The sequence below is a fragment of the Triticum urartu genome, chromosome 7 (genome assembly GCF_003073215.2).
Source record: "Triticum urartu cultivar G1812 chromosome 7, Tu2.1, whole genome shotgun sequence".
In the NCBI taxonomy this organism is placed as follows: Eukaryota; Viridiplantae; Streptophyta; class Magnoliopsida; order Poales; family Poaceae; genus Triticum; species Triticum urartu.
In genome coordinates this window covers 485,394,143-485,466,231 of record NC_053028.1, presented here as the reverse complement: position 1 = coordinate 485,466,231, position 72,089 = coordinate 485,394,143, and the positions used below count along the sequence as shown (strand labels likewise).

General features: G+C 45.4%; 1 protein-coding gene across 3 annotated transcripts; it reads right to left on the bottom strand.

Moving 5' to 3' along the window:
- Nucleotides 1–38,602: 38,602 nt before the first annotated feature.
- On the bottom strand, nt 38,603–69,110 carry LOC125524852 (GDSL esterase/lipase EXL1-like). 3 transcript variants are annotated; one of them, XM_048689875.1, is made up of 5 exons: nt 68,750–69,110; nt 48,082–48,212; nt 47,732–47,965; nt 46,605–46,857; nt 38,603–39,009 (listed from the first exon to the last, which is right to left on the bottom strand). In XM_048689875.1, the coding sequence occupies exons 1-5, from the start codon at nt 69,009–69,011 to the stop codon at nt 38,822–38,824; spliced, it is 1,068 nt and encodes a 355-aa protein (XP_048545832.1). In that variant the 5' UTR covers nt 69,012–69,110; the 3' UTR covers nt 38,603–38,821. The 3 variants fall into 3 exon arrangements, with proteins under 3 accessions (XP_048545832.1, XP_048545833.1, XP_048545834.1); XM_048689876.1 differs by having other exon boundaries at nt 46,667–46,857; XM_048689877.1 differs by lacking the exon at nt 47,732–47,965.
- Nucleotides 69,111–72,089: the final 2,979 nt, after the last annotated feature.

Genomic DNA, 72,089 nt, shown 5'->3' with positions numbered 1-72,089 from the left:
GGGCACTCTTTGAGGTTCGTTGTGTTGGATTGAGGATTATGAATCTGAAATTATTTGGTGCTATTTTAGTACGAACTCTTGGATAGATTGATCGGAAAGAATAGCTTTGAGGTGGTTTCGTACCCTACAAGCGATTTCTTCTTATGTTCTTTGCTAGATAGGAACTTTGGAATGATTCTTTGTTGCACTTTGAGGGATGGTTATATGATCCAATTATATTAGCACTGCTGAGAGATTGCTCTAGCGAAAGTACGGACCCTGGGCCTCATTTTCAAGCATTGCAATATCGTTTTTGTGCCCATTTACTATTTGCTACCTTGCTGTTTTTATTTATTCAGATTATAAAAATATATTTCTACCATCCATATTACACTTGTATCACCATCTCTTCGCTGAACTAGTGCACGTATACAAATTGCCATTGTATTGGGTGTGTTGGGACACAAGAGATTTCTTGTATTTGATTGGAGGGTCGTTTGAGAGAGACCACCTTCATCCTACACATGCCATTGATTGATAAACCTTAGGTCATCCACTTGAGGGAAAATTCCTATTGTCCTACAAAACTCTGCGCTTGGAGGCCCAACACGTGTCTACAAGAATAAAGTTGCGTAGTAGACATCAAGCTCTTTTATGGCACTGTTGCTGGGGAGGCTAGGTAAGCGACACTCACATCCCGTCAACGAAGCTCTTTTCTGGCGCCGTTGCCGGGGAGGTGAGTGCATGAAGGTATATCTTTAGATCTTGTAATTGAATCTTTTAGTTTCTTGTTTTATCACTAGCTTGGTCTATAAAAAGAAAACTACAAAAAAAGGAATTGAGGTTGCATCATGTTATTCATCTTTATAATGTCTTTCGTGAAAATGATGGAAAGGAAACTTGTTCTCATTTGATAGAAGAATTTTATAAAATGTTTGATAAAAAAATCTATAAATGATGAGCATGATTGCAATGTTATTAGTATGAATTCTTTGAATATCCATGATGCTAATGATATGCAAAGCAACAAGCTTGGGGATGCTATATTTGATGAAGATGATATTTTTAGTCCCCCAAGATTTGATGTGCAAATTTGTTATAATGATTGCAAGCCTCCTATTTATGATGATTATAATGATGAAAGTGGATTCGAAGAGGTCATGACTTTATTTAATGATGAATCCACCATTTTGGATGAGGCTTCAGTTGAGTATGAGAACAAGATTGCTATCTGTGATGATTATGGTGATGACATATATTCTATAAATAATAATGATAACCATGAAACTTGTCATCATGATTTTAATTTTCACTCTCATGATAGTTATTTTGTTGAGTTTGCTCCCACTACTATTGATGAGAAGAAATTTGCTTATGTGGAGAGTAATAAGTTTTCTATGCTTTTGTGTCATGAAAAGAATGATTTATGTGATAGCTATATTGTTGAATTCATTCATGATGCTACTGAAAATTATTATGAGAGAGGAACATTTGCTTGTATCTAGGTATTGCAATAATATCGAGTTTCCTCTCCGTGTGTTGAAAATATTGAAGTTATGCTTGTTTTGCCTTCCTATGCTAGTTGACTCTTGCTCCCATAGATTGTTTTCTCACAAAATCCCTATGCATAGGAAGTGGGTTAGGCTTAAATGTGCTTGACATGTGCTTCATGATGCTCTCTTTGTGTTTCAATTCTTATCTTTTATGCGAGCATCATTGAAATCGTCATGCCTAGCTAAAAGGCATTAAAGAAAAGCACTTGTTGGGAGACAACCCAACACTTTTACCTAATGTTTTTGTGTGTTCACATGATTAGGCTACTGTAGTAATCATGTTTTATTGCTTTCGTTTCAATAAAGTGCCAAGTAAGACCTTTGGGATGGTCTATGGTGATAGTTGATTTGATCTTGCTGAAAAACAGAAACTTTTGCGCTCAGGAAAACAATTCTCATTTTTAAAAGAGGCATGATAAAATGCTGATTATTATTGCAGAAGATTAATAGACAAATTACCCAGGTTTTCCTACTTTTCAGAATTTTTATGGTAGCAAAAGTATGGTTGGAGTACAGATTACTATAGACTGTTCTGTTTTTGACAGATTCTGTTTTCAATGCATAGCTTGCTTGTTTTTTAATTTCCATGGCTTATATTGCTTAATATAAATTGTGGAAATTATATGCTACAGTAGGCATTGTGTGAGAACAATTATGAATCTTGTCTTTGACAGTACCAAAAGTGAAATGGTTTGCTCTTTATCATACTAACATATCTCACAAAGTTCCATTAAGTTTTGTGTGATTGAAGCTTTCAAGTTTTGGGTGAGATGTCGATATGAGGAGAATAAAGAGTGACAAGACCCTAAGCTTGGGGATGCCCAAGGCACCCCAAGGTAATATTCAAGGAAGATCTAAGCAACTAAGCTTGGGGATGCCCCGCACTAGTAGAAAAAGGCCCATTTGTCCCGGTTCATAAGGCCCATTTGTCCCGGTTGGGGAACCGGGACTAAAGGGTCGGTACTAAAGCCCAAAACCTTTAGTCCCCGTTCGCCCACGAACCGGGACAAATGGGGCTCCACATGGCCGCTGCGGCTTGCCCAGGCAGGGGGGCCTTTAGTCCCAGTTGGTAGCACCAACCGGGACCAAAGCGTCCACGCGTCAGCAGTTCAGGGGCTGGGTTTTTTTGAAAGGGGGGTTGGGGGTTTTGGGGGTTTTGTAGGGTTAATTTAGGGGTTTCATATATTGTGTTAGCTAGCTAATAGAGAGAAGTGTCCTCTCTTATCTCCGTGCTTGGTCGAAGCTACGTACTATACGTATAGAGAGGACTCGACACGCTAGCTAGTAAGCAAATGAAGGAAACCATTAAGTACACAAGATCGTCATGAACATATACAAAGAGAAGTGATTGACCTCTCTTTCTCCGAGAGATTGGTCGAACGACAAGTTTTCGTACATCTATCCGACGCTACTACCTACATATATACAATATAAGATCTCTTACAATCCCTAGCATATGATGTCAAGTTCCACATGGTATTCTCCGTCTTTATCTATGACGTGGTCAAGAAAGAATCCCACCAATTCCTCTTGAATTGCTTTTATGCGATCTTGTGGTAGGAGTTCATCCCGCAGCTGCCAAAGCTAATTTGAAGAAGGGGTCAATACATATATATGAATGAAGCTCAACACAAATGATGGTAATAAAATAAAATTGTGAATATTATTGCTTACGCAGTTCATAATCTTCTTTAGAGTAGCCCCGCTTAGAGGTCGTCGCATTGTAGATGTACTCGCAAATGTAGTATCCACAAAAATTATTCCCGCCTTCCTGCCACAACCACTTTACGAGAAATAGAGGTCAATCAAACTGATAATCAAGCATTATAAATGGTATTGATGAAACTAGCTAGAATCAATGGGAGATGCGCGGAACTAGCTAGTAGTACTTACTTTCGGGTGTGTAAATCGCAGCTTCCCGGGCAGTTCCGGAGCTTCTGCGGTGAACACTTTCCAAACCCTGGGAGACAAAGAAAATAATTATTACTTGATATCAGGAAATGAACAAAGTTGCTGATATGGTGCGATAATGATCGATTGAACTTACTTCTCGAGCATTTCAGTCATGGCCGCATACTCGTTGGGATCTTTTCGTCTTGAGTCTAAGACGGTTACTAGTCCCTATCAAGCTTAATCTCTAGGAGAATAAAGTGGAAGCTACGCACGCATGCCTAACTCATCAATTACATTACTCTAACCTAGAGTAATAAGGGAAATCGAATATGCACAAGACAGTAACACTCACTTGAAGTTGTAAGGAAAGAGTATTTTATCTTTGTTTTGATTTTGAAGCAACGATTTTAGCAAGTTGGCCTCGGCTTCTTTGGCATCATGTTTAACCATCCATTCATCTATGAGATTTGTGTTAATGAACCCAATATCATACATTTGTCTTTTCTTGCATTCGACAATCTTCAATCTGCATAATGTAGTGAGGATAATTATATATACATGCAATGAAAGAGCTGAGCTATATATAGAGACTTAATTATAGAAGTAGTACTTACAGACAATAGCAAGTGATGATTATTTTATAGAGGGCCTTTTGATTGAAAAACTAGAAGAACTCCTCAAATGGAACAGATCAATTGCAACGAGGTCGTGCTCCTCTTTAACTCTCAGCGTCAAAATATCCTTCCCAGACTTGCAGGTGTCCATGTACCACTTATGGAATCTTCGCATCATCATTGTTAGAGGAGGATCACCAGGTTTGACGAGAGGCTTCCCGTACCGGTATTTGTGTTCGTCCACCTCCATTGTATCAAAATGTGCAGAGTCAGGCAGGTAATCACTAGGACTGGTACCGGGTAGCATCCCTGGCAGATTTGCGACGATATCTCTAGACACCTTCAGTGGGGGGCACAATTGGTTCGCCTGTTCGCCGAGCTAGGGAATTTTTTCCCACTTGTTCATTCTTGTAACCTTTTGTCACTTGAAGTAGTTCCCGACTGGCGCGCTTCTTGCGCTGCCTTTTTAAGAGCCCGGACATTGATGAGGACATCAATACCATTGTTACACCCACAGCCCCTGCTGCTATACATATTGGACCAATTACTAGAGCTCGCGCACGCCAATTGAATTATCAGGTACTTTTGTTTCTTGGTAACGATTCTAATGTTCATGAGAATATGATGCTGCCTAAATTTGATACATTTGTTTTGCTTACAAATGAAGGGCCTAGCTTGGACAAGAAAGATGAACCTTGGAGCAAGTTCAAGCATGGAGATGATGGCATGCACAAGGGGATCAAGAACGGAGTTACAAGTGATGATTTCAGGACTTTGAAGCCACCATAAGGAGTGCATGAAGCCTTGGACGAAATATACAAGATGCCACTTCATAAATTTCGTCCAGAGGCTATTCTAGGTGCTGCGTCACCTTATTATTGGGCCAGGCCCATGTATTTTCGAAATACTTAAGTATAGGCTGTTTTTAGAGTCCGTATGTGTGGGGAAACAAGATTTAGGGTTGGTTTCAGACCCCTCCTCTAAAGGCCACAAAATCCCCCCCTCTTCCTCCATATATACAACCCTTAGGGCATCGTTTAGACTTCGGGTTTTGTTTAGATTAAAAGTTCGCCATAGCTGCAACTTCGCGTACTTCGTTTGTGTCCAACGACCAGACCAAGACGTCACAGAACCCCACTTTCATTAATAAAGCTTTCCTCTTTTATTTGCAATATACAGATTGCAATCTCAGTTTCTTGCTTGTTCTTTGTTTGCTCGCAGGAAATAGACCCTCGTGGTTAGGTTGATCGTGCTCCGGCGTGGTCAATAACCCTCGGAAGTTGGTTTAGAGATTGCTAAGGCGTGACGTCTTCGCACGTTCGTAGTCAGATCGTCAAAGTCGACTCCCACAGAAAATGATATCTATCTCATCGAAACATCGGGACACCTTAGCCTCTATCAGACATGGTTGTCATCTGGCGAAGCCGGTGCTGGTCGCTTCAGGGCATCCAAAGTGCTCTTCAGTTTCACCGGATCTATCTTCTCCTCCGTAGGTGGATGTTTCTTAGCTCTTTGCGTTTCAAAGAAGTCCTTCACTTGGGCTTTACAGATCTCCGCGTTTTCCTCCACAATTCTCTCGTATGGTAACTTCTCTAGAGGCTTGAGAGATGAACCGAATCTGTATTGCCTCCCGCCTCTGGCTGTACTACTAGACGCCGGAGCGGCCAGAGTGGCTATGACTGTCTTCCTTTGTTGCTTACGAGACAGAGTGCTACGAGGCGTCGGAGCAGCCGGAGTGGAAGTGGCTGTCTTTCGCTTTTGCTGATGAGGCAGAGGAGTAGGCGAGATGCTCGGACATGCCGGTGTAGGTGGAGAAGGAGGCGGAGTGCCGCCACACACCGGAGAAGGAGGCGGAATGCCCTGGTCACTCGCTAGAGGAGGAGGTGGAGTGCCCTGACTCACCGGAGGAGGAGGCGGAGGCGTCCTGTTCGGAAGGTTGATGAGCTCCTTCCGCCATAGACATGGAGTCTTTAGAGCAAGACCTAGTCGAGTCTCCCCTTCACTGGTAGGGTGGTAAAGCTCGAGCTCCTCAAATCGGCCATCACAACAGCATAGCCTTGTGGAATCGGCCGGCAGTGAAAAGTTGCGCCGGGTTCAGGAGGTGCAACAGAGCCAACAACCGCCTTGACTTTGAGTTGCTGCCATTACGTCATAAGGTGGTAATATTCAGCCTCCGTGATAGCATCCACGGGGTAGCTGGGAGCCGTGAAGTCAGGCTCCTGAAGCAGCTCGGTGGAAGCCATGCTGCTTCTCTGCTGAGATGGCGGGGTAGCTTCGGCAGGTCGCTGGTTGTCCTTTTCCTCTAGCTTGTACGCTTGCATGCAGCTTCTGCAGTTCGGTCTGCTCCACTTTCCTCCTCCTCTCCCGGGTTTTGTAACCACCTGCACCGGGAAACCCAACCTTCCACGAAATGAAGCCTGGCATGCCTCGTGCCCGTCCAGGGAGCTCAGGATTCCTGAGGGCCTGTGTGAGCTCGTCGTTCTCTCTGTCGGGAACGAACGTCCCTTGCTGCGATGCGGTGATATACTCTTGAAACTTCGTGACGGGTATTTCCAGTTGCTGGTTCATCCAAATGCACTTCCCTGTTTCGGGGTCCAACATTCCCCCAACCCCGAAGAACCAAGTCCTTGAACGGTCTGACCAGTGCAATGCTTGTGGTTTGACCCCTTTATGAAGCCGGTCTTTCTCAGCCTTGTCCCACAACGGCCGGGCTTTGAGGTAGCCACCTGACCCCGTGCGATGGTGAAGCTCCTTCTTTGTAGCATTTTTCTTGTTTGTCGCTGACATCTTCTTACTCTTCTCCGATGTCTTGTGGGCCACAAATGCGTCCCAGTGATCTCTTATCTTGTCAAATCAGCCGGTGAATTCTGGAGTCTTGTCTTTGTCGACAAACGTTGTTTTCAACTCATTCTTCCACCTCCTCAATAGATCTGCCATCTTCTTAAGAGCATGTGCCTTGACCAATGGCTCTATAACTGGCTTCTCCGGATCCTCCTCTGGCGGTAGGGTGAAATTTGCCTTCAGCGCGGTCCAAAGATCATCTTTCTGCCTATCGTTGACATAAGACACCTGAGGGTCTTCGTTCTTAGGCTTATACCATTGGTGGATGCTGATCGGGATCATGTCCCTAACAAGAACCCCGCACTGACAAGAAAATGCTTCCTTGGTCCGGATGGGTTCAATCGGTTGGCCATCACCCGCGATTGCTGTGATCGTGAACCTTTCATCCTGGCGCGACTTTTTTCGGGCCTCGTCTCATTACCGAAGTTTGGCTCGATCCGGAGGGCTAGAAAACAAGAAAGAAGAGAGTTAATATGTGTACATAACAAAACAATTAATGCATCAATTAGCTATTTAGCACAGGCTTAATTAATATATATACCTGGCCGGACTCCGTTCGGTCACCGGAGCCGTCATCACGGTCTCCTTCTTCCACCAGCATTCGGTCACCGGAGCCATCATAATAATGTCCTTCCTCCTCCATTGTTCGATCACCGTAGCTTGCTTCACCCTCTCCTTCCAGACCATAGGTGTCATTGAGATATGACATGACATCACCTCCGCCGAGGATTATGTCCCCCAACACCTGTTCTACTTCCAAGTCTCGGTGCTCCATAGTTTCTACAAATATTACAACATGGCAATTAATATACAAACATGACATATGGATATATTAGTGGCAAACGTAGACCTAGCTAGCTAATCACAACAAGGAATCATATTAGTGGCCTCGACGCTTCTATGGTTTGGGGTGGCCTCGGCAACGCTTCTAGGGTTTGGGGTGGCCTCGATGACAACGCTCTTTTAACTTGGTAAATTTGGGTAGCCTCGGCAGCGCTTCTAGGGTTTGGGCCGGACTGCCTCTCTCATGATTGTCCGACGTCCGGACCGACAAGGGATTCAACAAAATGGCCACATTCTGGATGTGCAGAAAATGGTCCATATTTTCCTCGATATCATCTACCCTTCTATATGTCATGTTGTCTAGTGTCAAAGAATTCAAGAAAACCATGACTTCATCATTAGCCGGAAATGACAGGCGCATAATGGTATGAAGCTCTTCAAAGTTGTTTTGGAACGGAGTTCCCGATAGAATAATTCGCTTTTTGGTACAAAGTTCAGCAAGAGCCTTCCGAATATCGCTATTTGGAAGGCCTTTGCTGAAATTCGGACCAAAAGGTGAATTATTCTATCAGGAACTCCATTCCAAAACAACTTTGAACAGCTTCGTAGCATCATACACCTGTTACTTCTAGCTAATGATGAAGCCATGATTTCTTCAATACTTTGGCAGACAATGTGACATATAGAAGAATATATGAGGTCAGAAAAAAAAATTGGATCAACTTGTGGACATCCATAATGGGGGCATTCTTGATAAATCTGGACCCTCGACCCCTGGACGACCCTTGACCCTTGACCCTCTACACAACTTCATGACCATCGACCGCTCGGTGATCCACGACCCTCTACCCTAGTTCCCGACACTCGACCCCCTCATGTCACCTTTGTCTAATGTTAAAGGATTCAACAAACCATGTCTTCATCATTAAGCGAAAGTAACAAGCGCATGACGGTATGAAGCTCTCGAAAGTTATTTTGGAATGGAGTCCCAGATAGGATAATTCACTTTTTGGTACAAAGTTCAGCAAGAGCCTTCCAAACATCGCTATTTGGAAGGCCTTTGCTGAAATTCATACCAGAAGGCGAATTAACCTACCCGGGACTCCGTTCCAGAATAACTTTGGAGAACTTCGTACCATCATGCCCCGGTTACTTCCGACAAATGATGAAGCCATGGATTTCTTCAATACTTTGACAAAAGGCAACCTCTCGACCCCTCGGTGTTCCTCGACCCTCGACCCCTCGACGACCCTCGACCCTCGAACCCTCGGCGACCCTCGACCCTCGAACCATCGGCGACCCTCTACCCTAGTTCCCGACCCTTGACCCCTCGATGACCCTCGACCCTCAAACCCTCGACCCCTCGGTGACCCTCGACCCTCTACCCTAGTTCCCAACCCTCAATTTTCTTCTTCTTCTTCTTCTTCTTCTTCCTTCTTCCTTCTTCCTCTTTTCTTCCTTTTTATTTTTCTCCTATTTTTCCTCTCCTTCTCCTTTTCTTTTTCTTCTTCTTTCTTCTTCCTTTTTCCGATCCTCGACAACTAACCTAAAATGCACTAACCTAAAATCGGTATCTACTAACAACCTAAATAAAAAAATAGTACATATATGAACAAAAAATGCATCATCCATCTCATTTTGTACATCCATGCATACATATGAACAAAAAAACATCATATATATGATCATCTATGAACAAAAAAGCATAATATGAACAAAAAAGCATATATGATCAAAAACATAGGAGGAAAAGGGGGACGGCCGCCGGACCGAATGGGGAGGGGCGGCGCGCACCATCGGGGAAGGGCACGGGCATGGGGCGGCGTGTCAACGGCGAGCTCCGGGCAGGGCAGGGGCGCGGGGCATCATGGACACGGCGAGCTTGGGGCAGGGCCCGCAGGGGCGCGACGGCGGCGAGGATACGACGAGCTTGGGGCAGGGGAGAGGCGAGGGCGTCAACGGTGAGCACTAGTAGGGGCACGGTGGTAGCGCGTCGACGGCGAGCTCGGGGCAGGGCGAGGGGCGCGGCGGCGAGCACGGGCAGCCTAGCGGCATCGATGAGCTCGGCGTTGTCGGGGGGCAATTGGCGATGAAACTGTCAAATTTCCTAAGTGCGGGCTTATATACCCACACCATTGGTCCCAGTTCGTGGCACAAACCGGGACGAATGCCCCCCTTTGGTCCCGGTTCGTGCCACCAACTGGGACCAAAGGTCTCTTTTCGGCAGCCCAAAGGGCGGGAAGCAGAGACCTTTGGTCCCGGTTGGTGGCAAGGGCGGGAAGCAGAGACCTTTGGTCCTGGTTGGTGGCAAGGGCGGGAAGCAGAGACCTTTGGTCCCGGTTGGTGGCACCAACCAAGACCAAAGGTGGGCTTTCATCCCGGTTGGTGCCACCAACCGGGACGAAAGGGTGGCTCAGCGGTGGTGTGGTGGGAGTTTAGTCCCACCTCGCTAGCTGAGGGAGCTCAGCACCTGTTTATAAGCCGCGTTGCGGCACAGGTGCTGAGCTCCTCTCTAATTGCAGGCAGTACTTGCCTACCCTTGTCACTACCATGTTGGGCCTATTTGGCCGGGGGGCTTGCATCCTGGCCCATGTACAGATGGGTTTCTAGTCGTATGCACGCCGTGTGGCCCAGTAGGCGGCATTTTTAAAAAAAATTCCAGTATTTTTTTTGTTTCTTGCATTATTTATTTTATTTTGTTTTTTGCTTTATTTTTTTAATTCTTTTTGCTTTTAGGTCAAAAATATAAACTTTCTGTTAGTGCCATTAGTTTTCAAATTTGAATTGTTTAAATTTGAATTCTTTGAAATTTGTGTGCATCACTAGTTTGTGATTAACTTTACTATAAAAGTATATTTTGGAGTCATTCTTTTTCCTGCTATTTAATATTACTATGTTTTATCATTATATTCAAAAACATTTTTTGTTAATTTAGTTTCCAACAAAAAAATCTTTATGATAATTCTTTTTGCTATTAAAGTTTCTAACAAAAAAAGATCTTTATGAAAAGCACTTCAGATGAACTCTAAAGAGGTTGAAAATTGGCATGGTATCATAATTTCACCCACATAGCATGTGCTAAAAAGTTGAGAGGGTTACGGCAAAAACTGGATGCCCTTCGTGTACAAAATGGACAATCTCTTTCGAAGTATCAGGGTTTTGGACGAAAACTCATCTGTTACAAAGGGATTTCATTTTTTGAACTTATTTGAACTACAGACGTTGTGTGTGTTCAAATTGCACCATTCAAAGCCACATCATCAATTTTCAACCCTTTCTGACTTCATTTGTTATTTTTCATGCATTTACTGATTTTTTTGAGCTAAATGACCCTGAAATTGAAAAGCACTTCAGATGAACTCTGAAGAGGTTGAAAATTGGCATGGTATCATCATTTCACCCACATTACATGTGCTAAAAAGTTGAGAGGGTTACGACAAAAACTGGATGCCCTTCGTGTACAAATTGGACAATCTCTTTCGAGGTATTAGGGTTTTGGATGAAAACTCATCTGTTACAAAGGGATTTCATTTTTTTGAACTTATTTGAACTCCAGACCTTTTGTGTGTTCAAAATGCACTATTCAAAGCCACATCATCAATTTTCAACCCTTTCTGACTTCATTTGTTATTTTTCATGCATTTACTGATTTTTTGAGCTATATGACCCTGAAATTGAAAAGCACTACAAATGAACTCAGAAAAGGTTGAAAGTTGGCATGGTATAATCATTTCACCCACATAGCATGTGCTAAAAAGCTGAGAGGGTTACGGCAAAAACTGGATGCACTTCGTGTACAAAACGGACAATCTCTTTTGAAGTATCAGGGTTTCATACGGAAACTCGTCTGTTACAAAGGGCATTTAATTTCTTCACATGTAACTGCAGTGGTATTCTAGATCAAAGGCATCATCATAATAGTTGTGGAGAGAAAGTCTTCACTTTTTCTTCGCTTGTGTCCTTTGCTTATTGCGTTGTAACCATGGATATTCTTCATCGCTTAACAGGGTGCTTGGGTCAGCCTTGACTTTGAAGGGAGTAATTTCATGAAACTTTTCATAATATTCAGACATGTCTGTCTTGCCCTCCAATCCCATGATGTCTCTTTTTCCTGAAAGAACTATGTGGCACTTTGGCTCATCGTATGATGTATTCGCTTCCTTATCTTTTCTTTTTCTCGATTTGGTAGACATGTCCTTCACATAGAAAACCTGCGCCACATCATTGGCTAGGACGAACGGTTCGTCTGTGTACCCAAGATTGTTCAGATCCACTATTGTCATTCCGTAGTATGGGTCTACCTGTACCCCGCCTCCTGACAGATTAACCCATTTGCACTTAAACAAAGGGACCTTAAAATCATGTTCGTAGTCAAGTTCCCATATCTCAACTATGTAACCATAATATGTGTCCTTTCCCCTATTGTTTCTGCATCAAAGCGGACACTGATGTTTTGGTTGGTGCTCTTTTGATCTTGGGAAATCGTGTAAAATGTATTCCCATTTATCGCGTATCCTTTGTAAGTCAATACAGTCGAAGATGGTCCCCTGGACAACAAGTAAAGCTCATCAGAAACAGTGTTGTCACATCTGAGACATGTTTCCAACCAACTGCCGAAAGTCCTGATGTGTTCACATGTAATCTAGTCGTCACACTGCTCCAGGTGTTTGGAGCGCAGACTGTTCTTGTGTTCATCGACATACGGGGTCACCAAGGTAGAGTTCTGTGGAACTGTGTAGTGTGCTTGAGACCAAGAATGCCCGTCCCTACATATTATTGAGTCCCCTCCAAGCGTTCCTTTTCCAGTCAGTCTCCCCTCATATCGCAACTGAGGGAGACCAATCTTCTTAAGGCCAGGAATGAAGTCAACACAAAACCCAATGACATCCTCTGTTTGATGGCCCATGGAGATGCTTCCTTCTGGCCTAGCGCGGTTACAGACATATTTCTTTAGGACTCCCATGAACCTCTCAAAGGGGAACATATTATGTAGAAATACGTGGCCCAGAATGAAAATCTCATCGACTAGATGAACTAGGACGTGCGTCATGATATTGAAGAAGGATGGTGGGAACACCACCTCGAAACTGACAAGACATTGCACACTCCTTAGCCTTGGTAGGATTTCTGGATCAATCACCTTCTGTGAGATTGCATTGAGGAATGCACATAGCTTCGCAATAGCTAATCGAACGTTTTCCGGTAGAAGCCCCCTCAATGCAACCGGAAACTGTTGTGTCATAATCACGTGGCAGTCATGAGACTTTAGGTTCTGAAACTTTGTCTCTGGCATATTTATTATTCCCTTTATATTCGATGAGAAGCCAGACGGGGCCTTCATACTGAGCAGGCATTCAAAGAAGATTTCCTTCTCTTCTTTGGTAAGAGCGTAGCTGGCAGGACCTTCATACTGCTTTGGAGGCATGCCATCTTTTTCGTGCAAATGTTGCGGGTCCTCCGGTGCCTCCAGTGTATCTTTTGTCTTCCCATACATGCCCAAGAAGCTAGCAGGTTCACGCAAAGGTTCTTCGTCACGTGCACTATGTCGATTGAAGAGCGGAACTCTAGGTCTTTCCAGTAGGGCAGGTCCCAAAATATAGATTTCTTCTTCCACATGGGTGCGCGTTCCTCAGCGTCATTCGGAACAGATAGTCCACCGGGACCCTTTCCAAAGATTACGTGTAAATCATTGACCATAGCAAGTACGTGATCACCGGTACGCATGGCGGGCTTCTTCCGGTGATCTGCCTTGCCTTTGAAATGCTTGCCTTTCTTTCGACATTGATGGTTGGTCGGAACAAATCGACGATGCCCCAGGTACACATTCTTCCTGCATTTGTCCAAGTATATAATTTCAGTGCCAGCTAAACAATGCTTGCATGCGTGGTATCCCTTGTTTGTCTGTCCTGAAAGGTTACTGAGAGCAGGCCAATCATTGATGGTTACAAACAGCAACGCATGCAGGTTAAATCCCTCCTATTTGTTATCATCCCACACACGTACACCATTTCCATTCCACAGCTGTAAAAGTTCTTCAACTAATGGCCTTAGGTACACATCAATGTCGTTGCCGGGTTGCTTAGGGCCTTGGATGAGAACTGGCATCATAATGAACTTCTACTTCATGCACATCCAAGGAGGAAGGTTATACATACATAGAGTCACGGGCCAGGTGCTGTGATTGCTGCTCTTCTCCAGGAAAGGATTAATGTCATCCGTGCTTAAACCAAACCATACGTTCCTTGGGTCACCTGCAAACTCAGCCCGATACTTTCTCTCGATTTTTCTCCACTGCGACCCGTCAGCGGGTGCTCTCAACTTCCCGTCTTTCTTACGGTCCTCTCTATGCCATCGCATCAACTTGGCATGCTCTTTATTTCTGAACAGACATTTCGACTGTGGTATTATAGGAGCATACCACATCACCTTGGCAGGAACCCTCTTCTTGGGGGGCTCGCCGTCAACATCACCAGGGTCATCTCGCCTAATCTTATACCGTAATGCACCGCATACCAGGCATGCGTTCAAATCCTCGTATGCACCGCGGTACAAGATGTAGTCATTAGGGCATGCATGTATCTTCTGCGCCTCCAATCCTAGAGGGCATACGACCTTCTTTGCTGTGTACGTACTGTCGGGCAATTTGTTATCCTTTGGAATCTTCTTCTTCAATATTTTCAGTAGCTTCTCAAATCCTTTGTCAGGCACAACATTCTCTGCCTTCCACCGCAGCAATTCCAGTACGGTACCGAGCTTTGTGTTGCCATCTTCGCAATACAACCCTTTTTTATCCTCAAACATGTGATCGAACTTCAGCTTCTCCTTTTCACTTTCGCACTGTCTCCTTGCATCAAAAATGACCCGGTGGAGATCATCATCGGGCACATTGTCTGGTTCCTCTTGATCTTCAGCTTCCCTCGTTGCAGCATCAGCGTATTCAGGGGGCACATAGTTGTCATCGTCCTCTTCTTCTTCGCTTTCTTCCATCATAAGCCCTATTTCTCCGTGCTTGGTTCAAACATTATAGTGTGGCATGAAACCCTTATAAAGCAGGTGGGTTTGAAGGATTTTCCAATCAGAGTAAAACTTCGTATTCCCACATATAGGGCATGGACAGCACATAAAACCATTCTGCTTGTTTGCCTCAGCCACTTCAAGAAAATTATGCATGCCCTTAATGTACTCGAAGGTGTGTATATCATCGTACATCCATTGCCGGTTCATCTGCATGCATTATATATAATTAAGTGTGTCAAAAACCATTACCGAACATCATGAATAGATAAGTGACCAAATTAATAGAAGTTCATCATCACATTAAAACCAAAGTACATACATAGTTCTCATTGAACAACATATAGCTCTCCAGAGCATCTAATTAAACCATACATTGAAACTATGTAAAACACTTCAATGCAACAACAAATGCGATCATAATCGCAACCAAGGTAACAATTGATCCAACGGCATAATGATACCAAGCCTCAATATGAATGGCATATTTTCTAATCTTCAAACGCATTGCATCCATCTTGATCTTGTCATCATCAACGACATCCGCAACATGCAACTCCAATATCATCTTCTCCTCCTCATTTTTTTATTTTTTTCCTTCAAGTAATTGTTTTCTTCTTCAATTAAATTTAACCTCTCGACAATAGGGTCGGTTGGAATTTCCAGTTCACATACCTCCTAGATAAATAAAATATATGTCACATTGGTCGGCATAATGGCCATAAACAATAAATGAACCAAATAGTTATAAAAGATAATATATACCACATCCGAATCATAGACAGGACAAGGGCCGACGGGGGCGGATACCAAAACCATCGCACTATATAATAACAAGCAATATTAAAAGTAATAAAATTAGACAAGTATCTATCTAATCATACAAGTAAGAATTTTTTTTATTTTAGAAAGAAGATAAGAACAAGAGGCTCACCACGGTGGTGCCAGCGACGAGGTCGGCGCGGGCGATCGACGGCGGTGAAGACGAGGACGGAACTTGACAGACCGCTAAACCTAGACAAATCTCGAGGAAAATGGAGCTTGGAGGTCGAGCTTCGAGAGGAGAAAGCTTAAGTAGTGTGGCTCGGGCATTTCATCGAACACCTCATGTCCATAGGAGGTGAGCTAGAGCACCACAAAGCTCTCCCCTCGCCGGCCCAAAAAAACAGAGCAGTGTGGAGTGCTCTGCTCGCCGGCGATGGGGTATATATAGGCACCTCATTGGTCCCGGTTCGTGGCTGGAACCGGGACTAAAGGCCCCCCTTCTGTCCCGGTTCCAGCCACGAACCAAGACCAATGGATGTGGGCCAGGAGCGAGGACCATTGGTCCCGGTTCGTGCCTGGAACCAGGACAAAAGGTTCCAGACGAACCGGGACCAATGCCCCACGAGGCCCGGCCGGCCCCCTGCGCTCATGAACTGGGACGTATGCCTCCATTGGTCCCGATTCGTGACTAGACGGGGACTAATGGGCAGGCCATGCCTTAACCAAAGCCCTGTTTTCTACTAGTGCCGGAAGGCATCCCCTCTTTCGTCTTCAACATTATCGGTAACCTCACTTGGAGCTATGTCTTCATTCGTCACATGATATGAGTTTTACTTGGAGCGTCATTTTATTTTGTTAGGATTTTCTTGATGTTATTTAGAATAATGTTTTGCATCTTTTATTTCAATAAAAATGGCATTGATAGCCTTTACCATGCTTATTTTGCAAGTATACATGTTGCTGTTTGAAAACAGAAAGTTTACCGCTGTTGAAACTTTTTGCAAAATGAACTCTGATAAATTTTATACAGTGTGGCAAATTTTCATAACTTTTGCAGCTAGGGAAGTATTGATACTCTTGCATTCTTTACATACTGTACTGTTTTGGCAGATTGCTGTTATGTTTGCATATGTTTGATTGTTTAATGATTCTATTTGAGGATAAGAGTATTAAATGTGCAGAGGCATTTAGTATGCAATGTTCAATAATAATTTTAGTGATTTGCTACAGTAGAGAATGATAAGGGTTTTGCATTGGTTTATACTAACTTATCTCACGAGTTCTTGTTGAATTTTGTGTCGCTGAAGCTTTTGAGATTTAGGAAAACCGTGATATGAGAAGAATTAAGGAGACACAAAAGCTCAATCTTGGGGATGCCCAAGGCATCCCATGATAATATTTCAAGAAGTCTCAAGCATCTAAGCTTGGGGATGCCCTCGTAGGCATCCCACCTTTCTTCTTCAACATTTATCGGTTAGTATCGGTTGAGCCTAAGTTTTTGTTTCTTCACATGATGTGTGATATTTTTAGAATGTCATTTTATTTTGTTTTTGCCTGTTTTTAATAAAATACTTAGATCTGAAAGTTTTTGAGTAAGATAGAGTCCTCAAATAGCTACCTATTTACTTAACTACTCGTTTGATATTCACTTATATTTGTTTGAGCTTATCAAAAGCAATACATGAAAATTAGTTCCAAAGTGATAGATATCCAAGAAGGATATAATAAAAACTTTCATGAAGACCATTGGACAAAATAAACTTTATTCCTTGTAATAGTTTTTGAGATATGATGATGTGATATGTGAGTCATGTTGATGAGTAATTATGCTTTAGTAAGAATATTGCTGTTAGGGTTTGTGATTCCCTATGCAAGCATAAAAGTCAATAGTTGTGCAATGAAATTACATCCTACTTGTGGTGCATTATATGGTGTTAATTATGTTCAATGCTTGCTTATCAGATTATTCATTTCTTGGTTGGTCGCTTCTCAATCTTTTGCTAGACTTCATTTTGCACTAAGTATGATCACTACTTGTGCATCCAAAATCCTTTAAACCAGGTTTGGCACATGAGTCCACTATACCTACCTATATGCAGCATTCTTTTGCTGTTCTAAGAAATTATGTGCCATCTCTAATTTTCAAAATAAATTTCTCTTTTGTGTGCTCGTACCACTCGCGAGGTGGTGAGGGGTGGTCAACATTTTCCATGCTAGATGTGTTATTCTCACCATGAGTGTTTATTCACTTGTCATTACACGAGAGTAAGGCAAAGGTATTAGGGATTCCCAGCCCCAGAATGAAAAATGAATTTACTTTATGTTATCAAATAATAAATTCCTTGGAAAGTGTTGGTATGGAGGGCACCATGGATATGGTTAGCCATGGAAAGTGAAAGTATGGTGGAAAAAGGAATAAACTTTATTTTCTATTTGGGAACTGCCTATGATATATCTAGCATGGAAGAGGTTGGGAGCTCTAAGTCGTTTTTGTTGGTGGGAAAAGTATGCCTCTCAAAAATGTTTTTATCTCTCAATTTTCGCTTTGAACTTTGCCACCTCTACAAATCCCTACTTCCCTCTGCGAAGGGAATTTCTTTTACTTTATGCAATTTTTATTTTTAATTTGAGTCTCCATCTTCTCGTATAAAGCACCAACTAGGGGGAATTATGATCGTACTTGAGCATTGGGTGTAGTTAATATGCGAGTGTGTTTCATGAATGGATCAATGGTTGAGCATGATGGGCTAGGGATAACTTATTTTAGCGTTGATATTTTAAAAGACATGGTTGCTTATTGATATGTGTCGGTGTCAAAACCGGCGGATCTCGGGTAGGGGGTCCCAAACTGTGCGTCTAGGCCAGATGGTAACAGGAGGCAGGGGACATGAAGTTTTACCCAGGTTCGGGCCCTCTCGATGGAGGTAAAACCCTACGTCCTGCTTGATTAATATTGATGATATGGGTAGTACAAGAGTTGATCTACCACGAGATCAGAGAGGCTAAACCCTAGAAGCTAGCCTATGGTATGATTGTTGATGTGTACGTTGTCCTACGGACTAAAACCCTCCGGTTTATATAGACACCGGAGAGGGTTAGGGTTACATAGAGTCGGTTACAATGGTAGGAGATCTGAACATCCGTATCGCGAAGCTTGCCTTCCACGCCAGGGAAAGTCCCTTCCGGATACGGGATGGAGTCTTCAATCTTGTATCTTCATAGTCCAGGAGTCCGGCTGAAGGTATAGTTCGGCTATCCGAACACCCCCTAATCCAGGACTCCCTCAGTATCCCCTGAACCAGGCTTCAATGACGACGAGTCCGGTGCGCAAATTGTCTTCGGCATTGCAAGGCGGGTTCCTCCTCCAAGTACTTCATAGAATATTTTGAACACAAAGATAGTGTCCGGCTCTGCAAAATAAGTTTCCACATATTGCCATAGAGACAATAATAATGTTAACACAAATCTAATCTGCTGACGCATTCCATGGTGCGACACGCCACGGCCAAGCCTTTATCCATTTAATTATCCCACCTCAGCGCGTTGTGCGAGGCGGTTTCCTTGGCACGTCTTGTTGAAGCAGAGATCGTGTCCCCTCATTTCGGGATTCTCATCAATACGGGCGTGGGTAACCCAACCGCGCCTTTGATTACGGCGCTTGGAGATAAGCAAGTTTTACCAGGCTGGTGGGGACACATAACCGCGTCCACCCATATAAGGGGATAAGGATCCACCTTTTCACCCACGCCTTCTTCCTCCTCTGCCTATCCATTCTTGCGCACTCGAGCTCCAGCGCCCAAGTCCGCACTACCACCTCGACCTTCTCCAGTCATGTCCAGAGCGGGAGGCAAGTGGATGGTCTCCTCCGTCATGGAGGGACACATAAAAAAGCTGAGGAAGGCCGGATATCTGGCCAGCGACATCGTGCACCGACTCCCCGAGAAGGGGCAGCTCATCCCCACTCCTAGGCCCCATGAGAGGGTGGTATTTCTCCCCCATTTCCTCCGCGGACTGGGCTTCCCTCTGCATCCATTTGTCCGGGGGCTCATGTTCTACTATGGCCTGGATTTCCACGATCTGGCCCCGAACTTCGTCCTCAACATCTCGGCGTTTATCGTCGTGTGCGAGGCTTTCCTCCGCATCTGCCCTCATTTCGGCTTATGGCTAAAGACCTTCAACGTCAAGCCGAAGGTGGTGCGCGGCAGCCAGGCGGAGTGCGGTGGTGCCATGGTTGGCAAGATGGCCAATGTCCTGTGGCTCGAGGGCTCCTTTGTGGAGACCCTGAAGGGGTGGCAATCGGGGTTGTTTTACATCACCGAGCCGTGCGACCCCGAATGGGTCGCAGCCCCCGAGTTTCGGTCCGGACCCCCTATGCGGCTCACCTCCTGGAAGGAGACCGGCCTGTCGTGGGGTAAAAAAGGAGAGCTGACCGGACTCCAAACATGCATCCAAACCCTGGTGGACAAGAAGCTCAAGCTTGTCAATGTAGTCCAGGTTATGCTCATCCGCCTGATCCTCCCGTGTCAACGACGGGCCTTCAACCAGTGGGAGTTCGACCCGGCGCAGCATCAAACTCTAAACAGGCTCTTTGACACGACGTACGAAGATGCCTGGAGGATGCTTTTCAAGGGCGCCGAGGCTCCCGCATCCGCTGCCGAGGATCGTAGATTCAGTACTCAGCATCACGCTCATGCGGTAAGCTGTTTTTGTCCTTTTACAGGGTATCAGTTTTTCATAGTTTGACTCTATGCGGGATCTGAGTTCCCTTATCTTTGATAGGATTGGGTGGTGATGTCCGGACAGATCAACTGTCCAGCTCCTCTGCCCGAAGGCCCAGCGGACGCTCGCTTAGCGAAGCTGCTGGTCCCGGCGCCCTATGTGGTGCTGGAGAAGAAGGCCATGAAAAGGGCCACGGGGACTCGAAAGAGTGCCCGGCGCCAGGAGGTGTCGGAGTCGTCATCCGACGGTCCCGAAGCGCCTTCCTCTCGTGAAGATGAGGAGGAGGAAGAAGAGACCTCTCCCCGTCCAGCGGGAGGAGATAAGAAAAGGAAGGCCGCCCTCTCTGAGGAGGCCGGAGGGTCCAAGAAGGGGAAAACCCTTCCTCCGGACTGCTCCACCGACGCCGCCGACGACGAAGAGGAGTGGCAGCCCAGGGCCAAGCCCCTGGCGAAATCGTAAGTGTCCGGATACAGGAGTAATTCATAGTATTCGTTTTTCGCACAACTTTCCCTTATGTCGAATACGTTTATACAGCCCACCCAAAGACCGGCTCGACGCGTCGTCGAGTGGCTCACTGGACTCGTCGGAGGTGAACTCGCTTCCGACGGCTTCCTCCCCGCGCCCTACGGGCAACACCGAAGTGTTGTCCCAACAGGTTCCAAGCAGGGAGGAGGTGGTCCTGGAGGCGCCGCAAGGCGACCTCCCGGACTCCAGGAGTAAAGGGGAGGAAACCCCCCAGGGCTCCAAGTCCGGCTTAAGGCCGGACATAGCTCCGGAATCTTCAAAGGTTCCAGAGTCCGGCAGGCGACCTCCTTCCAAGAGGAGCAAGCCTACCATGCCGGTGACCTCCGTCCAACTGGAGGCGCCGGACAATATGTTGGAGGCGCTCCAAGGTGCCTCCATCGACGAGGGGCACCGCACTATTATGAGTGCGGTGATCCAGAAGGTTCAGTCCGCCAAAAGCGGACTGAGTGAAGCTTGTACAAGCCTTTTAACAGGCTTTGAGGTAAGTAAAGAATGCGTAAATAATAGTACCGTGTAGACAGTAGCCCCTGATGCTCTGTTTGGCGTTCGGAAAGAAAAGCCAAATAGAGGATCAAATAGAATTCGCAGGAGTCTAACAAAAATGAGTCAATATGCATGTGCAGGCTACCCTGCTTGCGTCCGCCGCACTGACTGCGGAAGTGGACGCGCTAAAGCAAGACCTCGAAAGGTCCGAGCAAGAGCTCGAGCGTGTCAAGAAGCAGCTCGAGGACAATGAAGGTAAGAAATACCTTGTTGAAAGTATATATATATAAAAAAGGTGCGATTGCGAAAAATGACAGGATTATCGTGGCTATTGTAGGGGCCACGTCTGAGGTGGCGACCCTTAAGCAAGCGCTGGACGAGGCCGAGAAGAATTCGGCCTTGGAGCGCACCGAGCGGGCGAAGTATGAGGCCGAGGTTGGCAAGGTGGGCAAGAGCTTCAGGCTCTCATGGAAAAACATGAGAGTTTAGAGCGTGACTCGAAGACGCAAGCGTCCGAGCTTGCGGTGGCTATTGAAAATGCCAAATCTGCCAAGGCCGAATCCGAGATGACCCTCCAGGAGTTGGATGAGGCGGAGAAGATTGCGGCGGGTAAGGCATTCTTTATGCAAAGAAAACACATAAACATGAGTTACCTGTTACTTACCGGAATCCGGAGCTCTCCAGGAGCGTTCGTAGATCTTCCCCGGAGTGTATCCGATGCCGCCGCATTCTATCGAGCCGAGGAGGGCAGCTCGACGGAGAAGGTGTTTTGGTCTCAGTACGCTGAGGCCGGACACCCCATGCCCCTGAGCGACCAGCTGAAGCAACTGGTCGAGCTCCACAAGGCGGCCGAACAGGCCATGAAGGGCCTCCTAGTTCGGCTGTGGCCTGGAGAGGCTCTGCCCAGGAGCTATTTCGGGCTGGTGCGGCGGCTGGTGGATGCCTGTCCGAGGCTTGAAGACATCAAGCGCTCCGTCTGCATTGAAGGTGCCCGTAGGGCCCTTACCCGTGCTAAGGTGCACTGGGGCAAGCTGGATGCGGAGAAGCTTGTGAAGGACGGGCCACCGCCGGGGAAAGAGCATCGCAAGCCCGAGAATTATTATAAGGATGTTCTGAAGGGTGCCCGCCTTGTTGCGGATGAATGTACCAAGGATGTATTTTTTGAGTAAAACCTGCTCGTGTTATCCTGTGCGCTGAAAACTTGTTCATATGCGCTAAGCAATGCTGCTTGAATTTAAAATATTACCTTCTGTGCGGTTGTTTATCAATACTGAGAGATGGCGAGTCGTCGGCTTCTGCCCCCGTGCCGCTAGTGCTGGGGTGTTCGGGGATAAACCTGGGCGCTCTTTTTCCCATATTTGGGTCCTTCGAGGGAGGCGCTTAGCCCAATGAACGAGGCAATCGGACTATAATGCGTGAACACTCTCACTTAGCCATAGAATTCTATAATTTTAAATTTCGGCAAAGCCCCTAGTATTTGGAAGACCGATTTCGGGGCGCTATCCACGCCTTGGCCGGACAGAGCCGACTCCTCGCCCGAAGCAGCATAAGTCTTTAGGGACTCGAAAAGACCTCTCAAACAGCGACCAACTCTCGCTTCATCATGACAGTCAGTTTTAGCTTTCTCCACTCAGGTGCTCGGCCCAGCTCAACTGGGGCAGAATCGCAGTGGTTCTCCTAGTGCTACCTTAGCCGATATAGCGGAACATAAGGCACCAAAACATAGGAGCCGGGCAAACCCAACTATTGACCCAAGACATGATTCGGAGCCGATGCATATAGTGCTATAAGTTCGGGGTGCCGCACTTGTTAAAGTGTTCGGACTTCTCACACCATGTTGAGGGGTACTGAAGCCCCTGGCGTATTTTGGCCGTACCAAAGTGTATGGGTGCAACATGTCATTAAGGAACATATATATATATATATTAAAAAAAGGTAATGCAAAAAATAGACAAAAGCTATGCATTGTTCATTAAAATAGCTGCGATCAAAGCAGAACGATACAAGTGATGCAATAAACGAAAAGTTGGACTATTTAACATGTCTGCTCCAGGGGCAAGCTGCGGAATAGTATGCGAAACAAGTATACTGCTCGTGATAGAGAACACCTGGGATTTCCGTAATGCAGCATGGCTTGTCTGCTTCCCTGGTCCTTGCATCGTTTGTGCGGCAATTGAACTGCCGAGCAAGCCTTCCGAAGAGTAGAGTCCTGGAAGTAAGAGAAAAGTATAAAAAAAGGTCGGCAGCCCCTGGTGCGGTTTAAGCCGTGTTTTGGGCGTGCCGTGATGGTGCCCCTCCCCCTATGCCTATGGTATTTCTAGAGCGTAGTTATGTACGCGAAGTACTGGCGTCGCCTTTTTGCGGGGGTTGGGATTGGGGCCGCATTGCTACGCCTACTCGGAACGTGCCAGGCGGTCTTGTTGTAGGTTACTCCGGGCGCGCTTGACTGTGTCCGGATGTTTAATGGTCGGACTAGAGAACTGCCTGGAGAGGCTGCTTTATACTTCCGCTGCAAGGACCGCCGTGTGCTCCTCCGTTCGGAGGGAGCATTCGGTGTTTCCATTGACCGTAATTACTCCTCGAGGGCCTGGCATCTTGAGCTTAAGGTATGCGTAGTGTGGGACCACATTGAACTTGGCGAATGCGGTTCGCCCGAGCAGTGCATGGTAGCCACTACGGAACGGGACTATGTCGAAGATTAACTCCTTGCTTCAGAAATTATCCGGAGATCTGAAGACCAGTTCAAGTGTGACTGAGCCTGTACAGCTGGCCTCTACACCTGGTATTACGCCTTTAAAGGTCGTTTTGGTGGGCTTAATCCTCGAGGGATCTATGCCCATTTTCCGCACTGTATCCTGGTAAAGCAGGTTCAGGCTACTGCCGCCGTCCATAAGGACTCTAGTGAGATGAAATCCGTCAATAATTGGGTCGAGAACCAATGCGGCGAATCCGCCATGACGGATGCTAGTGGGATGGTCTCTTCGATCAAAGGTGATCGGGCAGGAGGACCATGGGTTGAACTTTGGGGCGACTGGCTCTACCGCGTATACGTCCCTTAACGCGCACTTCCGCTCCCTCTTGGGGACGTGGGTGGCGTATATCATGTTCACCGTCCGCACTTGTGGGGGAAAACCCTTCTGTCCATTGTTGTTCGGCGGCCAGGGCTCCTCGTCGTCATCGCTATGCAACCCCTTGTCTTCATTGTCGGTGCTTAATCTGCCTGCCTGCTTGAACACCCAACAGTCCCTGTTGGTGTGATTGGCCAGCTTTTCGGGGGTGCCATGTATTTGGCACAAGCGGTCGAGTATTCGGTCCAAGCCGGACGGGCCCCTAGGATTCCTTTTGAATGACTTTTTCCGCTGACCGGATTTAGAGCCTCTGAATCCAGCATTAACTGCCGTATCCTTAGCATTGTCGCCGTTGATGCGACGCTTCTGCTGGTTGCGATGCGACCTGCCACTAATGTCCCTGGTGTCCGAACGACCAGGGTTCTTGGTCATATTGTTGCTACTAGAAAGCCAGCTGTCTTCTCCCGCGCAAAAGCGGGTCATGAGTGCCGTGAGTGCTGCCATAGATTTCGGCTTCTCCTATCCTAGGTGCCGGGCAAGCCACTCGTCACGGATATTATGCTTGAAGGCTCCTAAGGCCTCTGCGTCCGGACAGTTGAGTATTTGATTTTTCTTTGTTAGGAACCGTGTCCAGAATTGCCTGGCCGATTCATCTGGCTGCTGAATTACGTGGCTTAGGTCGTCAGCGTCTGGGGGTCGCACATAAGTGCCCTGGAAATTGTCGAGGAATGCGGCTTCCAGGTCCTCCCAACAGCTGATTGACCCTGTTGGCAGGCTGTTAAGCCACTACCGGGCTGGTCCTTTAAGCTTGAGTGGGAGGTATTTGATGGCGTGGAAATCATCGCCGCGGGCCATGTGGATATGGAGGAGATAATCCTCGATCCATACCGCGGGATCTGTTGAGCCATCATATGATTCGATGTTTACGGGTTTGAAACCCTCGGGGATTTGATGATCCATTATTTCGTCTGTGAAGCACAATGGGCGTGCGGCGCCTCTGTATTGGGCGATATCATCACGTAGCTCCAATGAGCTTTGTCTACTGTGTTCGGCCCTGCCGAATTTGTGGCCGGCGTGACGGTTATCGTCTCGAGCCGTGGGGCACCTACGCGATCCGTAGATCGATCTTGTTTGCCTTGCCTTGTCCTCCAACATGTCTCATTAGTCCGGCGCATATTCCTGTGCCTTGGTACGGGGTGCGGCTTGGGTGGAGGGCCATGAGGCCTCTCTGTCGCGGCCACGAGGTGGCATGTCGGCTGCGTCAAGTGCTTCCTCCTCTAATCGGGGTAGCAACCTGCGCTTTAGGTAGCACTTGGAGGGGCGTTCGGGTTTATGCTCTTCGGCCGCAAGGACATCAGTCCATCTATCGACTAGCCGATCTTGATCGGCTTTAAGCTGTTGCTGTTTTTTCTTGAGGCTTCTTGCCGTGGCCATAAGCCTGCGTTGAAAACGCTCTTGTTCGACGGGATCCTCCGGCACGGCGAATTCGTCGTCGTCGAGGCTTGCCTCGTCTTCGGAGGGAGGCATACAATTATCATCCTCGACCTCTCTGTCGACCGCTCTCTCGTGAGGGCTGGTTTCTCCATCCTCCGGTGCTAAATCTTGCTCGGGGGGATGTTCTTCGGCGCTTTCCGGGGTATTATTATCTCCCGTGCTGGAATCGCTGTTTTTGTGTTGGCGGGATTTTGAGCGGTGCCGCTGACGCTGGCACTTTTGCTGTTTCTTGGAGGGGTCATCCTCCGCTGTTCCATCGCCCTCTCCCTCTTTTGGGGTGTCCACCATGTATATGCCATATGACGAGGTGGCTTTCCAGGGCCTAGTAGGTGCTGGTTCTTCATCATCTCCTTCATCGGTGTCCATACCGTCGATGTCTTCGGAGTCGAAGTCGAGCATGTCGGTTAAGTTGTCGGCAGTGGCTACAAAGTGGGTGGTGGGTGGGTTTTGAATTTCTTCATCGTCCGTACCCCAACCTTGCTGACCGTAGTCCGGCCAGGGCTCTCCTGATAAAGAGAGAGACTTTACTGATTTCAAGATATCGCCGAAAGGCGAGTGCTGAAAGACGTCCGCGGCCATGAACTCCATGATCGGCGCCCAATCGGATTCGCTCGGTAGGGGCGCGGAGAGTTCGGAGTCCGAAGAAGAATCCGGCTCCATGGAGTCACGAGTCTTGCAGAGTACGTGGCTGGTGTTCGGCTCAACCGCCATTGGGATCGCAGCCTCCGAGGTGGCGTCCAACCGCCCATCCTCGATCGACGCGGTCGGCTCCGAACTAGGGGTCGAAGCCGATGCGGGTGCGGCCTCCAGGGCTCTGTTCGGCGGCAGAGCTAGATCATGCTCGTCGTGACAGTGCGGCGCGCTCGGCAGTGGTTCGAATCTGTTGAAGATCAAGTCCCCGCGGATGTCGGCCGTGTAGTTTAAACTTCCGAATCTGACCTGACGGCCAGGGGCGTAGCTTTCGATCTGCTCTAGATGGCCAAGTGAATCGGCCCGCAGTGCAAAGCCGCCAAAGTCGAAGATCTGTCCGGGGAGGAAGGTCTCACCCTGGACTGCATCGCCATTGATGATTGTAGGAGCCATCGGGCCTGACGGCGACGGCACAGCGGAACTCTCAATGAAAGCACCAATGTCAGTGTCAAAACCGGTGGATCTCGGGTAGGGGGTCCCAAACTGTGCGTCTAGGCCGGATGGTAACAGGAGGCAGGGGACACGAAGTTTTACCCAGGTTCGGGCCTTCTCGATGGAGGTAAAACCCTACGTCCTGCTTGATTAATATTGATGATATGGGTAGTACAAGAGTTGATCTACCACGAGATCAGAGAGGCTAAACCCTAGAAGCTAGCCTATGGTATGATTGTTGATGTGTACGTTATCCTATGGACTAAAACCCTCCGGTTTATATAGACACCGGAGAGGGTTAGGGTTACATAGAGTCGGTTACAATGGTAGGAGATCTGAACATCCGTATCGCCAAGCTTGCCTTCCACGCCAAGGAAAGTCCCTTTCGGATACGAGACAGAGTCTTCAATCTTGTATCTTCATAGTCCAGGAGTCCAGCTGAAGGTATAGTTCGGCTATCCGAACACCCCCTAATCCAGGACTCCCTCAATATGCTTGAGTATTTAAGTCTCATGTCAAAACTAGACTATTGCTTTGAACAATATAAAATTCCAAATGTCCATGCTACAAACAAAAGAATATGAGATGACATGTTAGGCAGCATTGCACATCAAAAATTCTGTTTCTATCATTTACCTACTCGAGGATGAGCAGGAATTAAGCTTGGGGATGCTGATATGTCTCCAGCGTATCTATAATTTCTTATTGTTCCATGATGTTATATTATCATTCTTGGATGTTTTACAATCATTTTATATCAACTTTATATCATTTTTGGGACTAACCTATTGACCCATTGCCAGTTGCTGTTTTTTGCTTGTTTTTTACATCGTAGGAAATCAATATCAAACAGAGTCCAAACACCATGAAACTTTTTGTGGACTTTTTATGGACCAGAAGACCACCAATAAGCCAGAGCAGCACCTGGGGGGGTGCCCCGAGGGGGCATAATCCACCAGGGCACGCCTGGGGGCCTAGGCGCGCCCATGTGGGTTGTGACCACCTCGGTGGCCTCGTGCACCCCCTCTTCACCCTATAAATTGCCAAATATTCCTAAACCCTCAGAGGAAACCCTAGATCAGAAGTTCCACCGCCTAAGGCTCTGTAGCCACAAGAAACCAATCTAGACCCCGTTCTGGCACCCCGCCAGAGGGGGGAATCATCACCGGTGGCCATCTTCATCATCCCGGCGGCCACAACGATGAGGAGGGAGTAGTCCACCCTCGGGGCTGAGGATTTGGACCAGTAGCTTTGTGTTTAATCTCTCACTCACGCGTTCTTGAGATGTCACCATGTTCATGTATCGCAGGCTTTGTTAATATAGTCGGATCATATGGTGTTTTCCCCTCTCCATCTTGTGATGAATTGAGTTTTCCCTTTGAGATTTCGTTTTATTGGACCGAATACTTTTATGATGAGAGCACTGGATATATGTCTTGCATATGAATACTCATGGTGACAATGGGGTATCATATTGATTCACTTGATATGTGTTTTGGCATCCAAATCGCAGATTCCCGTAGTGACATTGGGGTAATCTATTCATAGGGGTTGATGCACGTTCTCGCCTTTTGTTTCTCCGGTAGAAATCCTGGGGCACTCTTTGAGGTTCTTTGTGTTGGATTGAGTATTATGAATCTGAAATTATTTGGTGTTATTTTAGTATGAACTCTTGGATAGATCGATCGGAAAGAATAGCTTCGAGGTGGTTTCGTACCCTACAAACGATTTCTTCTTATATTCTCCGCTAGATAGGAACTTTGGAGTGATTCTTCATTGCACTTTGAGGGATGGTTATATGATCCAATTATATTAGCACTGTTGAGAGATTGCACTAGCGAAAGTACGGACCCTAGGCCTCATTTTCAAGCATTGCAATATCGTTTTTGTGCCTATTTACTATTTTCTACCTTGCTGTTTTTATTTATTTAGATTGTAAAAATATATTTCTACCATCCATATTACTCTTGTATCATCATCTCTTCGCCGAACTAGTGCACCTATACAAATTGCCATTGTATTAGGTGTGTTGGGGACACAAGAATTTCTTGTATTTGATTGGAGGGTCATTTGAGAGAGACCATCTTCATCCTACACCTCCGATGGATTGATAAACCTTAGATCATCCACTTGAGGGAAAAAATTTACTGTCCTACAAAACTCTACGCTTGGAGGCCCAACACGCGTCTACAAGAATAAAGTTGCGTAGTAGACATCATTTAGTCATCCAAATAGCATCCACTTTGCATCTCTCCACAACTGTTGCCTATATATACATGGTCACTGGCTTGGCAGAATACTAAAAAAATTTAGTACACTAATAAGGGTGGGAGCATCTACCTTACTATTAACAGAATACCAAAAAAATAGTATGCTAATAAGGGTGAGAGCGTCTACCTTACTTGTTGGAAATATGCCCTAGAGGCAATAATAAAAGCATTATTATTATATTTCCTTGTTCATGATAATTGTCTTTATTCATGCTATAATTGTGTTATCCGGAAATCGTAATACATGTGTGAATAACAGACACCAACATGTCCCTAGTAAGCCTCTAGTTGACTAGCTCGTTGATCAACAGATAGTCATGGTTTCCTGACTATGGACATTGGATGTCATTGATAACGAGATCACATCATTAGGAGAATAATGTGATGGACAAGACCCAATCCTAAACATAGCACAAGATCGTATAGTTCGTTTGCTAGAGTTTTTCCAATGTCAAGTATCCTTTCCTTAGACCATGAGATCGTGTAACTCCCGGATACCGTAGGAGTGCTTTGGGTATACCAAACGTCACAACGTAACTGGGTGACTATAAAGGTAGACTACGGGTATCTCTGAAAGTATCTGTTGGGTTGACACGGATCAAGACTGGGATTTGTCACTCCGTATGACGGAGAGGTATCACTGGGCCCACTCGGTAATGCATCATCATAATGAGCTCAAAGTGACCAAGTGTCTGGTCACGGGATCATGCATTGAGGTACGAGTAAAGTGACTTGCCGGCAATGAGATTGAACGAGGTATTGGGATACCGACGATCGAATCTCGGGCAAGTAACATACCGATTGACAAAGGGAATTGCATACGGGGTTGCTTGAATCCTCGACATCGTGGTTCATCCGACGAGATCATCGTGGAGCATGTGGGATCCAACATGGGTATCCAGATCCCGCTGTTGGTTATTGACCGGAGAGTCATCTCGGTCATGTCTACATGTCTCCCGAACCCGTAGGGTCTACACACTTAAGGTTCGGTGACGCTAGGGTTGTAGGGATATGTATATGCAGTAACCGAATGTTGTTCGGAGTCCCGGATGAGATCCTGGACGTCACGAGGAGTTCCGGAATGGTCCGGAGGTAAAGAATTATATATAGGAAGTGCTATTTTGGGCATCGGGACAAGTTTCGGGGTCACCGGTATTGTACCGGGACCATCGGAGGGGTCCCGGGGGTCCACCGGGTGGGGACACCTGTCCCGGGGGCCCACATGGGCTGTAGGGGGTGCGCCTTGGCCTACATGGGCGAAGGGCACCAGCCCCAAGAGGCCCATGCGCCTAGGGTTTCAAAAGGGGAAGAGTCCCACAAGTGGAAGGCACCCCCTAGGTGCCTTGGGGGGAGGGAAACCTCCCTTGGCCGCCGCCCCCCTAGGAGATTGGATCTCCTAGGGCCGGCGCCCCCCCTAGGCCCTCCTATATATAGTGGGGGAAGGAGGGATTTTAACCCCATGCCTTTGGTTGCCTCCTTCTCCCTCTCCAACACCTCCTCCTCCTCCATAGCGCTTGGCAAAGCCCTGACGGAGTACTGCAGCTCCACCACCACCAAGTCGTCGTGCTGCTGCTGGAGCCATCTTCCTCAACCTCTCCTTCCCTCTTGCTGGATCAAGAAGAAGGAGACGTTACACTGACCGTACGTGTGTTGAACGCGGAGGTGCCGTCCGTTCGGTGCTAGGATCTCCGGTGATTTGGATCACGTGTGTTCGACTACCTCATCCCCGTTCTTTGAACGCTTCCGCTCGCGATCTACAAAGGTATGTAGATGCATCCGATCACTCGTTGCTAGATGAACTCATAGCTGGATCTTGGTGAAACCGTAGGAAAATTTTTGTTTTCTGCAACGTTCCCCAACAATGGCATCATGAGCTAGGTCTATGCGTAGTTCTTCTTGCGCGAGTAGAACACAATTTGTTGTGGGCGTAGATGTTGTCAACTTTCTTGCCGCTAATAGTCTTATCTTGCTTCAACGGTATTGTGGGATGAAGCGGCCCGGACCAACCTTACACGTACGCTTACGTGACACCGGTTCCACCGACTAACATGCACAAGTTGCTTAAGGTGGCTGGCGGGTGTCTGTCTCTCCCACTTTAGTTGGAGCGGATTCGATGAAAAGGGTCCTTATGAAGGGTAAATAGAAGTTGACAAATCATGTTGTGGCTTTCACGTAGGTAAGAAAACGTTCTTGCTAGAACCCTACTTCAGCCACGTAAAACTTGCAAACAACAATTAGAGGACGTCTAACTTGTTTTTGCAGCAAGTGCTTTGTGATATGATATGGCCAAAGTTGTGATGAATGATGAATGATATATATGTGATGTATGAGATGTTCATGCTATTGTAATAGGAATCACGACTTGCATGTCGATGAGTATGACAACCGGCAGGAGCCATAGGAGTTGTCTTTATTTTTTGTATGACCTGCGTGTCATTGAGAAACGCCATGTAAATTACTTTACTTTATTGCTAAACGCGTTAGCCATAGTAGTAGAAGTAATAGTTGGCGAGCAACTTCATGGAGACACGATGATGGAGATCATGATGATGGAGATCATGATGATGGAGATCATGGTGTCATGCCGGTGACAAGATGATCATGGAGCCCCAAGATGGAGATCAAAGGAGCTATCTGATATTGGCCATATCATGTCACTTTTATTATTTGATTGCATGTGATGTTTATCATATTTATGCATCTTGTTTACTTAGAACGACGGTAGTAAATAAGATGATCCCTCATAATAATTTCAAGAAGTGTTCCCCCTAACTGTGCACCGTTGCGACAGTTCGTTCGTTTCTAAGCATCACGTGATGATCGGGTGTGATAGATTCCAACGTTCACATACAACGGGTGTAAGACAGATTTACACATGCAAACACTTAGGTTGACTTGACGAGCCTAGCATGTACAGACATGGCCTCGGAACACAGAAGACTGAAAGGTCGAGCATGAGTCGTATAGAAGATACGATCAACATGAAGATGTTCACCGATGTTGACTAGTCCGTCTCACGTGATGATCGGACACGGCCTAGTTGACTCGGATCATGTTATACTTAGATGACTAGAAGAGGGATGTCTATCTAAGTGGGAGTTCATTGAATAATTTGATTAGATGAACTTAATTATCATGAACTTAGTCTAAAATATTTACAATATGTCTTGTAGATCAAATGGCCAACATAGTCCTCAACTTCAACGCGTTCCTAGAGAAAACCAAGCTGAAAGACGATGGCAGCAACTACACGGACTGGGTCCGGAACCTGAGGATCATCCTCATAGCTGCCAAGAAAGATTATGTCCTACAAGCACCGCTGGGTGATGCACCTGTTCTCCCTGCAGAACAAGACGTTATGAACACTTGGCAGGCACGTACCGATGACTACTCCCTCGTTCAGTGCGGCATGCTTTACAGCTTAGAGCCGGGGCTCCAAAAGCGTTTTGAGAGACATGGAGCATATGAGATGTTCGAAGAGCTGAAAATGGTTTTTCAAGCTCATGCCCGGGTCGAGAGATATGAAGTCTCCGACAAATTCTTCAGTTGTAAGATGGAGGAAAATAGTTCTGTTAGTGAGCACATACTCACTATGTTTGGGTTACATAACCGCTTGACTCAGCTGGGAGTTAATCTCCCGGATGATGCGGTCATTGACAGAATCCTCCAGTCGCTTCCACCAAGCTACAAGAGCTTTGTGATGAACTTCAATATGCAGGGGATGGAAAAGACCATTCCTGAAGTATTTGCTATGCTGAAATCAGCAGAGGTAGAAGTCAAGAAGGAACATCAAGTGTTGATGGTGAATAAAACCACTAAGTTCAAGAAGGGCAAGGGTAAAAAGAACTTCAAGAAGGACGGCAAGGGAGTTGTCGCGCCCGGCAAGCAAGCTGCCGGGAAGAAGCCAAAGAATGGACCCAAGCCCGAGACTGAGTGCTTTTATTGCAAGGAAAGTGGTCACTGGAAGCGGAACTGCCCCAAATACTTAGCGGACAAGAAGGCCGGCAAAACAAAAGGTATATGTGATATACATGTAATTGATGTGTACCTTACCAGTACTCGTAGTAGCTCCTGGGTATTTGATACCGGTGCAGTTGCTCACATTTGTAACTCAAAGCAGGAGCTGCGGAATAAGCGGAGACTGGCAAAGGACGAGGTGACGATGCGCGTCGGGAATGGTTCCAAGGTCAATGTGATCGCCGTCGGCACGCTACCTCTACATTTACCTACAGGATTAGTTTTAAACCTCAATAATTGTTATTTAGTGCCAGCTTTGAGCATGAACATTGTATCGGGATCTCGTTTAATTCGAGATGGCTACTCATTTAAATCCGAGAATAATGGTTGTTCTATTTATATGAGAGATATGTTTTATGGTCATGCTCCGATGGTGAATGGTTTATTCTTCCTCGAACGTAATGCTACACATGTTCATAGTGTGAAAACCAAAAGATGTAAGGTTGATAACGATAGTCCCACATACTTGTGGCACTGCCGCCTTGGTCACATAGGTGTCAAACGCATGAAGAAGCTCCATGCAGATGGAATTTTAGAGTCTCTTGATTATGAATCATTTGACACGTGCGAACCATGCCTCATGGGTAAAATGACCAAGACTCCGTTCTCAGGAACAATGGAGCGAGCAACCAACTTACTGGAAATCATACATACTGATGTGTGCGGTCCAATGAGTGTTGAGGCTCGCGGTGGCTATCGTTATGTTCTCACTCTCACTGATGACTTGAGTAGATATGGGTATATCTACTTAATGAAACACAAGTCTGAAACCTTTGAAAAGTTCAAGGAATTTCAGAGTGAGGTTGAGAATCAACGTGACAGGAAAATCAAGTTTCTACGATCAGATCGTGGAGGAGAATACTTGAGTCAGGAATTTGGCACACACTTAAGAAAATGTGGAATAGTTTCGCAACTCACGCCGCCTGGAACACCTCAGCGTAATGGTGTGTCCGAACGTCGTAATCGCACTCTATTAGATATGGTGCGATCTATGATGTCTCTTACCGATTTACCGCTATCTTTTTGGGGCTATGCTTTAGAGACTGCTGCATTCACTTTAAATAGGGCTCCGTCGAAATCCGTTGAGACGACACCGTATGAATTATGGTTTGGGAAGAAACCTAAGCTGTCGTTTCTAATAGTTTGGGGATGCGATGCTTATGTCAAGAAACTTCAACCTGAAAAGCTCGAACCCAAGTCGGAAAAATGCGTCTTCATAGGATAACTATTGGGTATACCTTCTACCTCAGATCCGAAGGCAAGATCTTTGTTGCCAAGAATGGATCCTTTCTAGAGAAAGAGTTTCTCTCGAAAGAAGTAAGTGGGAGGAAAGTAGAACTTGATGAAGTATTACCTCTTGAACCGGAAAATGGCACAACTCAAGAAAATGTTTCTGAGGTGCCTGCACCGACTAGAGAGGAAGTTAATGATAATGATCAAGATACTTCTGATCAAGCTCCTACTGAAATTCGAAGGTCCACAAGGACACGTTCCGCACCAGAGTGGTACGGCAACCCTGTCTTAGAAATCATGTTGTTAGACAACGGTGAACCTTCGAACTATGAAGAAGCGATGGCGGGCCCGGATTCCGACAAATGGCTAGAAGCCATGAAATCCGAGATAGGATCCATGTATGAAAACGAAGTATGGACTTTGACTGACTTGCCCGTTGAGCGGCGAGCCATAGAAAATAAATGGATCTTTAAGAAGAAGACAGACGCGGATGGTAATGTGACCATCTATAAAGCTCGGCTTGTCGCTAAGGGTTATCGACAAGTTCAAGGGGCTGACTACGATGAGAATTTCTCACCGGTAGCGAAGCTAAAGTCCGTCCGAATCATGTTAGCAATTGCCGCATTCTATGATTATGAGATATGGCAAATGGATGTCAAAACGGCATTCCTTAATGGTTTCCTTAAGGAAGAATTGTATATGATGCAGCCGGAAGGTTTTGTCGATCCTAAGGATGCTAACAAGGTGTGCAAGCTCCAACGCTCTATTTATGGGCTGGTGCAAGCATCTCGGAGTTGGAACATTCGCTTTGATGAGATGATCAAAGTGTTTGGGTTTACACAGACTTATGGAGAAGCCTGCATTTACAAGAAAGTGAGTGGGAGCACTGTAGCATTTCTCATATTATATGTAGATGACATACTTTTGATGGGAAATGATATAGAACTCTTGGACAGCATTAAGGCCTACTTGAATAAGAGTTTTTCAATGAAGGACCTTGGAGAAGCTGCTTATATATTAGGAATCAAGATCTATAGAGATAGATCGAGACGCCTCATAGGTCTTTCACAAAGCACATACCTTGATAAGATATTGAAGAAGTTCAATATGGATCAGTCTAAGAAGGGGTTCTTGCCTGTGCTGCAAGGTGTGAAATTGAGCTCAGCTCAATGTCCGACCACGGCAGAAGATATAGAAGAGATGAGTGTCATCCCCTATGCCTCAGCCATAGGTTCTATTATGCATGCCATGCTGTGTACCAGACCTGATGTAAACCTTGCCGTAAGTTTGGTAGGAAGGTACCAAAGTAATCCCGGCAAGGAACACTGGACAGCGGTCAAGAATATCCTGAAGTACCTGAAAAGGACTAAGGAAATGTTTCTCGTTTATGGAGGTGACGAAGAGCTCGTCGTAAAGGGTTACGTCGACGCTAGCTTCGACACAGATCTGGATGACTCTAAGTCTCAAACCGGATACGTGTATATTTTGAATGGTGGGGCAGTAAGCTGGTGCAGTTGCAAGCAGAGCGTCGTGGCGGGATCTACATGTGAAGCGGAGTACATGGCAGCCTCGGAGGCAGCACATGAAGCAATTTGGGTGAAGGAGTTCATCACCGACCTAGGAGTCATACCCAATGCGTCGGGGCCAATCAAACTCTTCTGTGACAACACTGGAGCTATTGCACTTGCCAAGGAGCCCAGGTTTCACAGGAAGACAAGGCACATTAAGCGTCGCTTCAACTCCATTCGTGAAAATGTTCAAGATGGAGACATAGATATTTGTAAAGTACATACGGACCTGAATGTAGCAGATCCGTTGACTAAACCTCTCCCTAGAGCAAAACATGATCAACACCAGAATTCCATGGGTGTTCGATTCATCACAATGTAACTAGATTATTGACTCTAGTGCAAGTGGGAGACTGTTGGAAATATGCCCTAGAGGCAATAATAAAAGCATTATTATTATATTTCCTTGTTCATGATAATTGTCTTTATTCATGCTATAATTGTGTTATCCGGAAATCGTAATACATGTGTGAATAACAGACACCAACATGTCCCTAGTAAGCCTCTAGTTGACTAGCTCATTGATCAACAGATAGTCATGGTTTCCTGACTATGGACATTGGATGTCATTGATAACGAGATCACATCATTAGGAGAATAATGTGATGGACAAGACCCAATCCTAAACATAGCACAAGATCGTATAGTTCGTTTGCTAGAGTTTTTCCAATGTCAAGTATCCTTTCCTTAGACCATGAGATCGTGTAACTCCCAGATACCGTAGGAGTGCTTTGGGTATACCAAACGTCACAACGTAACTGGGTGACTATAAAGGTAGACTACGGGTATCTCTGAAAGTATCTGTTGGGTTGACACGGATCAAGACTGGGATTTGTCACTCCGTATGACGGAGAGGTATCACTGGGCCCACTCGGTAATGCATCATCATAATGAGCTCAAAGTGACCAAGTGTCTGGTCACGGGATCATGCATTGCGGTACGAGTAAAGTGACTTTCCGGCAACGAGATTGAACGAGGTATTGGGATACCGACGATCAAATCTCGGGCAAGTAACATACCGATTGACAAAGGGAATTGCATACGGGGTTGCTTGAATCCTCGACATCGTGGTTCATCCGATGAGATCATCGTGGAGCATGTGGGAGCCAACATGGGTATCCAGATCCCGCTGTTGGTTATTGACCGGAGAGTCGTCTCGGTCATGTCTACATGTCTCCCGAACCCGTAGGGTCTACACACTTAAGGTTCGGTGACGCTAGGGTTGTAGGGATATGTATATGCAGTAACCCGAATGTTGTTCAGAGTCCCGGATGAGATCCCGGACGTCACGAGGAGTTCCGGAATGGTCCGGAGGTAAAGAATTACATATAGGAAGTGCTATTTCGGGCATCGGGACAAGTTTCGGGGTCACCGGTATTGTACCGGGACCACCGGAGGGGTCCCGGGGGTCCACTGGGTGGGGCCACCTGTCCCGGGGGGGCCACATGGGCTGTAGGGGGTGCGCCTTGGCCTACATGGGCCAAGGGCACCAGCCCCAAGAGGCCCATGCGCCTAGGGTTTCAAAAGGGGAAGAGTCCCACAAGTGGAAGGCACCCCCTAGGTGCCTTGGGGGGGAGGGAAACCTCCCTTGGCCGCCGCCCCCCTAGGAGATTGGATCTCCTAGGGCCGGCGCCCCCCCTAGGCCCTCCTATATATAGTGGGGGAAGGAGGGCTTTTAACCCCATGCCTTTGGTTGCCTCCTTCTCCCTCTCCAACACCTCCTCCTCCTCCATAGCGCTTGGCGAAGCCCTGACGGAGTACTGCAGCTCCACCACCACCAAGCCGTCGTGCTGCTGCTGGAGCCATCTTCCTCAACCTCTCCTTCCCTCTTGCTAGATCAAGAAGAAGGAGACGTTACGCTGACCGTACGTGTGTTGAACGCGGAGGTGCCGTCCGTTCGGTGCTAGGATCTCCGGTGATTTGGATCACATCGTGTTCGACTACCTCATCCCCGTTCTTTGAACGCTTCCGCTTGCGATCTACAAAGGTATGTAGATGCATCCGATCACTCGTTGCTAGATGAACTCATAGATGGATCTTGGTGAAACCGTAGGAAAATTTTTGTTTTCCGCAACGTTACCCAACATTACTATGGTTGCTTTGGATATGTAGAAATGATATTCTATTTGATGGAAAAATCTCTTTGTATGTAGGTTATATTCTATTGTAAACATTTGCTTCATATGTGATCTATGCTACATCAAATGGAGTACTGATCACTGCTAAAGGCAGCGTATATGCGGTTGGAGCAGGTGGCCATGGAGGTTTTTACCCAACATGGGTGGCAGCATATTCTCCGTATTGGTCCACCAACTCTTTAGACATAGGCATAGTTTTAGCCTCATATGACTTTACTATTGACAATATGTCATTCTTCGTGTTGGTTGTGTTCATCTTTGTTATGCAGGGGAAAGGTGTTTCTCATCATGCTTGTCTCCACTTGATGGTACATTTTGAGTTAATAAAAGTGCCATTTATCAACAAAAAGATTATTGTTACTAGCTATGGTGTATAAGACACTCTAACAACATGGAAACACAATGGGAGGAGTCACTACCATTTTGTTTAATTTTCCTCTACACTAACTGGAAAGGCTGCCCGCTCGCAACTCCGGCTCCTCTTGTTGATCAAATTTAGGGTATGAACTTAACTGCTGTCATATGCACATCGACACCCACATTAATGCATATAAATGTGATCAATTTGGTGTAATTGTTGTTGCACAAATACATTTTGGGGTAATTTATATGGAGATACAAATACTGAATTGAAAGTGGCATATTTCTTATATATCACACTACTAGCATTCACACATTGTGGAAGGAGAAACGTTTTACTTGCTATATTTGTGAAACTTAGGTAGAGAGAATGTGAGTGTATTCACATTAGGTAGTGTAGGTTTTGATGGAAGATCTCATCAATCACAATGTTGTACGCCTTTTCGGTACAATGAAAACTATCCCAAAAAATATAGTCATAAGCGTTTGGACATGCAGGGTGGTATTGAATGAATATTGCCGCATTTAGCACATTGCTGCCACAACACCCCTCAGTTACCTCCTGGAAACCTACAAAATGGAAAGTTTCAAAATATTTAGTACTAAAATGTTACGATGATAACACATCCATATCACATATTCCTAAGCGCAAAGATAGGAACTATTGTGATTTCTTTAATATATCATATGGTCCACTATGCAACTTTTGTTACTTTACTTCATATGAAGTTTCACAACACCACCGTAATGTATCCGCTACGAAAAGTTTTTATCACTGACCAACCATTGGAGGAGAAAATTCACGAAAGTTGGTTGGGAAAACCTACATACATTGACAAAATGTCGGTCGGTAATGCGTACATATTTGGTATCAAGCGGTCGATTGGGAATGCTTATATACCCATTGAAATTTTGGTTAGTAAATAACACCGACCAACCATTTGTGGCTAAATAGATTAATGCACACGGAGGAAGAGTCATAAATGCCAAATTTTGGCCAGTCAGCGAAGCTTACTACTCTTTCCCCACAACAATAATACATCAAAATCCCTAATTCCCCACTACGAGCCGCCGCTCAGGCCACCCTATTTTTCCCCAACAACGCGAAGCTTAGGGCATCTCCAACGCAATCATCAAATGGATGCCTAATGAGTGATATTTTTGCACTCATCACACAATTGTTTAAACTGGATAATCACAGAAAATTCAAGAAAATCACTCCAATATCGCCACTAATGAGTAATGAATTCGAGAGATCGCAAATCCTTTATTTAATTTGGTTTCACATGAAAAGAGGCCAAATATGGAGATAAATCATATTTTAGAAGTAAGTAAGAAAAGGGCCATTTGCATTTCTGTCCCTAACTCGAACCACCTAATCAGATATACCCCTAATTCGAAAGCCTGCTCAAATTTGCCCCTCCGCCGTTAGGTGCCTTTATAGAAATGCCCTTTTGCGTCGTTACCGTCCGGTCAAACAGCTTTGACCGTCCTGGAAAAAAATTGCAAAAAATCTAAAATTTTGTGAGATCGAAGATACTCATGTGCCCAAGGTGTGTGCAAATTTCTGTGCTATTTGGACATTCCAGGAGCTCGTGGCGAGGAAAAACAGTTAATATGCACGCTTGTGAACAATAAATTTGAAATAAAATAGCAAAAAAAATTAAAAAAATATGAATTTTTTTGGCATCAAAGTGGCTTGGGTGCACAAGGTGCTTGCAAGTTTTTATGATCAAATGACATGCGAGGAGCTCTAGCAAGAAAAAACAAAATAGTCATTTTTTCCCAAGTTTTTTCCTGAGCCAAATTTTGTTTTTTTCTCCACAAGCCCCTCCAATGTCCAAACACAACAAAAATTTGCACGCAGCTTGCAAACCCGAGCCTCTTTGATGCCAAAAAAATTTCATATTTTTTTGAATTTTCTTACTATTTTTTTGAATTTACTATTCACAGGCTTACATATTTATTGTTTTTCCTCTAACACGAGCTCTTGGAATGTACGAACGACATGAAACTTTGCACGCACCTTGCGAACCTGAGTATCTTTGTTCCCACAAATTTTCATATTTTTTAGAATTTTTTTTCTATTTTTTCAGGATGGTCAAAGCCCTTTGACCGGCTTTGACCTGCTTTGACCGGACGGTAACGGCACAGAAGGGTATTTCTGTAAGTGCACCTAACGGCGGAGGGGAAAATTTGAGCATGCTTTGAAATTAGGGGTAAGTCTGAGACTGGGCGCAAATTAGGGGCATAGATGTAAATGTCCCGTAAGAAAATGGAGAAAGAAGGAAGGAAATTGGAGGCGCAACAGTGAAGTCAAAGCGCAAGACGACATCTGGTACGAGCGCTCGCGCTCATAATAATAGTCATATAACACACCAGCGGTTCCGTAAGGTCCAACCCTCCAACTTCTATAAAGGGGCCAACACCAGAATCGTAACAAAGGAGCATCGAGAAGACCATTCGCAAACCAGAACCCATATTCAAACCGTAGGTGCCGCCTCTTCCCATCTCATCTCCATAACCACCACCACCATCATCTCAGCAACTCCCCTCCAAGTTAGCCATAAGTGTAATCATATGTCGCATTTGACAACCATTATAAGACATATTATCAATAAAGCATTTATCTTTATGTCTTCTCCAATGATTTCTTCTTGCAATCTAATCGCCATGTGTGAGTAATTCGTAAGGCAATAGGTTGAGGCATAGCCTTGCAACCTTATGTATTTTTATGAGGGATCAATGGAATGAATTTGACTTAACATCATGTATGTGCTAGAATTATTATGTAGTTGTCTCTTGTATCTTTCTCGTTCTATGACCCTGCTGGTACCCAAGATTTTGGAGATCGATGAAGGAGGAGGTTAGGAGTAGGGAGGACAGGGAATGCTATTCTGAACACCAGTGACTGAAAGGTTTAGTACGGTAACAGAATGCCAATCCTTTGGGATACATGAGTTGTAGTGATTAAACACCCAATGCTTTTGTCGGATTATATTCTTAACCACTAGAGCTTCTTAATAACCAAGGAAACCCCGTGCGACGGTAAGGGTCTGCGGTTGGGAAATCGACTCTTGATGTAGGTCTCGGGACGGTCAAGACATGTTTGGACACATCCCACACTTCGTCTTGTTGCAATAACATCTTAATGAGTGTCAGGACAAATTAAGATCATGGTGGTCCCTAGCAAAAATATATGGTTGTAAGAATCAAGTCCTCATACCCATGCCTGTTTTAATTCTAAGTGATTCACCCCTAAGGTTGTTAAGGTCCGTTTACAAAACTAGAATTTCGTTCTCTTGTAAATACTTGGTAGAGCATATGTCGTAGTGCACATCCTCTTTGTGGGTTTGATAACTCAGGGCCACTCCCCGGGTAAAGACAGGGAAACCTTGACCATCTAAACTGGATCCCAAAGGGCATTGATTCCCCCAAATGTCCGCGGACACATCCAGACGTGTACGTAGACATCCGAATGGAGACATCTCGCCCTCACATGCAACTCTTGTCATTTATAGCTTTCGGATTCAACATAGTGGTGGGCTCCAATGGATCCATTGCGTTGGCGATGAGTGGTGGAACATGGAGGCGTGGTGGAGTTCGGGGCCATGAGGGCGACATCTGGTGCGGGAATAGTTTGGAGGATTGTGAAAATACCTTGGTGCGAGTGTAGTTTTGGGTGGGTTAAGGGTGCTGGACGTTGACATGGATGACGTATGCACTCCCCTAAAGGTCCCCCAAGTTGGGGCCGGTCTAGGGGATTTCAGACATTTGTATCAGTCCGATGCAAAATGATGGTCCATGTTGGAGGCCCAAAAGTGTTGCGACCATCTAGTCCAGACATGCAAGGGAGATTTGATGTGTCATGTTGTAGGTGCCCTTACAGCTCTCTCCAGCCATCCTCCACATCACGCCATTGTCCTCACACCCAGCTGCCACCCCACAATGTCCCCATGAGCTCGAACCCTCCCCTCGGACCAGGTTGTTCCTTCCCACCCCGTCACCAAGATCTGCTACCTCGTTGTCATCCTAGCATCAATCAAATCTCAAGGAAGACTAGGCTAAACGTGTACTAAAAGACCGTGTCAGCCTTGGCGGAGCACTCCATGTGCCATCTTGCTTATCCATTGCCTCCTCCACGCCGTCCCGCCTCTTCGTCAGTTCCTTATAAGGCCACATGTTGGGCATTCATCTTCAAGAGACCATCCACTTGACATGCAACTACACTCTAGTGAGTTTTCTGCTCCGAGTCCATACAATCTCCTATGTGGATGTCAAAATATGTGTGTTATTTTTGTACCGTTCACGATTTGAAGAGACTAGGGTGAGTATGGGTTGAAGTATAGAGAAAATGAGATTAAAAACTCATAACTTAGTTGTTCTTGCGTTTGGTGAGTGTATGTGTAAGATTAGCTAGCTGTCGAGGTTTAGTTTCAGTAAAAATGCATGAAGCATTCAATTATTATCCTACACCGCGTGTAACTAAGATGCTAAAAGCTCCCTTGCATGGATCCATCATTGCAAATGATGTCTGCGGGTGCTGCTAACCTCCTTGGAGGGCATCTTCATGGTGGTTGTCCTGTCAAGCTCCGAGGGAAACCTCAGGTTTGGCTTGTCGGACCACACAGTGGCGACATGTGGCATCGTTTACCTCCTTGGAGGCACTGTTTTGGAGCTTCACCTGATGGATCTCGGAAGCGTGGAGGTGTTCGACCACCACGTGGACTTGGCTGGAAGGGTCATTTGCTTCGAGGGATACCCTTGATCTTGGCCTTCCGGATTGGGCGATGGCGGCGTCTGGCTCTGCCCACCCTCATGGAGATATCATACTTGGAGCATGTGCTAGCTAAAGGGGTCCAGAGGTGGAGTGATGCTGCTTCTACAACATAGATGACGATGGGTCTCGACGATGGATATGTCTTGATGGAAGAGTATAGGCCAGTGGCGCACTTTGGTGTCATGGTGGCGTCGACGGTAGTTGGGCCTGACAAGGTCAATGTGTTGATCCCTCCTAAAGTTGGGATGATGAAAGATGGGGGCCACGGATTCTAGGGCTGCTGCACCATTTGGTGCTCTCGGCTCACCGTGGGGCAGCTTGACGAGGTCACCATATTAGATGGTGTGTGTTGGTGCGAGGTCAGGGCACATCATCGAGCTTGTATGTGTAGCGATAGAGGTTATCAGGAAGGTGGCTTTGGGTTGATACATGTATTTGTTTTTTCTGGCTCTGTTAAGTAATATCATAAAGATGGTTGTGTGCATCCTTGGATGCAGAGGCCAGGGGTTTCAACTCCTTTTCAGGAAAATAAAATAAAAAACTAAGATGCTAAATAGCTCCCTAGAAACAAATAATTAATTGTAGCATATAATTGTACTTCATAGTTGTATTCTTCCTTGTAATTACCTTTTTTGCATTTGTATGTTAGTATAATATTGCTATCCCATCACTGCCATCAAAGAGTGCAACTTGTATGTCTAGAGTACAGTTTCTTAGATAAGGTTGGGGTTTAGCCAATATGCTATCACTAGTAGTAAAATTGCTCATGCATGTGCATTGACGGGTGATAGTAGTCCTAGTCACAATTATGTCAATATTAGGGAAATGTTGTACCTACTCTTAAGCATCAAACTATTTTTTGGGAAGGAACCAAGCAAGTAAAAAACTTAAAATTTGTTACAAATTGTAATTCTATTAAACCATGCAAGCTATCAACTGTACATGTTCTCACACAAACTTTAGATGAACGAAATAAAGAAGGGGCATATGTTATAATTCTTGGCAAGTAATGAAGTGTTGCGACTTTTGTTCATTGAATTAATGATTCATCATCCATGAATGCGGCTATTTATATATTGTTGTTTTACATGACTCAAGATTTGAACCCAAGGAAGAAGAATATGCCAAAGAAGATGCTAACGAAGGGGTATATGTTCATTGAACAATTTTTATAAAGCCCCTTGCAAAATCTCCTCTACCCACTAACATCAAAGCATCATAATCTTCTCATCCTGATCTATATATTTTTTGTTTCCATGTTTTTGAACTAATCATTTGTCAAATTGGTATGGATGTTCTTATATATGCATGTACATGTCCTGAAACTCATGTTGCTAAGCCAAGAATTCTCTCAATCAATGAAGAAACTACTGTGGCCAGGGAGCCCCTAGGTCTGGGGACTTATGAGGTTCTTGTCAATGTTGCAATAAGAAGGAGATCTATGTTGCCGTATCAATATGATGGTTTATGACATGTAAGTGATGTTACAAAGTCCATTGCATGGCCATCTAGCAAAGTAATCACCAGCCCTATTTGTTTTCACCACTTAGCTTGGACTATTTGTTGTGCGATGCCAACTAGTTATTAATCTACTATTCTTAAATAGTTGATCCTCACTAAGTCTAATTCTCTCAACATGCGGCCTTCCATCTCACCAAGTGTGTCATGTCAGCATCCACTAACACTATTTTACAACCCCATGCAGATCACATGCATACTCTTTGTTCACACATAGTGCAAGTATGAAATATTTCTATGTTAAAAACAGTAGCTCTTGATTTAGACCATTTCCTTCATTTATAATACATTCGAAATTAATACTCAAGTTCTTGCTACAACTTGCTGGGAAATCGCCTAGTTTCCAAATGAAGCCCTATAGGCTCGAGTTGTCTTACTCATCCTGGCACTAAGGTATTTCTATCAATTAGCTATAGAATTTTTTTTCTATGCGTACCAAACCCAGTAAGGCATGGTATCATGATTATCTTTTTAACAAGTACGAGAAAGCTAGGGGTTCGCGGAGCTTAAATAGTATCTAAGTGGCTACTAAATGCACTCATAAAATTAACCTCCTTACTTAATATTTTAACATGTTTCTTTACTATCGTGGTTTATGTTTGTTGATGAATCTAATCCAATATGATGCTTGTCAAAGGAGAATCTCCACCACCTCCACCTCACACTAGATTTGCAGACTATGTGACATGATTATGTGTAATTATTAAAAAATGTGACATGATTATGTGCGCTGTTTTTTTGTTGTGATCTTGTTATCATTCTAAATTAGTATGCTTTGGTTGATAAACATATACTATAGTTTTTTACTAGGTGTTTGACTTGCTTTGTGTTGTTGATAGCAATAGAGACCATTCTTGATCTTTTCTATTGTATTTGTTCATCTTTTTCTTTTGACAATGAGTATTTGTTCATCTTCCATTCTCCCTCTTTTGTAGCGTTGTACTAGATGCGATTGAGAGCTCTAGTGCAACACATGTGCTCCTATATCACTTTTTATTGTTGGAACTGTAACTCCTAAAATGAAACTAGAAGATATATTGAATAGTGTCTTCATAATGCAGAAACCGGAACAAGATTGAATGTGGTGTGTATTATGGTCTACGAGCATGAGGAGCTACCCATCATTTTTTGCATCAACTGGATGGTTTGTGTAATGGAGAAAATTCTATTTCATTGGACATGCACCTTTTGACTATCATTTTGTAAACCTGATGTATGTGGTGAACATATGAACAATATGTGTGAGAATTAATGTATGCCATTATCATCCGGTTGTGGCTTAATATTTTGGAGGATATGCATATTGATATTTTGAATCCACACTCTTTTGGTATAAAAATTCCATGGTTGCTTGGTCTGTGTGTCCATTACCAAATATCTAGATGTAAATTTAATGTTATATTTGCCCGTGGGGCAATGTTGGTTGGCAAAGACATCGCTGTCACATAGTCGCCTTGGAAAATCTCACAACTAGACCAATAGAAGGTTGGTCAACCAAGGCTATGTTGTCGGACAGTCGGTTGACAAATGATGAAACTAAGGTCCATCGCCAAAAATATATTGGTCAGGAAACCCGTTACACCAATGAAAGATTGCCGGTTAGTAATGAAATGACGGTTAGGAAAGGCCTTTCCCGGGTGGACTTTTGCTCATAGGATGGGCCGGTCGGCAGGATCCTTCACCTACTGACTTTCTCCATGTGAAAGTTGTTTTCCTGACCAATGTGAATGTAGAGGATCCAGTGTTGTTGTAGTGTTTTTGAGTTTACAAAATTTAAGAGGTTAATGTGTCCCGGTATTTCTACTAATATGGTTCTAAGACATCAATACTCTAAAATAGTAACAACCGGGGGACAGTGTACACTCACCATAAAAATCATGTTGTTGAATGAGATCAAGCAGATTGTAGTATATATCAAGATAAGCAAACCTTGAATCATGAACATTTCGTTCTGCATTTAATCTCTCAATTTCCTTTTCTATTCCAGAATTGAATAATTCTGCTGCTTGATTCTGAAGTGTGTCACATTCTCTTGATCCATGTTTTCTTTGGGATGGACAACATCCAATTGGCGGAATTCCGAAGAAACCAATCCTCTTTGCACCAATATCATTTAATTCCTATATAGAAGAGAATGTCAGACTGATTTCCTCTTACATATACGTGACCGGGTTGAATGTAAATCAATGGAAAATATAGGAATAATGAAAATGCAAGTAGTCAAGTGTAATCATTTATGAAACCCTTATAAGGAAATAATTATAAAACATTCTATGTTGAAACAATTTCTCAAAGAATTCAATGTTATACAACAAGTCAACAATCTAGTAAATTCACAAATACATTAATTATATACACTAGACGACACCCCGCATGTTGCATAGGATATTTCTAGAAACTAAAATCTCTAAGCAACATGAAGTAAATGATTGTATGACATGCATTCAATCCTTCAACGTAGATGTTTAGAAACTTTGATTACCAAAGAGACAATATTATTTAGTTGGGATGTTTAAGTACCATATTATTTTTTATTTCAAGGTAGAGCAAACAACTACGACACTCCGAAATACAAATTATCTAAATTCACCATATGTGCCCTCACTTACTAGTTGAAAGGGAGTTAGAAAAAAATCACATTGTGGTGCGAGAGATGCGAAGTATGGACTGGAGGAGGCATGCATGCAATTAATTACTAAAGCTAATAAGGGTTATGTGGCAATTGTGATGAGGTGCCATAGCTGCATGTGCTCAAAAACAAGTTAGCTAGGGCTATCTATTTAGATATAGAATATTTGTAATGGAACCGAAGGGAAACTTCACATGTACTATGAAAGTAATGGTTCATAGGAGTCTAGTGGAAATATGCAAAACTTTAAAACCTTCAAGAGCAAAAATAATTTATGGAGAGAGAGAGTCAAATGAGTTTCTGTGAAACAACTATAACCTCATAATTTTATAACCCTTACCATCATAAAATTGACTAACCCTTACCATAGTAAAATTGACCGCGGAAGAGATAAGAAATTTCACATAAGAAGGAAGATCATATTGATGGCGCCTTAGCGGAATTGAAAAATAATTATTTGCAATGTCATTTGCTCCCATGGCAGTAAAGTAAATGCCTTCAGAGATAACACGTGTCGCTTCCTCCTCCCCGACTAAAGTTATTAGCTTATCCTTATATTCAAGAAATAATTCAAGTTGCCCGGTACTTGAAGTAGCAGTCTGAAGCATGAGAGAATAGTATTTACAAATTATGACAACAAGATTAATTTCAAGTTAAATTGAAAATAAACAAAACAAAAACTATATTTTGAGCTGCATCTGTTATGTTTTTTTACCGCGGGTATCGAAGTTAAGGGATCATATCCACTGCCTCCAGAGGCAAACGCGACACCAGTAAGTAGGTCACTTAGTTCAAGATCATCTCCAATGTACGGTGGTAAGAACTCTTTGACTCCTAACTTAGAAGCTGCTTAATCAAGAAAGAAATTTTAATTAGTGATGTTTTCATATGATCTGATACCGCAATCTTTGTGTATAGATAAATTTCCAGTGTATTAGAATAATTTGCATACATAGGTAGGTACATATTTGGATATTATGAAAACTAATTTCAGTCAACATCGTAAGCGCTAAGAATAATTTGGAAGCAAATCATTATATATTTTGAAACGGGCCGTGCGGTTTCAACAGAAACTTCAATCGATAAATTATTTTTGATGAGTACGATTTATGAAGAAGAAAACTTCATATTTATCATTAGAACTTTTAATGTCATAGTGTCACCCGTCCGCTATTTTTTTAAGTCCTCCAATGTCACCCGTCCACTGTTTGCACTTTTTGCAAATCTGCAACCTATGTAGGTGGCTTTTTGTTAAAACCCATGTCTTCCTCACATGGCAAGTCTCTGTTGTGACTTTCTACTGGAAATCAAAATGAATACGAAATAAACATAATTGAATGGTATGAAAGAGGGAAAAAAGTTGCTTCCCATGCTTAATTCCAGAACTTTTTTGTTAAAACAAATCAGAGTGAACACAACTATAGAACCAATGATGAAATGTTTTGTACAGCTTAATCCTTTAACCAGTAACCATGACTATTCTTTTTATGCATATATGGAGTGAACTAAATTATGTTTCTTAGACATTAAATTGAATAAGTACCATGGTTTCATTTTTATACAAACATGTGTAAGGAGTTCAAGAATATATTTTTCCCGATCTACATATATATTTTTGCAAGTATTCCTGCCGATAAAAAAGTGGAAACTCAAACTACCTCTTCGAGTGAAGATATTTCCTTGATTTTTAGTGGAGGTGTGATCTTAACAAGCATAGTTTGACACGCCATAGTTGGTAAGGTAGTAAAATTTGTTTCTTGCCAACATGACGAGACTGTTAGACACCTATTTTTAGTGTAAGTTTGCTCTGCAGTGTGGATCATAGTTCAAGTGGCTTCAAACCTTTGCCCCTCACGTAGTGCGCGCAATATGTTCGACAACTGGTAGTAGGGTATTGACAAAAAAAATTCTGCACATAATTGTGAGGGTGGCAATCTTATTTTGGGCACTATGGCTTACTAGGGATGATGTTTTTTTTCACAAGAGATGTGTTTAATTTCCTATCTAGGTTGATCATTCCTGTACATTATGACTCTTTACTTATATCTTGTAGAGGACGGAGAACAGAGACCTTTTTATGATGGCTTCTACCCAGTTAGAGCGTATGACCAGGCATGATTTCCTCTTATCATAGATGAGGAGGTAATCTTTGGATAGGATTTACGCCATCTTAGGCTACCTTTTTTATTTTGTTGTAAAATGGAAGTTTGTGGTTATATTGAACACATTGATTGTGTGCATCATGTTATGTAGAGGCCGGGCATCCGTTTAGTGTCGTTGTATCATTTTTATATATCAACTAAATGAAAAGGTTCTTAATAAAAAAAAGAATGAAGGAATATTTTGTGAGCAATTTAATATTTTTCTATTGTAACACTAAACTAGGTTTAGTTGGTACTTGAATGGCAAGAGAGTTCACATCATTGCACAAGGTGCCTCGGTTTAATTGGGAAATGAGCAAGTTGCATTTAGGTCTTATTTTTCCTCCATAATAATGTGTGGGCATTCAAGTAAATATCATCTATATATTTTTATTTAAACAAATACTCCCTCTGTTCCTTTATATAAGGTGTATTTGTTTTGTCAAAAGTCAAACGAGTGCATGTTTGACCGGGTTTTCAGAAAAATATATCAATATCCACAACACCAAATTTATATTATTTGGTCCATCATGAAAAGTAGTTTCATATTTTATCTCTTAGGTATTACAAATGTTGTTATTTTATTCTATAATATTGGCCAAAACATTTAAATGGTTGACTTGCACGGAAATCAATACATCTTATATTCTGAAACGGAGGGAGTACATGCACTGCACATGTATTATGTTGTAACAGTAGGAGGGAAATGTTAAATGAAATTTCTAGTTGACTTGATTTTCCATAGTATGACCTCAACATTTCACCCATGCATTGAATGGGTTTCCGTTGTAATGCACTGACACTTACATAGTATGAAATAAACACTTTTATGATTATGTACCATGCATTAATGAAATTTCAACGAAGATGTCGACTGACATGGGTTAGATGAAATTTCGATGGAGCATCATACAACAAGCCCATTAAGACTCTGTTCAGTATGTAGGAAAAGCAAAGGAAAACCCACAGGAAACACATTCCTGTGGAATCGTTGTGTTTTGTCCTTTCGGTATGAAGGAATAGACTCGTTCCAATCCGATGGAAAGTTCCGATCTCCAACATTGTTACGGGAAATAAAACATCCATCCATAGCTCTTGTTTTCGCGCTGGCCCGAGGCAATCAGGGGAGGATCCGGCTTGCCTGCTCCCTCCTCATGCTCCCATCCGTGCTTCCACTCCATCCTACGGCTGTCTTTTTCTCTTTTTTCTTTCTAATCTAATCATCTCCCTCCTAATTTTAATAGGGTGGGGTCGGGCCTTATTTTATTCCAATCAAATCATGCCACGTATGCGGGAGCACGGATGGGCGCACGCCGGGGGAGCAGGCAAGTCTCGTCCATCAAGGGAAAGGCTGCTGCGAACCATGCACAATTTGAACCCACATGCATGTGAACTACCGCTGGTGCTCATCTTTCTAGCATTTAAAAATTACAAGATGTGACCCACATGATCTGATTTCCTCTAATTTGATTTCCTCTGTCCCGAACGGCAATTCTGTATGCAGCACAACGATTTTATTTCATGTGTTTTGTACCTCTATTCCTTTCTAGTTTCTGGGCTTTTCCTCTATCCTATGTTTTTCTTCCCTTTGTTCCGAACAGAGCCTAAATGGTGCTCACTATAGGAATTAATTTGGATGTGACATAAGAACCGCCGAGTTCGGAGTTCATCCATCAAGTTCCTATTGTTTTTATTTCTTTGTAGTTTTAAATTTAAAACTCCGGTGCACAATTGTGACCGCTACCTTTCCATCTCATGTATTGCTAACATTTTTGAAAATTGGTAAAATTTGCAGAGGTTACTTTGATGCGGCAGTTGAACCAACAAATTTAAAACACACTCGTCAATTAGGGTGCAGTCGTGTCAGCATGCGTAAAGTGTACATATCCCACATTGATCGACCCCACTCAAACTCCGTCATAAAACGTCAAGAAGGTAGATGATTAAACTGCTGCGGTAGGTATATTGATATGTATACCTCAAAATTATGTAAGAAGTCGACTGGTGCACTTTCAGTTCATCATTGATCAGGTCCACTCGAGGCTCGCGGGATGGAAAGGCAGATTGATGAGCATGGCTGGCAGGCGGGTGCTTGTGCACGCAGTTCTAACAGCTCTACCAGTTTTCGCTATGACTGTTCTCAAGGTGCCCAAGAAAATACTCAAGGAGGTGGACAAAACGCGCTGACAATTCCTTTGGGCCCAGGATGAGAACATAACGGACACCAAATGCAAATTGGCCTGGGATAAAGTATGCCTACCCGTGGACAAAGGGGAGCTCGGCTTACTGGACCTCCCTCGGTTGAGCACGGCTCTGGGGATGAGATGGCTCTGGCTCACATGGCAACAACCGCGGCGGACGTGGATGAACCGCCCAGCTCCATGTGACCAGGAGGACCGCGAGTTGTTTGCAAGCACTACTTCGGTGCAGCTAGGCAATGGAAAAACTGCAAGTTTCTGGACAAGCACCTGGCTCGGGTCCGCGACACTGTGCCGTGAATTCCCAAACCTGTTTCAGCATACAAGAAGAAAGAACAGGACAGTAGAGGATTGAAAGTGCAACTATCCCTAGGTGGTTTTGGTAATTCATAACAACATATAGCTCATTGAGCTAATACTATTTCAAGATGATTATTTCAGGAAAGCTCAATGATTGGCATGGCATGGATGTGAAAGTGGAATCCTCAAAATGCTAAGGACAAAGGATTGGCTCAAGCTCAAAAGCTCAAGACTCTTCATTTTATATTTTAGTGATCCAAGATCACATCGAGTCTTTAGGAAAAGCCAATACTATAAAGGAGGGATGAGGTGTTGCTTAATGAGCCTCTTGCTTCATGTGCTTAGTGATATGCTCCAAAACCCTCAACTACTTTCCCATATCCACATATGACCTAAACCCTAAGCCAAACTCGGTCCTACCGATTCTTCCTATCCGGCGCCACCGAGTTTCACTTGTCATTAGCCACTGCCAAACCCTAGCAATTCGGTCCTACCGATAGGGATCTCGGTCTCACCGAGATGGGGTTGCAAACTCTCTGTTTCCCTTTCGTAACTTTTCGGTCCCACCGAAAGAGCGAATCGGTCCCACCGAGATTGCAATGTAAACTCAGTGTTTCCCCTTTGTAACTTTTCGGTCTCACCGAGTTCCACTCGGTCTCACCGAAAGAGCAAATCGGTCCCACCGAGTTTGCCTGACCAACTCTCTGGTTAGCTAATTACCAAATTCGGTCTCACCGAGTTTGTGTAATCGGTCTCACCGAGATTACGTTATGCCCAAACCCTAACCGTATCGGTCCTACCGAGTTGCATATCAGTCCCACCGAAAATCACTAACGGTCGCTAGGTTTACATTTTCGGTCCGACCAAGCTTATTGATTCGGTCCCATCGAGATTGGAAAACTGTGTAACGGTTGGATTTTGTGTGGAGGCTATATATACCCCTCCACCTTCTTCTCATTCAAAGAGAGAGCCATCAGAACACACACACCATTCCAACTCATATGTTCTGAGAGAGAGCCACCTACTCATGTGTTGAGACCAAGACATTCCATTCCTACTATATGAATCTTGATCTCTAGCCTTCCCAAGTTGCTTTCCACTCAAACCCTCTTTCCACCAAATCCAAATCCTATGAGAGAGAGTTGAGTGTTGGGGAGACTATCATTTGAAGCACAAGAGCAAGGAGTTCATTACCTACACACCATTTGTTACTTCTTGGAGAGTGGTGTCTCCTAGATTGGCTAGGTGTCACTTGGGAGCCTCCGACAAGATTGTGGAGTTGAACCAAGGAGTTTGTAAGGGCAAGGAGATCTCCTACTTCGTGAAGATCTACCGCTAGTGAGGCAAGTCCTGTGTGGGCGATGGCCATGGTGGGATAGGCAAGGTTGCTTCTTCGTGGACCCTTTGTGGGTGGTTGCTTCTACGTGGACCCTTCGTGGGTGGAGCCCTGTGTGGACTCGCGCAACCGTTACCCTTGGGTGGAGCCCTGTGTGGACTCGCGCAACCGTTACCCTTCGTGGGTTGAAGTCTCCATCAACGTGGATGTAGGATAGCACCACCTATCCGAACCACGGGAAAAACATCCGTGTCTCCAATAGCGTTTGAATTCTCCAAACCCTTCCCTTTACATTCTTGCAAGTTGCATGCTTTACTTTCCGCTGCCTATATACTCTTTGCATGCTTGCTTGAATTATGTGATGATTGCTTGACTTGTCCTAAATTAGCTAAAATCTGCCAAGAACTAAAATTGGGAAAAGGTTAAGTTTTTATTTGGTCAAGTAGTCTAATCACCCCACTCTAGACATACTTTCGATCCTACAAGTGGTATCAGAGCTTTGGTCTCCATTTGCTTGATCTCCATAGCTTTTGGTGGTCATAGCCTTGGTTTCACAACCTAGGAGAGTATGGCGTCTAGCGAGGGAAATTATCACCGTAGAGGTCCTTACTTTGACGGTACTAATTTTGCTAGTTGGAAGCATAAAATGAAAATGCATATTCTTGGACATAACCCTGCCGTTTGGGCTATTGTGTGTGTTGGTTTGCAAGGTGACTTCTTTGATGGGAGAGAACCGAACCGTGAAGCTACCGTGGATGAGTTGAAGATGTTGCAATACAGTGCTCAAGCTTGTGATATTCTCTTCAACGGATTGTGCCCTGAAGAATTCAACAAAATCAGCCGCCTTGAGAATGCAAAGGAAATTTGGGACACTTTGATTGATATGCACGAAGGTACCGACTCTGTCAAGAATCCAAATTGGATGTGCTTCAAAGCCAACTTGACAAGTTCAAGATGAAGGATGGTGAAGGTGTCGCCGAAATGTACTCTAGGCTTGCTCTCATCACAAATGATATTGCCCGCTTAGGAAGTGAAGAGATGACCGATAGATTCATCATCAAGAAGATTCTAAGAGCCTTGGATGGAAAATATGATATCGTGTGCACATTGATCCAAATGATGCCCAATTACAAAGATCTCAAGCCAACGGAAGTGATTGGAAGAATTTTTGCTCATGAGATGTCACTTAAGGATAAAGAGGAACTTCACAACAAATCAAGTGGTGCCTATAAAGCCTCATGTGAAACCCCTACATCATCAAGTGAGAAACAAGACTTTAATGAAGAATTGAGCTTAATGGTGAAGAACTTCAACAAGTTCTACAAGAGTAGAAGCAAAGATAGAAGCTTCAAGTCAAGGTCCTACAATGACAAAAGATCTTCTAGTCGAGAGCGAAACTGCTACAATTGTGGAAGACCCGGACACTATTCCAATGAGTGTACGGCTCCCTACAAAAGAAGAGAAGATTATCCAAAAAGAAGAAGCAAAGAATCACCACCAAGAGAGAGAAGGAGTAGAGATGATCGTTATGAACGAAGATACTCACGGAGAAGCAAGGATTCGGAAAGGAAGGAAAAATCATCAAGGAGCTACATAAGACGAAGACATCAAGCTCATGTTGGTGAATGGGTATCCGGCTCCGACTCCGACAGCCACTCCGAGAGAAGTTATTACTCCGGCTCCGAAGATACTCAAGATGAAGGTGTTGCCGGTCTAGCACTTGTGTCAACCAACTCCTACGACATATTTGACTCACCAAATGAGGGAATTGGAAGATGCTTCATGGCCAAAGGTCCTAAGGTAACACACCCCGAGTATGTTGATTTCAATAGTGATGAAGATGACTTGTTAGGTGATGATTTGCTTGTTGACAACTCTAGTGATGAATACTATGATGAAAGACAAATTAATCATGCTAATCAAGATAAAACGAATGACAATGATAAGGAGAAGATTGAGTCTCTAACTAAAGAACTAAAAACTCTTAAGTTAGCTCATGACACCATCTTCGAAGATCATCGAGAACTTTTAAGAGCTCATGAGAAATTACGCTTTGAAAAGCTCAATCTTGAGCAAGAGCATGAGTTCTTAAAAGCAATCAATGATGATCTCCGCAAGAAAAGTTCTTCTTACATTGCCAAGCGTTTACTCTTATCCACTTACATGCCTCAAGTCAAGTCTAACAAGAAAGATTCTTCCTCTAGTAGTAACAATGATCATGTTAAATCCAATATTGTTGCTTCTAGTAGTTCTCTTGATTCCACTAATGATTCTCTTAGCCAAGTCACACTTGAGCAAGAAAATAGCTTATTGAAGGGAATTATAGAGAAAGGAGTGTACAAAAGCCTTGCCGGGAGTAAGCAATTCGAGGAAATTGTGCGCAAGCAAGGAATGCACCGGAAGAATCAAGGTGTTGGTTTTGAACGAAAGTTCAATGCCAATGGAGTTGAGTGGGAAGAAGATCAATACCCCAAGACAAAGTTTGTCCCTCAACAAGAGAAGTATACTTCTTTCAAGGGGACACAAGCTCAAGATGATCTTCCACCACAAGACTACAAGCAAAAAGGCAAGGACAAGCTTCAAGAGGAAATTGATGCATTTGAAGAAGCTCCAAAGACCTTAGTCAAGTGGATTCCCAAGACTACTTCAAGCTCCACTTCATCAAGTACGACTACAACTCCAAGGATTCCCATCAAGATGATGTGGATCCAAAAGAAGAAGAACTAGAGAGTTCTTGAGGGTGACTCCGCCAACATACTTCACTCTTATCATTTTGGCAAGAACAAGTGCAATAAACTTCCACATCTTGCACTAGTTCAAGGAGTCACAAACCCTCTTGTTGGTAAGACAAGGGACAAGGTAACCTAAAATTTTTCATGGACATCATCTTTTGTGTGCATCACTCTATGTCTATGGATATCCTTGCTTGTTCCTTGTGGGACTAACCCATGTAGGTATTGAAAGTGCAATTCACTCAAATGGATAGCTCCAAGAGATCTACATCAACATTGAGCATCCACATCTTCAATATCTACATGAAGTCATCATCGACAAAACCCAAGGTTAGTTCATCCCTCTTAGGGGGGATATCACATCTAGGGGGAGCTTTACTCTAAGACTTGAGCTAAAGCAACTCTAAAGATGTGAACACAACAATGCTTTATGTAAAAGTGGTAACCCCACTTGGGCTTAAACGATGAGTATGACCTATGATCAAGTGTTCTCACTTGACTCCTAAGTTAATATACTCATATATAGATGACCTAGTCATCGCAAATTGCTTGATAGATGCTAGTATTGGTTGTGCATGTCTTGTCACATATTTCATTTGCCATCTTATTGTGTGAGCATGCTAGATTGCATATTTTACTCATTCGAGGACATCCACTTGTTGTTTTGATTGTTTGGCCTTATCTTCTTTTGCCAAGTGGATGGACAAGAATGCCTAAGAACCTCCTCTAGCTATCTATGCTTTTCTCGTCTCAAAATCTATTCATGCTGCATCAAAAAATTTGATCAAGTCAGATTCGAACCACTCTGTGTGAGGAGCGCTCGGAGTCCCCGATTCATCATAGACTTAAACTTCCAAAACCTCTTTATGATTCTCGGTCTGACCGATACTCCACTTTCGGTCCTACCGAGATCATTAAGTTGATCTAGGTTTTCGATCTCGGTGCAACCGATTTGAACTTTTTGGTCACACTGAGTTTCAGTAACTGCACGCAGTTATGAATCTCGGTGCCACCGAGTCGTTCCACTCGGTCACACCGACAGGGTCAGGCTATATATAGTCACGGGTAAAATTTGGAATTTTCTCCGAACCCCTTCGCCCGCGCGATAGCCTGCTCTGCCCCCGTGGTCTCCGGATCATCTTCTTGCCACCAGCAGCCTCCAGTCGCTGGTCTCCGTCGCTGTCAACGGGAATTCTGCCCCGCCGTTGCCGCCGTAGAAAGTCCCCGCCGAACTAGGGTATGGACTTGATCTTTGTGCTATTCCTCAATCTGATTCCTAGCACATTGTGATCATATTGATTCTTGCCACGTTTGAGAAACTTCTATCCAGTCAAAATGCCCGTAGATTAGGTTTGATTCGAAAATTCTAAGTTTAGGTTTCCGCCGAAACCATCTCGGACCCACCGAGTTGAAAAACTTGGTCCCACCGATTTGGCTCTTGCCATTGCACAAGTGAGATTCGGTCTGACCGAGAATTACTTATCGGTGCGAACGATTTTTGAACTCAGTGAAACCCTAGCAGTCTCGGTGCCACCGAACTGTGACTCGGTCCTACCGAGTTCACTAGTTTAGGTTCCAAAACTGCTTCGGTATCACCGAGTTTGAAAATCGGTAGATCCGAGATGATTTCAGTGGGAAACTAAAACTAAGTTTTTGGATCATTCTTTTGCAAAAATCTCTGCATTTTGTGATGCTCATCTTTTCTATCTCATCCATAATCTATTCACAGGGTCAGCAGTCAGTTTGCAGCATGTCTGATCAAAGTGACAGCCAAAATATGTCAGAGCAGCAAGTGGTGATGAGTGAGGGCACTAGTCCCTCCAGTTCATCTGATGAAGGCAGCAGGAGCACTCCTAGCAATTTGCCAAAGGCTGCCACGAGACAAAGGAAGAAGAAAACTTCAGACTCTGAAGATGAGGACTATGTGTCAGAGGAAGAGGCCACTTCCAAGAGAATTGAGCCAGCTCAAGGCACTAAGCCAGGTCTGAAAATCAAAAGGCCAGCAGGCAGGCAGCCCATGTCAAAGGCAAGAGCCTCAACTGAGAAGCCCACTCCCCAAGAGCCAGTTGCAGCTGAGGGCAAGAAAAGGAAAGAGAGGGTGAAGAAGACTGTGGCTAGAGTACTTGGAAAAGCTTCCATCATGGAAGAAGAAGAGGAAGAAGAGGTAGCTGCACCAGCACCCAAGGCACCCAAGCTGATGGGTGATGCCATAAGGTCAGGGGCTACTGCATCTAAGCCCAAAGCTGCCTCCAAGCCAAAACCTAAGAGAAATACAAGGAGCATTCCTGCAGCTGAGAAGAACAAGGCCCCAGTGCCTGAGACTGTTGCTGAGGATGAGGAGGAGAATGTCCTGAGAAAGCTAAAGCCCAAGATCCCAGACCACAACGATGCTCATCCTGTGGCTGAGGATATGAAGCTCAGGAGAGATTCGGGGCTGAGGAAATGGAGAGAAGCAGACCTGTATGCTTCAAGGAGAAGGACTGCCGTGGACTACAGGTTTCACACCAAGGAGCAGCAGGATTTCTATGAGACTGTTTTGCTAGATAAGAAGCCAATTGTCTGTGACATGAGATGGGTTGACTGGACCTACATAAGGGAGAAGGAGGAACACTATCCAGGAGTATATGACAGCTTTCATGCTTGTGGAGTAGCTGACTTTGTTGGGCAGAAGCTCACAAAGTGGAATGAGGAACTTATCATGCAGTTCTACTCCACGGCGCACTTTTATCCAGATGGGAGGATCACATGGATGTCTGAGAGTACAAGGTACCAATCCACAGTGGCTGAGTGGGCACAGATCATTAATGCCCCAGAGGAGCAAGATGATGACTTGGATATCTATGCCAAGAAGAAGATGGACCATAACTCCATGTCCAATATGTACAAGGAAATTCCCAATGAAGCTCTTGACACCTTCAAGTTTGGCTCTGTGCATTACCTTCTGTCAGGGCTCCCGACGATCAATTGGATACTAAGGCACACCTTATTGCCTAAGTCTGGAGATCACAAGATGATCAGAGGTCATGCTATCAACTTGCTACATGTGTTTGATGTGCCTCAGAAGTTCAAGGTGATGAGCCTCATAGTGGAAACAATTAAGAGGACTGCAGCAGATCAGAAGAGGAGCTGCGGATATGCCCCTCAAATTCAGGAGCTCATCAACTCCAAGATGGGCACGAGCATATATCTGTTGGACAAGGAACACCTGCCCATCCGTCCAGATTTCGAGGACAATGAAGTTGTCATGACTGAGAATGAGCCATCATCTGCCCAAGCATTTGCAAAGAAGGAGAAGGCGAGGAAGGAGAAAGCTGCCAAGATGCCTACCCAAGAGGAGACATCTGAATACTTCTTGAAGACTAAACAAGAGCAGCTTGGTTACTTGATTGCATCCACGCTGAGGATTGAGCAAAGTCTGGCCACCCTCACTAAGAATCAGCAGAGCCTAGAGAGGATCATGGAACAGAAGTTCTATGACTTGGATGTCAAGGTAACGGAAGTTCAGTCTGCAATGGAGCAGCTCCAGGAGGACATGCAGGAGAGGAGAGGCAGGACTACCACTCATGCCTTTTCCAGAGTGCCACGAGGTCCGAGGTCATCTGCCGTGCCAGTTGCTGACTCAAGAGCCACCACTTCAGCACCAGCTACAGCCTCAGCTCCAGCGTCTACTTCAGCTCCAACTCCAGCGACTACTTCAGCATCTACCGAAGCCTTCGTCCTTGGAGTGATCCGGACTCCACCACCACCTGAAGATCAAGCCTGAGCGTCGATCTAGTGCTATGCATTTTCTAGGAACTTTTTGGTAACTTGTTGCCAAAGGGGGAGAATATGTATAGATCATAGGCTTCGAGAGAGAGAGTGTTGCTTTTCTCTCTTGCTTTATTTGGTGGTTTTTCGAACTTGTTTGCTTTTGAGTGCCTGAGATACTACGTCATTATTTGTGAGACATTGATGATCATGTGTTTGATCATAAGCTACACTTAATGCTTGCTTATTGCTATTATACTATCTATCTTGTGTGATCATTCACTTTTCTTGGTGATGAGTGCATGTATTTCATTCTTATCATTTTGAGCGCTCCACCAAGATGTATGTGACATGGAAGAGTAACCCATGACTCTAACTCTTTGTGCATTTGCAGTCCAAAGCAAATTTTAAATATGCACAAATTTAGGGGGAGCTCTTACTTATCACATACTTCTCAAAGCGACGATATATTTCATGCTTATTATCATTTGTCGAAGCTTTGATCTATATGTTGTCATCAATTACCAAAAAGGGGGAGATTGAAAGTGCAACTATCCCTAGGTGGTTTTGGTAATTCATAACAACATATAGCTCATTGAGCTAATACTATTTCAAGATGATTATTTCAGGAAAGCTCAATGATTGGCATGGCATGGATGTGAAAGTGGAACCCTCAAAATGCTAAGGACAAAGGATTGGCTCAAGCTCAAAAGCTCAAGACTCTTCATTTTATATTTTAGTGATCCAAGATCACATTGAATCTTTAGGAAAAGCCAATACTATCAAGGAGGTATGAGGTGTTGCTTAATGAGCCTCTTGCTTCATGTGCTTAGTGATATGCTCCAAAACCCTCAACTACTTTCCCATATCCACATATGACCTAAACCCTAAGCCAAACTCGGTCCTACCGATTCTTCCTATCCGGCGCCACCGAGTTTCACTTGTCATTAGCCACTGCCAAACCCGGTCCTACCGATAGGGATCTCGGTCTCACCGAGATGGGGTTGCAAACTCTCTGTTTCCCTTTCGTAACTTTTCGGTCCCACCGAAAGAGCGAATCGGTCCCATCGAGATTGCAATGTAAACTCAGTGTTTCCCCTTTGTAACTTTTCGGTCTCACCGAGTTCCACTCGGTCTCACCGAAAGAGCAAATCGGTCCCACCGAGTTTGCCTGACCAACTCTCTGGTTAGCTAATTACCAAATTCGGTCTCACCGAGTTTCTGTAATCGGTCTCACCGAGATTACGTTATGCCCAAACCCTAACCGTATCGGTCCTACCGAGTTGCATATCAGTCCCACCGAAAATCACTAACGGTCACTAGGTTTACATTTTCGGTCCGACCGAGCTTATTGATTTGGTCCCACCGAGATTGGAAAACTGTGTAACGGTTGGATTTTGTGTGGAGGCTATATATACCCCTCCACCTTCTTCTCATCCGAAGAGAGAGCCATCAGAACACACACACCATTCCAACTCATATGTTCTGAGAGAGAGCCACCTACTCATGTGTTGAGACCAAGACATTCCATTCCTACTATATGAATCTTGATCTCTAGCCTTCCCAAGTTGCTTTCCACTCAAACCCTCTTTCCACCAAATCCAAATCCTATGAGAGAGAGTTGAGTGTTGGGGAGACTATCATTTGAAGCACAAGAGCAAGGAGTTCATTACCTACACACCATTTGTTACTTCTTGGAGAGTGGTGTCTCCTAGATTGGCTAGGTGTCACTTGGGAGCCTCCGACAAGATTGTGGAGTTGAACCAAGGAGTTTGTAAGGGCAAGGAGATCGCCTACTTCGTGAAGATCTACCGCTAGTGAGGCAAGTCCTGTGTGGGCGATGGCCATGGTGGGATAGGCAAGGTTGCTTCTTCGTGGACCCTTTGTGGGTGGTTGCTTCTTCGTGGACCCTTCGTGGGTGGAGCCCTGTGTGGACTCGCGCAACCGTTACCCTTGGGTGGAGCCCTGTGTGGACTCGCGCAACCGTTACCCTTCGTGGGTTGAAGTCTCCATCAACGTGGATGTAGGATAGCACCACCTATCCGAACCACGGGAAAAATATCCGTGTCTCCAATAGCGTTTGAATTCTCCAAACCCTTCCCTTTACATTCTTGCAAGTTGCATGCTTTACTTTCCGCTGCCTATATACTCTTTGCATGCTTGCTTGAATTATGTGATGATTGCTTGACTTGTCCTAAATTAGCTAAAATCTGCCAAGAACTAAAATTAGGAAAAGGTTAAGTTTTTATTTGGTCAAGTAGTCTAATCACCCCCCTCTAGACATACTTTCGATCCTACAAGGATGCTTTGACAGAGACAAATGGATACGTGATCTACGGCATGGAAACACAGAAAGCATTGTCTTTGAGTTCTTGCAGATGTGGCGGAAGATTCAGAGGGCGGGCATTGTCCTCTCCCTTGAAGAGGACAAGATCAGCTAGGTGGCCAGAGGGGGAAGCTCATACTCAGCTAGCGCCACATACAATCTCCAAGTCAATGGAGCTCCATCATCAGGAATCAAAGCAGCAGTCTGGAAGGCATGGGCTCCAGGCACCGTGAAAATCTTTGCCTGGCTGCTTCACCATGACAGACTATGGTGCAATGATCGGTTGCAACGACGTGGATGGCCAAATGGGTATTTCTGTGATTTCTGCGTCAGAAACTTGGAGAGCTCGATGCACCTCTTTTGGGACTGCCCCTTTTCCTCCTCGATCTGGCAGATGGCGTCCTCTAGGTCCAGCTGTGTAGCACTGAAGGAGAAGCGGGAAACACATCTCAACTCCCTCAGGCACTGGCAAAGGCTAACTGCTCTTACACCACCAAGTTTTTGAAAGGGTTTCAAGTCGATGATGCTGCTGGTTACCTGGGAGATATGGAAGGAGAGAAATGCGTGCATCTTCGGAAGCAAGCTGCCGCAAACTAAAGATGTCCAGCGTGCCATCAAGGGTACGCTGGAGCTGTGGCGACTAGCAGGAGCACGATGCTTAGAGCTCCCCTTCGGGGAAGATGTAGCGAGATAGTAGCCGGTGGGCTCTACTCCTTTTTTTCTTTTCCTTTTTAGTTGTTGTTCTCATCTCTTGTAACCATGATCACTTGATCACTGATGTTTTCCCGCTTGCTTTCTCCTAAATCAATGAAGCCGGCAACCCTGGATCTTTCAAAAAAACTTTTTTCCTTCCGTAATTGTCGGGCTCCAACCTGGAATGTTTATTCGCCAATGTAGAGAGGAAACCATAGTTTTTGAAAGGTGGAAAAAGATTTGCCACATTCATTAATTAAGAGGAGAATTAACCAGACTGAACACCTGAAGGTGAAAAAATAAAAGAAAAATAAACCTACTTTCCCGGCAATATAAAACCCAAGTGTTTCGTATAAGCAGTCACTCACAGTACAAACTTCTTGATTGTATGCGAGAAAATGATCTGAGTGAGTGAGTGCTTGTTGTTGAAGACCCTTCCGTTACACTCATTCCATACGTCCCAAGTTACGAGCATAACAGCAGAAGCCACCGCTTTATGCCTAGATATGTCTTGGTACATGAGATGATCCCAAATATTGTCAGAAATCATTCCAAGAGGATGTACCAAAAAAGTGCAAACCACCTTAACCATGTTCCAAATCCTGGTGAAGTAGCAGCATTGGAAGGTCAAATGCGCCGCCATCTTCGGGTCACAGTTGCAAAGGAGGCACAGGCCGCAGTAGACCCATCCACACTTGACGAGTTGGTCCTCCAAACCAGGTTTTGGGTGATAAGCCACGCAAGAATCTTTCACTTCGAAGGATCCATAATTTTTGAGGAAACCATAGTAACTTTGTGCAATCCAGGAATATGGTAGATTTTACCTCGGGGTTCACTAGAAATGCACTTAATTTTCTCCCTCAAATAATGTAGCTTAATTAATGCAACTGCTTGGTCGAGGTTCAACGTCGATCATCTGGCGAGGGAGGGAGAGTACTCTATGAAGGTAGGTAGAGCTAGCTGGGTGACGAGCCAGGACTGGCGCCCAAAGGAAGAGTTGGTTTTTTTGGCCCATCTTGCATTTGGTGGTCCATCTATGAAATAATTAAGATGGTCCGTCTATCCGTGGACTAATATGTGACACTAGACGTGCATTAGTATTTAGTTGTTGCAATTTGTTTAAATTTCCACCTTCCATTCAGGTGAGCAGGACTTGAGTGCACAAAAAAATCCATCACGTACGGCATTTTGTGAGGGCGTGGCGTGATGAAAATTTACAAGTCATGCTATCTTCGATAAAAAAAAGGATTTGTTTTTAATTTTTTTTAACATAGTATAATCATAGATGCTCACATACAAGCTTATGGCCAAAAAGTTCAAAGTAAATCCAGAAAATTACGAGCGTAAATGTCAAATTTAGTACTTGAAATCTGGAGGATTGGTTCAACCATAAGGATCTAACCATCTCTGAGCTATGCTGAATCTTGTGGCTGGGGATAACCAAGAAGCAAGGCTAAAACAAAGCTAGGGCTCAAGAAAATTGGGTAGCGGAGCAGCAACTGTGATTCATTTGAGTTGCAGAAGACAGCAACACGCGCATGGAATCGGAGTAACAACAACACAAAGAGCCAAGGGACGGAGGGGCCAGCAGGAACATCGGAACAAATGAGGAGAACATATACAAAATAATAATAATAAATGTATGGATCTCTACATAAAATATCACAAATATAACATCGACTAAGACTTAATTAAGTCCCAGATGACTAAGATTTAGCAATTTGAGAAGCGTGTGCAAGAGCGGCATGCGAGACAACAACAAATTCTGGTTAGCTAATCGGGCTGGTCAAACTGTACTCTACGTCAGGTTCATGTACCTTTTTTCCCCAAAATGGAAAGTCCCCCGACCTATTTGTGCTAGCCTCGGTGCTGGACATTCTCGTCAAGGATGCTTTTAGAGGCAGCAAGCAAACATCATCTTGAAGCGCCACCTCAATCCCTATGAAGCCCCCTCCCGCGTCATCCTCCTGTGGTGACTCGGGGGTGATTAGGTTTCCCCCCTCCCCACCGCCACCCTTCGAGCGCCACCTCTCGCTACCGCCGTCTGGCCCGCCGTGGCGGTGAGGCCTCTCTGCCTACTTCCCTCCCCCGCCTACTCCTCTCCCGAAGCTTCCTTCCCGGCAGGAGGTCGTCTTCCGGCTAAGTTTTACGTGTCGCTTCTCCGAGTGGTGGGGTCTGGCCTGCTTTGTGGGCATCGTCCTTGGCGGAGTGGCTGGTCGCTGGCTGTCACAGAGTAGCGGGCTGGGCGGTCCCCGCGCTTGCTCCGTCTGACGCCACCTCGCCGGTGGATCTGACCAGGAGGGTCAACCCTCGGCTCCGTGCGATGGACCAGTCCGCGACTTCAGGTGGCACCCCTCGTGTCCTGATCTGTGGATCCTTGGCCATGGCTGCCCCCTCCGCTCGATCTGGTACATGAACCTTAGGGTCATGTGGATCTGAAATTTATGAATTTTGTCTTCATGCTGGTGGTGGTTGGCAATGGTGGGACTGTAGGCTATGGAGGAGCGTTGGTGTGGCAAGGAGGGTTGCTGGCTGCGCATTGGTGGCTCGTCCCTCTAAGATAGACGAGCAAGGTTGGCCTCTTGGATGCCAGAGCGGCGGCTCCGGGTGGCGGGCTTGGTGGGGCTTTCGCGGTGGGTGTTGTCGGGCTGGTGCCGGTGTGCTATCCTGGTCATGTGGACGGCAAGGTAGCCCGCGTGAGTGGCGTGCAGGGCCGACTATGAACAAGGTCTCATCTTTCTTGGTTCTTGATGCTATCCTCCTCACTACTCGTCTGTTCATCTCTTCGCTGACCCCAATGGGGTGTGCTTGAGGTGTGGTTTGTGGTCACTAGGTAGATGGTGGTCGATACCTGGCGAAAGAGCAGCCCGACTACGTCGGGGCCGGTGACACCCTTTGGTGCTGTTCCCCTCCTTGGAGGCGTCATTATAGGTTGCCCCTCCCCCATGCTCGGGGTGAAAACCCTTGGTCCTTTTCCGGACCGGGCAGCGGCGGCGCTTTTGCGTCGTTCCCTTCTTGGAGGCTCCGTCTTTTGAGCAAGACCCTTCCTATTAGTGGTCATGGCGTGGGGATGGACGACAGGTTCCTCTCTTTGTGTTAATGGTCCTGCGGTCTCGATGGTGGTGCTCTTTAGGTATGCATGTTCCGGCTGTAGGGTGGTGCTCGGAGCCCTCATTGCCGGACCCCGGCGGCACTTTTTATTCAGGCTCGAGGGAGGTGAGCGCATCCATTGCCGTTATTGCGGTGCCCTTTTGCTCGAGAGAGTAGGAGTAAGGGGCTTCTCCAGGCGATGGAGCTGGATGGCGTTGTCTTTGTTTGCGTTTAGATGTTGGTAATGGCATGGCCTACCATGTCAGCATGTCCCCTTCCTGTGGTGGCTCCGTTCTCGGCTTCGGTTGCTTGATCACGAAGCTGAGCTCAGAAGACCCCAACTAGACCCCAACTGGTTCTCCTCTTTCATTCAATGTTGGATTGTAGTTTTCTGGAGTGTGTGGATGGTCCTCGGCACCTTGTATCATGCCGTGTGTTTTCTTTCTTCCTTTGTTGTGTGTGTTATGGTGTTGTGTTGTTCTTGGTTGCTGTAAGGGCTTCATTAATTTAAAGCCGGACGGTAGTCTTTTATCTAAAAAATCTATGAAATTAGCTTTGTGGGAAGCTTTGAAAAAGAACTTTCAGAATAAATTTATTACCGGTATGATGCTAAGAGGTAGAGGCCTCGTGCTTGTTCTCAGCCAAATCCATGTACACTAATTTATTACCAGTCCTTCCATTCGGCATGGTAAAATCCCGACCGAGAGAGGAACTCAAAAGGACACACGTCGCGCGCGCGCACACACACACACACACACATCGCGCCGCTCCCGTGAGGCGGTCGGGGGCCAACCCTAAATCGGCGCCGAACTTCTCTCTTCCCCCTCCCCCCTCCTCGCCGCCTCCCGAGCAAAGCCCAGCCATCGCGGGTGGTGGCGGGGCTTCTAGGTCCTCCCGCTTGGTAGGCGCTGGTGCTGGCCGTCTCCTCGAGCCGGAGCGTAGTGTTAGGGTCGAGCGACATGGCGGCGCGGCGGGCAGAGGCGGTGCCTTGGCGCCTCTGCTTCTCCGCGGCGGACGGTCATGTGGTGCAGCCAGATCCGGTGGCCAGGCGGCGCGGGCAACGGGCGGCCACCTCTGTCGTGGCCTTCTTGGCTAGTGGAGGGGGTGGTGGTGGGCGTGCTGGATATCATGGATGGCGGCCGCGGATTAGCCAAATTGGGCTTTGCAGCGGCGCGGGCCGTGGGCCGCTAGGGTTGCAGTGGGCTGCCTTGACTGGGGCCTTCTTGGTTGGTCGCGGTGGCGACGAAGTTGCAGAGGCTCGGCCACCCCTTATATGGATTTTTTGGGTGCTCGGAGTTGTGGTTGGAGGTGCATCTGGTGGATGGAGCACAACGCTTCTTGTGCTTCTCACGTTTGGCTGGCCTCGGTGGTAGAGGCGCCCCGGGGAGTTGGCCGGAGTGGCGACGGTGACCTGGCGCCGGTTTGAGAAATGGCACAGGGGTTGTGGCGTGGTCGGCAGCTGCCGGTGGCCTCTCCCTGCCCCGCTCCGGTCGGCGGGGCCCCGTACTTACCGAAAGGCCCCGTGCTTTTCTGGCAACATCGTCAGTGGACCATGTTGAGGGGGTTGGGGTGGTCTTGGATGCTGAGGCGACGGCTTTAATGGTGGGAGCGCGTGTCTCATGGGCGGAGCTCATTGCTCAGGTGCTGCGCGGTGACCATGACCGTGTGGGAGGCATGGCGGCCAAGGTGCGACATTCGATGACGGTGGTGTGGCGTTCGTACGTATGCGGGAGGTGATGTGTGTGGGGCGGGGTGAAAATATATTCTGGCTTTGGGTAGGCTAGCGGTGGAGGTGTTTGTGCCCTTCTTGAAGGCGTCAGTGCGGTCCTCGTTGCCCGTCGTGTTGCTCCAGGGGAAATCCTGATCCTCGGATTAGGCGGTGGCGACGCATTGGTTTTGTTCCCTTTCTGAAGGCGCCGATTTGGAGCTCATGGTTCGTCGTATGTGGCTTCGTCTTTTCACGGTGGCATGTCCACTGTTGAGAATCCCGATAGCTCTTGTAGTGGTAGGGGTGGTGTTGCCGCGCACAGCGCCATTGTATTCACCTTGGGTGTGTGCGTGTGTTGGTGTGGCGTGAGTTTGTATCAAGCTGTTGTTGATCGTTGTTTTATATATAAAGCAGGGTAAAAGTCTTTTTTAGTCAACCCCGACTGACATGGCATCCATAAAACCTATACACACCGCCGAGGAAAAGACACCGTCAAGATGTTTGCATCGTGTCATCACATCTTTCCGAGCAAGCGATTTAAACTTTACCGTGAATGACCCGTCAAGACCTCTCTGAACAAATGAGGCACGAGGACCCTGCCAGCCAAAGCCAAACAATAGGCAGGCGACGTCGGGACCAGCTTCGACTTTGATGACCACTTTGGACATGTCGTAATAGACTCGTTGTGAAAGAGTTATTTCAAATCAACCCGCCAGCTACTTATTTACGCAGTCTATTTTCTTTCAGCCGTGGTTTTCGTTGGAAAAGATAAGGATTCGACGCTGGCGAGGACCGTGCTGGACAAAATCAGAGCCATCCACGCCGAGAACAAACAAGATGCTTAGCTTGTTATGCCCGTCAGCTTTCTGTTTTTAGTTACTCTCTACACTATTGCTCCTTTCTTGAGTCATATCTTGTAATATATATTTTTTCTATTCTGCTCAGTGTATAAACTTTTTAATGATACTGGTTTACGAGTGATGAACAGATCGAAAGCTTTCTTTATTAAGGCACCCATGCCGTAACAAAACATTCATCTCAGTCAATCAATTTATGTAAATATTGTCTTGTAGCAGCGCACAAAGCGTAGTTATAGTTATGTCCGTACGTACCTAGCATGTCCCCAGGAACCCTGCCATTGGAGAACCTCCCGGTGGCCTTCCCGCCAGGGAAGTCCTGCCCGTACGGCGGGAAGTTGGCCCTCGCTTCCGTCAGCCGGTTGTTGTTGTTGCCGGGATCGACGATCGAGTCGCCGAACATGAAGACGGCCGAGATCTTGCTCTTACCCGTGCCTACTGCTCCATCGGCGCACGAGAGAGGCGCCATCACCAGCAGCAGCATGCTGCTCACGAGCAGCAGCGCATGGCCAGGCATTGTACTGTACTTGCGTGCGTGTGTGTGTGCAATGTATTTTTCTTTGCGGGGAGTGTGTACAATGTATTAGCGGTATATGCTCCCGAGTCCTGACACAGGTGCGATGGATCGCACAGCACGGGAGCATTTTTATAGCGAGGTATGGAGCCGATCAGAGTGTGGGCGCGCGTACAGATGATGGATGCATGCATACGGTTGGTTGCTCGTCGCGTGCACTGAATAGTAGTGTTCTCTGTCGGAGTACTCCTACCAGACGGGCCGATTAAATGTAGGATGGCGAAAAGTTATACTACTAGTTCTACGAGGCCACCTCCATGATACGCTGTACACTGTAGCGCAATCTGATCGCTAGCTTATCGCGATCTCATCCCTGGAAAGGGACTCGCTGGCTACCAAACCTACCGAGTACCAACCGATCGAATATAGCCGGTGCGACCCGACCCAAGGAGAACCGGTCAGTCAGTCGTCGACCCATAAAACGGCGGCTTTGTTCAAACTTTAGAATGGTGTTTGACAAATCATACTGCGCAACAAGTATCTAGGCTAAAAAAAAAAGTATCTGGGACATATTAGAAACCTAACGACTCACACTTTTAGGTTGGTCTAAGAGCATCTCTAGCAGACCCCGTATCCGGCCGTCCTGCAAAACGCGTTTACAGTTCGTGGAAAGACGGCTTTGTGGGCCGGTGCGGACGGCCGCAGATGCAGACCCCGCATAACGAACCAGTAAAAAATAATATTCGTGGAATATGCTTTTTTACAGGTCGACTTTATGGGGTCTGATCTGGCGCAGCTCCTCCCGGCCCAGAAAACCTAAATTTGCACCTTAATTCGATCCAACATGATGCATTTCTTTGCTTTTTTAACAACATTGGATACATAAGACATCACCAAATCTTTGCTAGAATAGCAGGACCAAAGAAAACAAGAACACAAGTATGCATTTTAGGAGATTTCTAACTTCCATAACTGCTCCCACTAGTTGGACTAATATTTTCTCCATGCATTCGTTGTTAAAGCCTTGTTGCCCGAAGTTAGCCGCGGCACTGTCCGCGTGCAGTTGTCGCACTGTACGAGCGGCATCAGTGAGCCACAGAGCCCCTGCGCGAGCGCTGAGCCCGGTGGACGGCCGAACGAATCCATGCCCGCAAACCGTCGGCGGCGGCGGGAGGACGAACCCGTACCTGCATGCGGCGATGCGACCTTGCCGGGGCTGCGGGAGATGCTCCCCGACCATTCCATTGCTTGGCGCAGCCATCGGCGGCCAGAAAAGCCAAATCCGGCGGCCCGCGATGAAGGGCCGCAGATCCGCAACTTTCCGGCCTGCCGACACAGGAAGGGGAGAGGGGAGGCCTCGTGCGTGTGGCGGCCTGTCGGCGTGCTCCCGTCGGCTACTTTCGCCAGAATCTTGGGCGGCGGCCCGGCGGCGGGGCGAGGGGGAGAGGGGAGGTGGTTGGTGGGGAAAAGCGCCCACCAACCGCTTCCGCTTATATGCAGGGCACCGCAGTGGCGAGGGGAAAACCCGTGTATTCGTGTGTTGGGGCCGAGATTTTACCGCGCTCCTGAAATTTTTTTGCGGGCCGGCCGCCTTTGCAGGGTCTGTTCGGGCGTGATTTTCCGCGCCGACCCACATTTTGACGATTATTTTGCGGATCAGGGCTTTTTGCGGGGTCTGCTAGAGTTGCTCTAATGACGGCAAAGAAATATTTCTTTTGCTTTGGGTGTTTGGCGATAAAGGATGAGTCGACGATTCCTTTTTGGCAAGACATCTGACTAGGCGATGCCAGTCTTCAAGAATAATATCCAGCCTTGTACAATATTGCTCGCGATAAGAATAATACCACTGCGCAGGTGCTCAGTTCATCCCTGCCAAATATTACGTTTAGGCAGGATTTGACTGGTCCCCGACTTATGTCATGGCATTATTTTTGTCCCGTTTGGATGCGGTTAGCCTGACCCAAGGTCAGGCTGTGTTTCGCAGGACCTTACCACATCAGGATTTTTCCACTGTAGACTCTATGAACCGTGCACTCACATATTTTGAGGTATCGGTGAGTAATAATAAGAAAATTTGAAGGTCGAAGATTCCACTAAAAGTTAAATTCTTCATGTGGTATCTTCGTGTGAGTTGTGCTAACCAAAAAACAACCTCGCACGACACAATTGGCAAGAGAGTAAGAAGTGTTGTTTTTATACTCACGAGAGACAATCAGGCATCTCTTTTTCCAATGCAACTTTGCAAGTTTTACGTGGTCAGTCATCCAAATAGCATCAAGTTTATATCCGTCCACAAGTGTTGCCAATATTTTTGGTCATTGATTGGACGGTATTTCAAAGAGGTTCAAAACATATTGAGGGTGGGAGCGTTATACCTTAGTATGGTCGCTTTGGCTATGTAGAAATGATTTTAGTTTTAGTGGCAAAAATGCTTCTCTTCTGATTATTTTTCGTTGTATGCACTTGCTTTATACGTGGACTATGCTACAACGAGCGGATGTTTAATCACTGTTCAAGGCGGTGTGTACGCAGTTGGAGTAGGTGGCTATGAAGTTTTTTATTTGACATGGATGGCAGCATAACCTTCGGATCAATTCAGTCCACCTTTCGACATAGGCACAATGTCAGTTTATAGGACTCTACTTTTGTCGATTTGTCAGTTTTTTCTTCTGATTGTCAGACTTTTGATGTTTGATTGTATGCATTTTAATTATGTAGAGGCCAAGTGTTACTTATAAATGTTCTGTATTCATTTGATGCTATATTTTAAGTTAATAAAATCGTCCTTTATGAAAAAATAGAGCGGCGGCTTGGGCTACATGCGCAAGAGCTCAGTCGCGTGACAGTGTTATCCTGTAGTATAGGAATGGTCGACCACCGGGCAGGGTACATCGACACCACCCTACTGATGAGTTTCCCGAAATCACTTATTGAATGATACCTTTTGGAAAAGGTTACTTTCGCCTTCTATAGTGATGACAAGTGGCATCTGTACGTGGAGTTAAGGAGATATTTTATTCCCTGCCCGTGTGGGGTGAGAAAATGGATGAGTGGGTTATTTGTTTTTTTTCCATAGATCAG

Excerpts from the sequence above, each read along its gene's own strand:
- LOC125524852 (XM_048689875.1), bottom strand. The coding sequence starts at position 69,011 with ATGCCTGGCCATGCGCTGCTGCTCGTGAGCAGCATGCTGCTGCTGGTG. Across the intron at positions 47,966-48,081 it reads CCTTAACTTCGATACCCGCG|ACTGCTACTTCAAGTACCGG; the intron begins GTAAAAAAACAT and ends CTCATGCTTCAG. Across the intron at positions 46,858-47,731 it reads CCGCGGTCAATTTTACTATG|GAATTAAATGATATTGGTGC; the intron begins GTAAGGGTTAGT and ends TCTTCTATATAG.